We start from the raw sequence: 72,089 nt of genomic DNA on the forward strand, positions 1-72,089 counted from the left end.
ACACCGAAGATGATGACACTGCGAAAGACCCAAGTCAACCGTGTGTGTGTGTGTGTGTGTGTGATTGTGTGGATGTGTGTGTGTGTGTGGAAGAGTGTGTGCGTTTGTATCTTCCTGCCCATCCAGCCATGGGATGTCAGATACAGAAGAAGATATAGCTCTGCAGGGGGATGGCTGCTACCGTGTATGTGTGTTTGCGTGCGTGCTTGCATGTGTGTGCGTGCACGTGTGCTGTAGAATATTGCACTGCAGGGGACAATCCTAAACTTCAGTATCTATCATTAAATCCTCCTTGAGTCTCTACACACACACAAACACCCACATTCTCACACACACCGACACACACTCTCCTCCTTTTAAACTTTCATAGTCTATGCTGAAGGGTGCAAACTTTAGCCCTGAACTTGAAAACTTTGCAGGGGAAAGTTTTTTTTTCTTTAAATGCAGAATCTTGCTTCAAGTTTTATTTCATTTCTTCTTCTTCTTTTTGCAAGAACTCTACCAAAGCTTGAGATCATTTGTAAGATGGGTTATCATACATTCATGAAAATTAAGCAAAATAAACAAAAAAAATATCTCTTTTTCGTGCATACTAATTCTAAGCAGGTTTTCGCCAATTCTTGCTAAATCCTAAAAATGAGTGTGCACGGACGACTTACGAGTTTCTGGTTAAGTGTGCTTTCTTTGTTCTAACAATACGGTGGCTCAGGGTGTTCAGAACTGCCTTTGACTGACGTTCTCATCTTTATATCAAAGCTGTTAATATTAAGAAATAAAGCAAAACGTGACCTAAAAAACTGCTTGAGGTCATTGCATATATAAATATACTACAGTTTAAAAGTCACCCAGACAATTTCATATTTTCCGTAAAGTCACACTTTTATTCATGTGCTAACATAACTGCACATAACTGGGTCAGCCTTTCAACACCATTAGCGAACACAATCTAGCATTAGAACACAGGAGTGGTGGATTTCAGATTCATTTAATGCTATCTTCATTGAAAAAAAATGCTTTTCTTTCAAAAATAAGGACATCTGTAAGCGACCCCAATTTTTGAGCGGTAGTGTGTATTTTAAATAATGCAAATGAATAAAACGTCCAGCTAATGCAAGTCATAAATTCATGCATGAGCATAATTACCTTTGCCTTCTTCAATATAAAATAGTTTTTAATGATGAAAATTCTTTGTTTGTTTACAATCTGGAATGCAGTAAGCCACAGTTTTGTGTTATTTATACATGTAAATACTGAGACAAACTTGCGGGAGCGCTCAGCCCAGTGTTTCCTCCAAATCCCTCTGCAGGTCCCATAGGGTTTGTTCGTTTATTAAATATTAATAGAGTGAAGGAAATTTGCTCATTTGAATATTGACTGGATGTTTATCATTTACCTTGTGTGCTGAAAAAACAATAATCCTGTTAAATCAACATCAGTCATTTTTGAGAATGTCATCTCCACACACACACACACACACACACACACACACACACACACACACACACACACACACACACACACACACACACACACACACACACACACACACACACACACACACACACACACACACACACACACACACACACACACACACACCTGCACCTATGGAGACACACACACACTTGGAGTCTCATGAGAACGACTCAACACAGGTATAGGAGTTCAATCATCCAACATGACGGGTTCCAAAAGGAAACACACACTCCAAATCCCTGCAGGACTGAGCCTGCGGCTATACAATCCAGAGGCAGCGGCTGATTTTGATTCAACTCCTCTTTATTTAAATCCTCAGAGACTCTCACCTGCATCTCTGCTGGCAACAGAAAGGCCTCGCCTACACTACAAAGATTCCCCTGCAAAGAGCTCAGGGAAGAAGCGGGGTGAATAAACCAATATACAGTGTGCTGTGGATTTTCTTTATTTATAAACAGAGAGGCGTGAACCCCTCTGAGACTCAGCAGCATAGAGCCTTGCTCAAGGGCAGCGTGTGAAGGAAGATGTAGGATATTGGGTTTCATGTGATCACACCTATGGATTATTTTCTTTGGACAGAACAGTCACAAAAAGTTTACTTTGTCCCATTTTGCTGCATGCAGTAGCAGGTTTGAACCAATCCCTCTGATGGCCTGTCAGCACTTCTGTAGCCTTAATTCTAACTAATTATTGCTCTATTTTAAAGCAATATCATTTGCATACATACAGTGGCAAGAAGACATTTGTGAACCTTTTGGAATTTCTTGGTGTTTTTTTTCCCCCAGTAATTTGTCATAAAAGGTGATCTGATGTTTATTTAAGTGAAGGGTATGGACAAATATAATAACAACACAAACAATTCCGATCTTTCATGTCAATTTTAAACACATTCATTCAACATTCAAAAGTAGTCCAAAAAGTAAGTGTACCCAAATGGTTGACTCTGTCCTTGGCAGCAATAACTTCATCCATGCACTTCCTGTTGCTGTGGATCAGACTTGCCCATCATTAAAAAGGAATTTTAGCCCATTCTTCCTGACAGAGCTGCTTTAGCTCTGTCATATTTTTTGAACATCTCATGTGTATGGCTCTCTTCCCGTCATTCCACAGCATCTGTAGTGGGTTGAGGTCTGGGCTCTGACTGTGTCACTCCAAAAGGCCAGTTTTGTTTATCTGTAGCCATTCTGTTGTGAACTTGCTCCAGTGTTTTGGGTCATTGTCCTGTTGCATCACCCAACTCCTGCGGAGTTTCAGCTGACAAACATTCTCCCATTATCCAAATTTTTTTTTGGTACACTGGGGAAATCATCTTCCTGTCCACCGTACTTCACTGTTGGAATGATGTTTCCATGATGATATGCAGTGCCCTTTTTACGCCAGATGGATGGATGCCAGATGTAGTACTGTGTATCTTCTTTCCAAATAGCATCAGTCCACAAAACATTTTGTCAGTACCACTATGGAGAGGCAATGTGCTCTTACAGGATTCAGGCATGCGGCAATGTTTTTTTTTTTAGTAAGCAGTGGCTTCCGTCGTGGTGTCCTGCTATAGACACCCTCCTTGTTCAAGATTTTGCACACTGTAATCTCATGAACACAAATGTTAGCCAGTTCCAATGATGTCTTCAAATCTTTGGCTGCCACTCGGGGTTGTTTCATCTCTTTGAAGAGTCTTTGTTGTGCATTTTGACTTGACACCCACTTCTTGGTAGAGTAGCCACGGTCAAAGTGTCTCCATTTGTAGACCGTTTGCTTAACTGTAGACTGGTGAATTCCTAAAGTCTTTGAATTCGCTTTGTAACCCTTTCCAGCTTTATGTAAATCAGCAATTCTTGACTGTGGACCCTCTGAAAGCTCTTTTTGGTGAGGCATGGCTCACATAAGCGAATTATACTTGTGCAGAGCAAATTCAAACAGTGTTTTTTGGTTTTTATCCATCAAAGTAGCTCTGGTCCATACCTCCAAACTAATGTTCTGAACAAGACTCCAGGTATACTAACACATGACTTCGATTAGCTTTTTTGAAGTCATTAAATCAAGGGTTCACATACTTTTTCCACTAGCACCATGAGGTTTTTATGGTTGTTTTCAATAATGACATGACTAATTGGAATTTCTTTCATGTTATTATTTTAGGCACATTATATTTGTCAATACCCTTGACTTAGATGAAGATCAGGTCACATTTTAATTTGAAAATTTTACAAATTATTTCAGAAAACCATCAAATTCCAAATAGTTCGCATACTTTTTTTGTCACTGCATCAGGATAACTTATGTGGATCATCACAACTTATCTAAATGATTTACAATATACAATTAACATGCATGCGACCTCTGTTCTAGAAAGATAAAGATAATGTAAGCAAAGATAATAATATAAATACTAATAATAATAACTGTTTTTTTATATATACTACCTTTTAAAAACAGGCTGTACAAAGTACTTTACAGAAAGGGCAAAAAAGAAAAGAAGGATGCTCTCTGGAAGACTACTGAACACAGCAGGCCGAAGAAATAGAGTTAACATTGATAAAAGATTTTCAAAATAAATCAATGCAACAACACCACATAAAATAACAAAAGAAACAAAAAAGCCACATCCAAGTAAGAACAAAGAAAAAGCAAAATCAAAGGGAATAGAGGGTAAAACCAAAAAGACAAGGCTAGAAGTCATAATAATAATAATGATAGCAATGGTACATATATAAAAAACATGTAAACAAGTAAATAAATAAAGGTAAAAATAATAAAATGAACAAATAAAATTATTGTTATTATTTTTAATTCTGATAAAATGGACAACATCATACGAAAGCAAGCCCAAAAAAGTGTTCTAAAAAATGATTTCAGAGGAGATTCAGCAGCTTTATGTCCTCGGGCAGACTGTTCAAAAGCCGAGTGGTTCTGATTGCAAAAGCTTGGTCATCTTTAGATTTCAGTCTCGACTTTGTAAGAGTCAGAAGGGCAACACTAGAGGATTTAATGCTGCTAACAGGCTCAAATATAGACAGCATTTTTGTGAAATAACTAAATAATCAAACCCTGATGAGCTCTCAAAGTGATCAGTAAAATCTTTAAATCAATTCTAAAACCAGTAAGAAGCCGAGCTGTTGACTTCTGAACTACTTGGAGGCGAGACAAAGACTTTTGACTGATATGAGATGCCAGGCTTATCGATGAACCCCCTGTTTAAGGAAGACGGCAGTGCTATAGACTGTATTTCTACTTGGAAAAGCTATTTGCTGAGTTTTTCTGAGACAACAAGACAATGCAGAATTGGGTGACTTGCTATTTGTTGACTGCAATTGCACTACAGATGCTATTTACACCCGGCTGAGATCTGATTCCATTAGTGAGTCAACAAAACAAGAAGTCTGACAAAACAAACTACAATGAATCGAGCTTTCATCACGCTTTTCTTATTCTCATAGAATAAAGTCAGTCCTAACTGCAACAAATGACAGGTCACAGCTGCTAACTGGGGGTTTTACAGTGACAAAGCAGCTCAATAGCACACAGGAATAAACTCGGATCCGGCTGTGGGTATAAAGACAACAGTAATATTTAAGTGAAATCACAGTTTATTGGTCTTTTATGAGGCTTTTTAAAAATATAATGATGAATCACAGCAGCATTTCCTTTATAAAAACTAACTGTTTGGATGCAGCCACAGTGTAAACACAGCCTCTGTACAAACTGTCAGGAGTTCTACCTGCCTAACACAATCTACCCACACTGATCAAAGAACAAAACACTAATTAAATATTTATCACAATGCTGGAGAAAGAAAGAGGGGCTGAACAGAGAGCCAGGCCCTGAAAACCGAATAATGAGAGAGGGAGACAGAATGAGGAAGAGACGGGGGATATAAATGTTGGAGAGGACTGGCAATGGAAATGCAAAGTTTCGGTTAGATTTGCCTTTTTAACAAATAAGACGAGGACAGAAAAGATGGGCTGAGAGTAAAGAGGAAAAGAGGGAGAACTAATGGTATGGGTGAAGGAGTAAAGGGGTAAATAGAGGGGATTCAATAAGGAATAAAAGGTGAGGTACCTAAAACAGAGATAAAGGAGATTGGGCAAGGATGAGATGGGGGATGAGAGAGCTGAGACAGAAAGAGAAATGCACTCTACACCTGCTGCAGCAACAAGAGTACAGAATGCAGGACTCGTGAAATAAGAGATCAAACCACAAATATCTGACAATGCAGATTTCTCTGTCCAGTTTGTCTTTCCATCTACACTAAACCAGCATTTGTCACAACTTCAGACAGACCTTTTTGAATATAAGCAACACATATCCACTGCACGATCCTTTCCCACATGGAATGCTGCTTCAAAACTGGTAGCTCTAAATTGTCCATAGGTGTGAATGTGGGTGTGACTGTCTGTATATGTAGCTCTGCGATACACTGGTGACCTGTCCAGGGTGTCTCCTGTCTTTATACCGAATCAGCTGGGATAGACCCCAGCCCCGGCCCTAAAGCAAAAGCCAAACAAACACTGTGAAGATGAAAATAAATGTAACTCCAAATTAGTCATTTTTAGCTCATTTCAAAATCGGACAGTTCTGCAAGATTTTCATTTGACATGCAGCTTTAGGCAAGGCCAAAGCGTTTATTAATTTTCAACAATCAGCAATGTGGTTTCAGGCAATCCAACAGATTTCTGGCATTTCAGAATTTTTGGTCAGAAACATTTTACACAAGTGGTTACAAGACGCAGCAAGTGACTGTAATACAGTCATGCATGTCAACTTGTGTTCGATGTGAAAAGCCACATTCCTGCCAGTCGTCAACACAAAACACAGAAAAAATTGTAGTGTGAGGTAGCACAACATACACAATATATTTTATCGATACAATTAATATTAAAATGCACTTCAGTATGCACACAGCAAGTGTGTATCATCGATCATACTGTTGCAGTGTTGAGTGACTTATTCTGTCTATAGTTCAGCAGTATATTTATTCCTGCTACATGGCGGGCAATCAAACAGCAGATGCAAAAAAAAAGGGGGGGGGGGGGGGTTCTGCTAACACACAAAATGACTTGGCCTCTTTTTTTTTTTTTTTTTTTTTTTTGTCTGCATATCCGCTTACAAATGACACCAACCACCCATGATGTCATTACTAAAGCTTCATGCAATTTTTTTCTTATTTGTGAGTGTGACCACCAAGAATGACTTGGCCTCTTAAGAAACATCTTTTGTTGATACCAGGCTGCACTTTCAAGTACAGCTGGGCCATACAGGAGACAGGTTCATCACCACAATGATGTTTAATTTCAGTTGATGCCAGTAGTTTTTAAATGTTTTGCAGAAGATCAGCAGGAAACTACTAATGAAAGCAAGTACAACCCAAAAGGTGCCTAGAGAGCAACTAGGCAACCAGGCTGCACCAAACTGAGGTAAATGCTGGCAAGGGCTGGCTTGGACTGGGTACCTCTGGATGGGGACTTCACACCAGGCATTGCGTGCACCTTGAATCAAGTCCATCGACCTCGTCAGGGATGCATTGCATAGGTGGAGGTGGTAAAGGTCATAGGGTCATGGGTATGCAAGTACAATCACACATACCTCCATGGTGTGTGCACAGATAGGGATGAAGGGAAGTGGCTGCAGACTAGCATGCCTTGGAAGACCTGCATGGACACAATCCAAGTAATGGGTTCTATCATCAAGATAAGTTGGGCTGTTTATGAGCTAGGGAGGAGGCATGCTTGGGGTTTGCTCATGCAGCTAAAACTTCACATTTTCATGTGCTCTAATGGAAAATCTGATGCATTTACACTAATGTTCAAAAGTTTGGGGTCACATAGAAATGCACTTGTTTTTGAAAGAAAGGCTGTTTTGTTCTACGAAGATAACATTAAATTAATCAGTAATACAGCCTAGACATTGTTAATGTGGTAAATGACTATTCTAGCTGGAAACGGCTGATTTTTCATGGAATATCTCCATAGGGCTACAGAGGAACATTTCCAGCAACCATCACTCCTGTGTTCTAATGCTACATTGTGTTCGCTAATGGTGTTGAAAGGCTCATTGATGATCAGAAAATTCTTGTGCAATTATTTTAGTACATGATTAAAAATGTTAGTTTTCATGGGAAACATGGAATTACCTGGGTGACCCCAAACTTTTGAACAGTGTATGTGAAACTACACAAGATCCTATTGAACAGCATTGTTGTTGCTATTGATACAGTATCTGTCCTTAGGTTAAATCACTGTCACTTTATCGTCCAGGCCTACAAGATTCAGTACAGTTTGCTAAAAAGATCAATGGCACATGTGCTCATCATTTCTAATTATGAAGGTCAAACCATCTGAAGCATACGTTAAAGATTACATATATTCAAACACTTGATGCGCACACTACCCAGGATACCCCAAGCCTGTGCACACACACATACTAACACAGAATGAGCGGCTGTGTTGGGGCTGAGAGGTTTGCCCTGCCGGAGAGTTCACATCTAGTTCAGGTGATGTATCAGAGTAATTACGCAGACACGCATGCAGAGCTCATGTGATGCATCTGAGTGATTAGATCCACCACTGGGCCCAGAAGTGTAACTCGTTTCCCCCCCCCCCCCCCTGTTCTTCCCCCACCAATATCCCTCCCTCACACACCAAGTTCGCATGAAGCGTCAGCGTAATTACTTCAAGCGCAGGTGGGAGTCCTGGGAAAACAAGACACACACATCCAAACAGAGGGAAGTTGGAGTTATTATATCTTTGATGTGCTCGAAATGTTTTCTCCGTCTTTCCTTCACGCACACACAGTACACACAGTCAGCTCAAATATGGACATAATTACTCCTAGCTCTGCTCTCATTGGTCACAGGTGTTGCCTCCAAATGAGCGTAAATGAAACCCATTAATCGTTGCTGGAGGCGAAGCCGAAAGAGAGTGATTAGCAACAACACAGTTGGCACTCTGCAACAGAAAAAAAAAAAAATCACTGCAGGTAGGAGATGGATGGACGGATGGAAGACGGAGGGAGGGAGGAAAAGGTGTCCTGCATAAATTCTGACTTAGGCAGGGAAATGGACAGATAGAAATTGTTATAGATATGTTGAAGGATGGATTGTAGTCGAATCTGGAAAAACAAGGTTATCCTTTAAGCAAATGGATGAACATATTACTCTGTGTGGTAATAAGCACTGATTTAAGAAAATTAAGCCCTCAGATGGATGTCAAAATTCCTTCAGGGATAATTCTGGTTGATTGTAAATTGGGCCTTGCTTTCAGTATTCTGTATTGGTACGATGACTCACCATGTTATTTACTGTGAAACTGATGGGGTTTTTTCTCCGCCCTTTTACCTGAGCTGACTAATAAACTGCCATGACGGATTCCTTCACAACACAGTGCAGAGTATGCATACCTCCTTCATGGAGCCGACAAGTAATACGTAGTCCAAAGCAGACCTAAACATATGGATGCGAATACTGAAATGATCTATCTAAAACATCAGGGTAGCAATGGGATAATACACTGCCTGTCAAAAAAAAAAAAAGTCACCACCTGAATTTAACTAAGGAAATAGGTAAGAGCCTTTTTTTGGATAACTACTGCAGTGACGAATGTGTTTCAGCTGCAACAACTTATTTAACTCTAGCTGATGCAGTGAGGAGCTTCCCATTTCTCAAACCGTGTTGGAAGACATATCCTGTGGAGGTGGAAAGGATGTTAATCTGTTTCAGAAAGGTCAAATTATTGGCCTGCATCAAGCAAAGAAAACAACTAAGGAGATTTCTGAAACTACTGAAATCAGCTTAAGAACCACTATTAAAACCTGGAAGGATAGTGGTGAACCATCATCTCCGAGGATCAAATGTAGTCAGAACAGACTTTTGGATGATCATGATTGGAGATCATTTCAACGTTTGGTGAAATCAACAGTAGAACTCACAGCTATGTTTAGTAGTGAAAGTAAAAGCATTTCCACAATGCAAGGGAAACTCCAGGGATTGGGACTAAACAGCTGTGTAGCCTTAAGAAAACCACTGACCAGTGAGGCTGTTCAGGGAAAAAAAAAAGCTTCAGTTTGCTGTAAAGCATAAAGACTGGATTCTGGATCAATGGAAGAAGGTTATGTCGTCTGACGAGTCCAGATTTACGCTGTTCCAAAGTGATGGGGGCATCAGGGTAAGAAGAGAGGCAGATGAAGTGATGAACTCATCATGTCTAGTTCCTACCAGCCTGTGGGAGTTTGTTTATGATCTGGGGTTGGTCAGGTTCAGCTACGTTATGTTCCCAAAAAATGAGGTCAGCTGACTACCTGAATTCACTGAATGACCAGGTCTTTACATCAGTGGAGTTTTTCTTTCCTGATAACATGGACATGTTCCAAGATGATGATGCCAGGATTTACGGGGTTCACATTGTGAATGAGTGGATCAGGGAGTATGAGACTTCATTTTCACACACAAATTGGCCTCCACAGAGTCCAGACCTCAGCCCCATTGAGAATCTTTGGGATGTGCTGGAGAAGATTTTGCACAGTGGTTCGACTCTCCCATCATCAATACAAGATATTGGTAGAAAATTAATCCCACTCTGGACAGAACTAAATGCTGTGACATTGCAGAAGCTTACTGAAACATGCCATACTCAAAGCTAAAGGCAGTCCAACAAAATATTAATGTGCAACTTTTTTTTTTTTTTTTTTTTGGACAGGCAGTGCATATGACACAACATGGAACTTTATCCAGCTGTTTTTTGTCCTGTCAATAAAATAACTAAATAAATACCTTTGCAATGTTATGCAGGGTTGTAAAAGATGCAAAAAGAAGCCATAAATCAATGGAAGAATTGCTGCAACACAGCATGTCCGTATATGTCAAATTCCTTTTTCTTCAAGACTGGAAGAACTCTTCATTAAGATCATCTCTTTACATATGCAAATGCGTGTGTGACTGGGTGAATGTGACGTATCTTGTAAAGCGCTTTGGGTACCTTGCAGGTATAGTGAAGCACTATATTAATACAGACCATTTACCATATTCATATCTCTTCACTTTCACATGCCACAGTGCTGCTTATTAAAGGCTAAATCCCGGCAAAGATGAGTCGGAGCAGCCGCTTTTTTTTTTTTTGTAGGAATTCAGTTGATCATTTATAACTGCTGTTTGTGATCTTGCACACTTGTGAATGCCAGATTTTTAGCACTTTGCAGAAATGCGAGTTTTTGTTGCCAGTGTTCATTTGCACGTAGAGATGCCTGCAACATTATTCACTTAGCAAAAAGATGAAGCCACATTAAACCCTTGTTGTTACGCTTAATTGCCTTTTCAAACTCAGACGGCAAATAAACATTGATTTGTCACTAAATAAAGCACACTTGTGATATTTCATTGTGTAATTTTGTTACCTATCACGTTCACAAACTTGTCACTCTTTTGAATACACTGAACAATTCAGCACGTCTGTTGGCAGGGTGATTTGCCAAGTTGGACATATTTACTCTCTTGGTTTAGGTTTGAAACATCTTTTAGAGATGGGCTTTGTGGCATACATGCTTTCGCCCTGACTGTTGACTATAAGTGAAATAATGCCATACTTTCCTTTGTGTAACTTCTTTGTGGAAAAATCAGCAAACATTTGGCAAGAGACCTTGTTTTTGTGGCCATACCTCTCATTTTTGTCACAGTAAAAGCTGTAGTGTGCTTATGAGAGAGTAAAAGAGCTGTTGGCACACCTCAGACGCCTGCGGGGAGTGGAAGTAGACCGATGCACATTCACACCGTTTTGTCGTCGCACAGCAAGGCAACTCACAGGATATACAGCTTCTAAACATTCTATTAAAGCACTGTCATTCTTTAAGTGTTGGTGCTTACCAAATGGGGAGTGGTATAGTTTTAAATGGTGCTGTACTGTGATACTTTTCCGTTGTTGGCATACTGTGCAACACAAGCCCAGGGTTGAGGCCAAGTTGTGGCCTCCAGGTCTCCCGTGTTGCTTTTAAATGAACTCATCATGGATATTCATGTTTCATTGGTGTGTAAATGAAACTGATATTAAATTTCCTATGGACCTGTGGTCATCAATCAGCCCACTAACTGTACCGAGAAGGGAAACAGGCTGCTCGAATTACACTGGAGCAGTTTAAAGCAACATGGCCTGAACTGGAACATTCATTTCTCCATATCCCAAGCCCCTCTTAAAGATAGGAATTTAATTATGAGTAATACATGTGCTGGTATGACAATAAAGAAGCTTGAATCCTTGAATCCTCGACAGAGGCGTGCAGTTTCATGTTAGCAACAAGAGAGCATTCTGGGGTTTTAGCTAGTAAATGGGCACCATGACAAAGTCTTTTGTGATGATTAATGACCTCCAGCCAGCGCACAAAGGTTAAATCAAGTCAGGGCTAACTAGGATAATTTTCCATATATCCCAGCAGAACAGGCAGCAATATCAGCACAGGAAAAACATCCAGTGTGCTCAAAGTGATCAACTACTGACTTATATTGCTCCATTTACTAAGAAAATTATTCATGCAGATGTAAACAAAGGATCGGACTTCCATTCATTCTGATACCGATCAGTCGAAAAAATGCCTTGATCAGGATCAGGGTCGGAAATCATCAGTTTATACTGTTGCAAAGGTGGAGTTTTCATTCTGATTGGCTGGACAGTTGAGATGTAATCTAAACCTACCATTACTTGCTGCAAAAACAAGCAATTAATTAAGCTTACAATTTTGTTTTGAAAGATTACAGTTGGCAGGAACTCCACAGAACATCACACAGCTTAAATAACTTATTTAACACATTCTGGTTCAGCTTCAGACAGGTTTGGTAACAGTGGCACAAACTTGTGTCCCCATTTGTACTGACAATGTGGTTTTAATTTATTTTAAAGCTCTCACTTGTGCCTCTCATGTTATCTCCAGAGTAATATCATACAAAGCTTGCGAGTACAGACATATTCAGAGCAGTCCTTTTGTCCTACACTGTTAGGAAACAACATTCCCAGAAACTAATTTAAAGTCATTGAATCAGATGGCCATTACATAAACCCTTAGTACAGAAGATTATCCAGGAGACTCATTTCTCAATATCCAGAGCAACGTAATGATCCTGAGCTTAAAATGGGAAATAATACTTAGGGGAAACAATTCCAGAAACTTATGCTGCTCCTGGTTTCAAATGCTTTTTTAGGATAAGTCTGTATAATTCGAAATCATCCAGGTCCTCGTAATCCAAGGAGAAAAAGCAACTGGAGTTCTCCTTCAGATTCCTTAAATGTTTTGACCTCATTAATGAAAATTATAATGGATTCTTCAAGATTATTATGCATTATCTTTTAATTTACTGTGACATCACAGACAACAGATGGAGTAGATGATAGTGTTGTGAATGGAGATCTAAATGAGCAATAGGCAGAAGTATAAAAAAGATGTCTAATGATTACAATTGGCATTACTTCTCCACAACTGCAGTACTATTACATTGACAAATAGAGCAGTTCTTCTCATGCATAGTCAAATACAAATACTTTTAAAGACTGTAGTGAAAATATAGCTGTGATTTCCGACCAGACGGATTCAGTGAATATGGTTATAAAATGAGTTGTGAAAACCAGCATGCTCCCAGTTTTGCACCTATGCAGTGTTTATCTGCATGCCTGCATCATGGCTCCACATGGCAAAAAATACTACCAGACAAACTAAAAATATATATATTTGTGGGACTGCTCACTTCTCAGAAAGATGGAAAAGAATTCAGAAAGTTCAATCACTAACTAATAACCAGGAAACACAGCTGCAGCAGTAATCAAGAGATAAAGAAGGAACTATAGTACCACTGATCAGAACAGTTGCGGCTGTCCTCTGGAACTGATCTCAAAAACAAGCTTGCTTTTTGGCACAGAAAAAAAAAAGAAGGATGAATAAAGTGAGCGCATTCTTTGGCCAGATGAGATCAAGATATGTTTGTTCGGTTCAGATGTGGCTCAGCATGTTTGGTGTATACCTGACCAGGACTACCACAGTGAATGCGTAGTCCCGACAGTGAAGCACAGAGGTGGTGTTATGATATGATGCTACATGAGTGTAGAAGGTGTTCAGGAGATGACATACACTACCGTTCAAAAGTTTGGGGTCACCCAGACAATTTCATGTTTTCCATGAAAACTCACACTTTTATTCATGTGCTAACATAACTGCACAAGGGTTTTCTAATCATCATTTATCCTTTCAACACCATTAGCTAACACAATGTAGCATTAGAACACAGGAGTGATGGTTGCTGGAAATGTTCCTCTGTACCCCTATGGAGATATTCCATTAAAAATCAATCATTTCCAGCTAGAATAGTCATTTATGACATTAGCAATGTCTAGACTGTATTTCGGATTAATTTAATGTTATCTTTGTTGAAAAAAAATGCTTTTCTTTTAAAAATATAGACATTTCTAAGTGGCTCGCAATTTTCTAACAGTATGCATTTTTTGGTTTTTGTGGATAAACCAAAAAACTGGCTGACAAGATAACATCCAGTCTGCAGAAGAATGGCAAAAGAGAAATACAGAGTATGAGAATGACCCAAAGCACACTGCCAGAATCACAGAAGAGTTTCTAAGAAAGAAAAAAGTACAAACTATGGCCTGGACAAGTGTGTTGCTTGAGTTGAATCAAAAAAAAAAAAAACCCTTTGGGGTGTTTAAAACCCAGCAAAGAGCACCTGTTCAAAAAAGAAAATATTTCAGGGGAATGGCAGAACATCTCTTGAGAAACTTCAATGCGGGGGAGGAGGATTTTGTCATTTCATGTAAAAGTGGACATGCAAAATTTCTACTGTCAGGCTTGTAAATTTTAATATAGCAGATACAAATTGGTGGATTTGAATTTTACATGAAAGCAAATACTTCATTGTTCTATTTATTAAGCAATGCAGTTACTCTCAGGTGATAAAACTTTGAATTGTTTTGACATTTAAGTGATTTTGCACAGAAATGTAAACTGTTTATATGTTGTCAGAACTTTACTTCACGTAATAGTTTCCTCTGAAACTGGAACCTGTAGGTCAGCTTTGACTTCACCTTCCCAAAAATAACTCAAAAAAAAAAAAGAAAAAAAAGAAGAAGAACCCTAACCTGCCTTAAATACATTTTTGACTTGTGTAGGACAACAATGACGGGGGAGTTTCACCTGGCATTAGGAGGTTGGAAGACAGCCGGTAGAACACTGGCATCCCATGCTGTGCTCCCTGCTGTGTCAGTATTACACGTCCACTCTACTTAACAACCTCCTCCATCACCGAGCAACCATCACCAAGGTGACACTGTGACGCTGTCACTGCCATACCCTTGGAGAGTGTCACTATAGTAACATACTGCTGTACATGCTATGCCAAGAAAATGCAGGAAAAAAATGAATGGAGGTTAAGAGCTCGAGATCAACAAGTTGTTTTTTTTTAAATAATCAGATGAACAAAAGCAGCAAATGATTAAAGCGAATATCTAAAGTCAGGCAAATGTTTGAGCTTGACTGAAAAAAAAATACAAGAAGAAAGAAAAAGTTACGAAAAAAATAACACTGTCAAATATTTACTTTAGATTTTCTGGTGAAGGTAGGATGGCATGCTGGCATCAGCCCTAAACTCTACAAAGCTGATGAGTGTAGCAGAGGCTTTAACTCTGCTTGTGTCAACAACAGATATCTCTACAAATCTTCCCTTTGCTTGTGTGTCTGTGTGTGTTTAAGAAAGTGTGACTGATTGAGTGATAGAGGAGACAGATGGTATTTGCCAGTCTATCAGTCAACGGTAACAGAGCAGAACAGTCTCAACAGAGCACTACTGAGGCTACAGAAGAATGAAATACTTTTAACTGCTTTTAACACAAATGACATCATATTACAGCAAACATGTAAGTAAATTTAATGCCAAATGCAACGTTTGGACAAAAAAAATGAAGCAGCAAGTACTGAGTATTCCTGATAAGCTCCATGTTTACTTTGCACACCTGACATAGAAACTGTATGTGATAATATTGAATGCTGATTAGCTGATTGCATCACCAATTATAGACGACAGTATTATTGAAACTTTGTCAGTGTTAGATTACATTTTTCAAACAACTGCAGAGGTTTGACTACCAGCTTCAAAATCAAACCAGTTAAAACTACAGAAAGTACAAGAGACACTGACACTGCAACAATTCCTGTATTTTAAAAAAAAAGAAGAAATGTTTTACCAGTTAAACAGTCTAATAATGAGAAATTTAAATAAGATAAATAAAGTAAATAAATCTTTCACTGGGGTGAGCAGTGACAGATTAGAGTTCTAACTTAAAATTCTAATACTGAACAACAAAGCAACTTCTTCAAATGTTTGAAACAAGATTTGAATTCCTTCAACTTGACTTTACAGACAAATTGAGCAACAAATGATTTTTTCAAATAAAGAGCAGAGCAACAGTAGAGAGGTTAGAGACAACCAACATTGCAGTTAGTGGTCAATGACTGTAAACGGCATGGGGATCCAGAAAAAGGTTGTCTACTTAGGAATTTGTGACCATCAAATGACAGAAAAGAGAAATTCTTTAGACATTATTCCAGCACAAGGAGCTCCACCTTCAAATGTCCTCATATTTAAAATGAGGATGGATTTTCAGCATCAGACCATCAAAATATTTCAAAATTTGCATGCGCCCAGGTAGCTCAACTGATTGAGGCCTGGGATCGATTCCACCTCCAATCTTCCTTACTTTCCTGTCTGCCTTACTACACTAACCTGTCAATTAAAGCCTAAAGAAGTGCATATAATTGACCTTGTACAGTCTTATAATTAAGGAGAAAAGTGAAGGGAGAGGGATGAAGAAATCAACACATTCTTCTTTCCCTCATTCATCCGCATTGATTATTAAATGTAAAACAGTAGAACGTTCTGATATGAATTCATTCGTCATCTCAGCAGGGGCCATGACTTCCATAGCTACATTATTTTTAAATTGTTTTCCCAAGTAATCAGACTTATCGTTTGAACCATTGCCCAACATAATAACTCTGTACAGTGAAAGGGCAGTTTGAAGCTCTGTTCTGACAAAAGCTAATATGAAAATCGTGCATGTGATCTTATGAGAAGGTTGATGATTATTGCTCCAACTTCACCAAGATATGACTCACTGAACATTTGAGCAGCAGCCAAGATGAAACATAGCATGCATTTTAACCTTAACGAAGGTTTAGTTTGAGCAACTTATTCTCAATAAACTGGAATGTTTATTGACATTAAAGTTGTAAAAGCTACAAACCAGTCACACATTTCTTCAGCATTGTAACCAACTTAGAGAACCAGAAAGCAGAGAACTGATGGGTTTTTGGACCAAAAACAAACAAAAAAAAGAGGCCAAACTATCTATTGGCTGCAGGCCTGAATCCAAACCTGTGGTGTATTCTGCTGCCTCCAGGCCATGTCCCAACCCTTCTCTTACCTTGAGGTAACCTGTCCAGCAGCCACTTTTTTTTTTGCAGCTTCTCCAGTGGTAGGAAAAAAAAAGTCTCACGTAGAATGTATTAGCTGTTTGGATCACTACGCTATGAAGATGGTAATGAATGGATGTGTATCCCATGCTTTCATCAGCTCTCCACCAACACTTCCTGTCCCCCCCCCCCCCCCCCCCCTCTGGCATGTGATTGACTGAACCAATCAGAAGCTAAAGCAGCAACACTAATGTAAATGCGAGGAGAAGCCACAGAGGCACATTCAGCTGATGACTGGGATAAAACATCCGAGTCTGGTTGTGATAAAATTCAAGCTTATTCAGAGTCACTCCAGATAGCGTCTGCTAAATGGCTAAAAAATGTATTGTGTGCCTTCCCCCAAGGCTACATTATGCGTGCCAGTCAGCCGATCAATCACCACCCTGCCAGCAACCCAATCACATTCACCACAGCCTCAACTGTAGAATAAAGATGAGGCGCTGCTTGCATTTACACTGTGTTGACAGATACACTTTGGAAGACAGATAGACTTGATGCAAGAATAAAAAAAAAGAAAAGTTTTGTGATCCCATTTTTTTCTCTTTTTGTGCTGATGGGTAAATAGGCCAAGAACAAAGAAAGAAAGAAAAAAAAATGTGTTTGATGTTTCCCTTGTCAATATGGCTTTTGCTTGATAACCACGCAGGTGAGGCAGGAGGTATTCGGCTGTAATCCTCCAATGGGATTGAAGGAAAACAAAGTAGTCCAGGAAGGGCTCACGCTGTGTCGGTGATAAGTGGTAATCATGAGAGGAAGGTGAGTGCTTTTATTAGGGTAGAGAGGGTCAGGAATAAAAGCACTTCTGAAGCGTACAAGCACACGCAAACATACTGCACAGCAGTACACATGCAAAACAAAAAAACCTTTTCAGCTCACCAGTAAAAGCCAATATAAGTCCAAGACTGCATTTTTAAGATTGCTTGTACATAGAGACAACTACTGTCCCATTTACCTGAACTGGTCATTGGCTAAAGAACAGAGATTTGAATGGCAGGTCTGTGTTATTCACAACACTGCACTTCAAAGCTGCTGAAACTGAGGCGAGGCTTGTTTTGCCCCAACAAGCTAGCTTCATCTAAAGCCTAAAACTCTGCACAGCACACAATAAGCACAGATTTAATAATAAAAAGAGATCATCCAGTGAACCATCACAAGCCTAATATAGCATACAAAGTGAGCATGAGGTGCTGTACTTTCTTTAAACTAATAATTAAATCTATATCTCACTCCAAACACCTGAACTTGGGTGAATTATGGATTTGTCTGTCTTATAAAACTCCATAATTTCAGTTACAAAGAGAGAAAACACGTGCAAAGAGAAGGAGAAAGCACAAAAAGAGACAAAAATACATCTCCAGATCCTGAATCAAAACACTTCATCAGCATGCAAATTCTTTAAATGGCTTGGCATATTGATAAACATTCAAAACGCTGTGAAAAGAGCTTATCGGATCTTTGGTCAGCAGCTCCAAGACCACAGTGTAGAAAGTATAAAGCTCCCAAAGGTTAATGGGATTCCTCTTTTCCCAACAAAAACACAAAATATCTTTAGTTTTTTTGGAGGGAGCCACTGGGGTGTGGCAGCGGGTGAGACAAGGTTCCTCAATGTGTTGACAAAAGATGAAAGACGGTGTAAATATGAATTTAAATTTCTGTCAATCAACACTGCCTGAGACACAGAGACGCCGATAACGGAAAAGGTTGTTTTACTTTTTTTGGCACACATGAATGCCAGCAAGGTGACCTTTTGGAGTTTTAGCACAAGAAGGTCCCCATTTGGTTTGATTCTTTACCTGATTGTTTTATGCTCTTTCGTCGATTTTTAAGGTGGTGATACGCAAAGAAAGTTAAATTTGGAATAGTTAAGGCAGGGGAAAACTGCCAGGCAAGAAATATGGATGCAAATAATGCATGATTGAAACATATATACATGTGTTTAATATTTAATAAAATGTGGGAGGAAATGTAGATTTAACTCCAGGCAGACATAAATACAAACAAACCAACTTCAGAATGAATATCATTTGAACTCAGTGTCACAGATTTGAAACATAATAATGCACATTTACTTTCACTACAATTGATGCAGAAGATGTGCTTAAATAAGCCTTGAGTATTAGGTATTTTTATGGTGTAAACTGATAAATAACCTAATTTATAAACCTGTTTCCATAAAATATTAATGCGACTCAACGAAAGGTAATGATGTCGAAAAAAAAAGCTGCTTTCCAGCAAGAACAGAGATCACAAGAAATATTCAGTTATAAAGCATAGCAGCAAGTTTTACAACCTCTACTAGATCTGTTTCATAGGTAGATGGATTTTGAAAATTCAACACTAGGTAGAGAGTAAAACAGAATTCATAAAAGGATTTAGAATGGGATGCGATAGAATTCTCACAGTGCAAGTTGAATGTGAAAATAAAGTGCTCTGAAGATGAGTCTCTTCTTGTTGCACAAAGGGGAGTCATAGTACAGCCTTACTGCAGTGGGCAGGAATAACTTTTCTGCAGCGGTTCTTACTACAGCGGGGTTGAACAAGCCTCCAGCTACAAACACTCTGCTGTCTGGTTAGCAGGTCATACAGGGGATGTGAAGTGTTGTTGTCCATTATGTCGAGCAGTTTGTACAACATCCTCGTCTCAACACCCAACTCCAGAGGCTCCAGAGCAGCACAGAGCGAGATTTCTTTACCAGTTTATTCAATTGTTTTAGTATCCCTGGCTCAACCAGACAACTGCAAAGAAAAGTGCACTTGGAAAAATATGGTGGTAAAAGAACCTCAAGAAATAGAATCTGCTCTAGAACACAACACATACAATATAAACATTTTTAAAGTAATATTAGTTTAAAAAACAGTATAGCAGCAGTTTAAAACAGTGTAGCAACAGTTTAAAAAACCGTAGTGACTGTGTTGCGCAAAAGGTAATCAGCTTAAAAGTTGCTTAAGGTTCGTAGTCCGAACACGACCTGGCGATTGTACACGAGTGTCTTTACATGAGACTGTGGACTAACCTGAACAAACAATATGATCTATGTTTAGCTATCCTCTGCCACCACCTCCTCTCCAAGGATGGGAATGATGTTGAAATCATCCCTGGTTCTCCTTAAGGCGACAACCATCTTCTTTATCTTGGTCATATGTAGAAGGAGGTGGTTATTCATACACTCTAACCCTAAATCCTTGTGTCCACCACTGATACACCCACTGCTGCTGTGAAGAATTTCTGCACATGACAGGACTGTGAATTTTACCAAAAATATCTGAGGTTTGCAGGTTCAAGAGGACAGGTGAGAGTACGGTCTCCTGTGGTGCTTCTGTGCTGCTGACCTCCTACTCAAACACACACCTCATCAGTCTCACAAACTGAAATCTCTCTGATTCGTGGAGTATATTTTGACATCAGAGGGTATTTCAACAAGTTCTCATCCTCACCCAGAAACAAGGGGCATGACTCCCATTTTGGAGCATAACCGTAAACGACAAAGCCGTACTTCACTGTCCACAGAAACTCAATTATTTATTTATTTTTTGCCATTTCTTTGCATGGAGAGGACAGCTTGAACCTGGCAGACATTGCTCCACAACAATCCATCCATCTCAGGAGCTCAGGTGAAAGAAGCAGCCAAATGTAGCTTTAAACTGTTGCCCCATAAAGCTTAAGAACCCAACCTGCACCCTCTGATGTCTATCTGTTTCCCAAACTGAAATCCCACTTGCATGGTCACCATTTGTGACAGTTAACTAATTAACTCATGTTCAGGAACAGAAACACGCCTGTAATTAACCGGCAGGCCTACTTATACCCAACTAACTCATCCAGCACCTTTGTCTCGTTTTTCCTCTCTCTACACACTTCATTCCCTTTTGACACTTCTTTCAGGTACCATCTGGGGTCCACAACAGGTTTTGGTGAAGATTGCCACCTGAGATGAAACCTTCACCTTTCACCTAAGGTTCCAACATCATGGCATGCTGGATCATTCCACCAGACAGCCTTTACATTCATCCAGTATTTTTCCTCATTACATCTTTAAACTCACTTCATTGTGGCATGGTCCTTGCTGGTGAATTAGTGATGATGAGGTCATGCATGCTGTTGAAGAGTATCTGGTTGGTCAAGATGTGCCTTTCTTCTGTGAAGGAAAGCTTGAAGATTGGTGGACCAATTGGACTGAAGTTAAAGGAGACTATGTTGAAAAATAATGCAAAACCAATCTTTTTCCAGTGAGGATTTTTTGGGGAAAAAATGAAGTAAGCTGCTATCACATGGAGGAAAAGGACAGGTGTAAATGATACTATGTATGATTACTAAATCACTGAAATAGTGTCCTCTGGTTTTGCCCTTTGTCAGCTGGGGTAGACTTCAGCCCCCCTAATGAGGATTAAGCGGTCTATAAATAATGGACAGATGTTTCTTTTTGCTCTTGCTGTGACATTTAACCCATAAGAACCCAGACCCATTTTTCCTAAAAGGATTTAATGATTTAAGGTCAGACATAAAACTTTACAGGAAGAGACTGGGGCACTCAAAGTGCTTGTTACACTGGTGTCACTGTGGGTTCTTATGGGTAGGCTGAAATCACAGTATTAGAAAAACTAACCTTTTCTCTCGGCATCAAGGTGCAGCTCTTTTCGAGATGTATCGAATTACAGAGCTGGGTATAGCTAAAGCTAGCTTAGTAAATAGTGAAATCAGAGGTCTGCTTTAATGGATTTCCAGCAATATCAGTCAGGTGTACATAAAAAAAAAATCTTTCTGCATCACCAACAGCAGCAGTTCTTCAATGGCTGGTAAGGAAATCCATCTCAAACACCTTGCAGATATTACCACTGCAGGAATCCTATTTCCCCTTTAATGTTTAAATCCAATTCAGCAAATACACTATGAAAGCATGACGCTCACATTTAGATCCTCTGGAAAGAGCTTGAAATTAACAGCATGTTTCTGTAACTCCAGGCTATGTCCACCCCTTGTTGAGGTGATCAGCATCGCCTGTACGGGATGATGCAGCTGTACTTCTGAGAGTGCTTTAATCTGCCTTGTGTACCAGCTCTATAAAATCCAATTTTGTAGTCTGCTGATTAGCACAGCCCGACGCCCCTCCGCCTGCCCCGCTGTGACCGTAATCACAGATATCCTACATCTCCGTATTATCAAGTTAGCGTCCAGTGGCAAATGTTCTTCACACAATACCCCTCGCAGTTTTAATTGAAGTCTTTCAAGTGGGGAAACACAACAATTACCCTCGCTGACCTTCAAATTTCTCTTTCATCTCCTCTCATCTGATCTTTTTTATACCTCTATGACTTCAATTTTTGGTTACTTTCTTTGCTATCATTTTGAAATCTGATTATGTTTCTATCCTTCCTTCATTCACTTCAAAAGGTTCTTTTCTAATACTTCTCCTGAGAGTCAAAGCAATAACCAGACTCATCTATGCACATGCACATATATATTTAAATATATATATATATATATATATATATATATATATATATATATATATATATATATATATATATATATATATATATATATATATATAACCAGACACAAATGCACCACATGAATTCCTGGAGACATTGTCATTGTGCCGCCTTAAAGCCTATAATTTGTGGAGAATTATTCTGTTTTGTCCTTTAAGTGGCACGTTGCATCTCTCTGGGGCCTTGGATGTGATAATAGCTGTCTCTTAATAACAATCGTTTTTCTCTTTGGCTGGGTTTATTTTGACAAACGGCGTGTTTGAAACATGCAAACAGATGTGACCTTAACCAAACACTCGGCAGATTTGTGTATTCAATTAGGTTTGAAGGGAAAAGTCATTCATGCATATTTTGAAAAGAAAGAGAATAAAAGGCAACAATTTGTTTTTCATTGACTCGGCAGTGCATTCAGCTAGGATATTCAAGGATGATTACATTTAAAATCTGTATTTCATTTTGTCTCTCATTCATGTTTGTATTTAATTTTGTTTGTCTTCGAAAATTTGATTAATCAAGAAACATTTTGAGTAATCTTCATCATAAGAGGATGAGCACTCATGTCAAAACAGCATGAACACATATTGAGTAGATGCTTTTTAAAACATTATGGCATCAGTTATCCATTAAGGATGGATTTGTGGCTTGACATTGAAACATGATGCCAGACAGAGCAGCAGATACAGGCTGTCAGAGGCTGTACTGCTTGCGCACATATCAGAGTCCTTGACATTTGCAGCTCAAGGCTTTGACAGGCTTCGTTTGTTCACGTGTCCAGATCAAGTGTTGACCCTTAGACACCGTATATCACTGCATGTGTGGTTCTAGTGATGGCAGTGTTAGCCTGCTGGTTCGTCAGTAAATGCAACACTTTGATACCAAACTGTTGGATGGATGACCGTATTATTTTGTTAAACTGAAATAACTCCACATCAGACTGGTAGAAAACACCCTGACAATGAATATTACTGATTTTTGTGACACCCTCTATATCTAACTGCTGATTTTTAATGGAATATCTCCATAGGGGTACAGAGGAACATTTCCAGCAACCATCACTCCTGTGTTCTAATGCTACATTGTGTTAGCTAATGGTCCTGAAAGGCTAATTGATGATTAGAAAATCCTTTGCAGTTGTGTGAGCACATGAATGGAAGTGTGAATTTCCATGGCAAACATGAAATTGTCTGTGTGACCCCAAACGTCTGACTGGTAGTGTTACTATATGTGGTCCGTTCAAAAATATGACCCACTGAAGATATCTTTTTCCTGGCTAAACAAGGTGGTGACCTATTTTGTGCTGGGATTTGTGGATCCATCACAGCACTGTGAAGCTTTAAGTGTTCACCAAAATCCATGAAATACAAAGAAATCAACATCTACAGACTATGTAAGAGATAAAGGTTAGAAGCAACCGTCAGCTGGTATTGACAAAATTTCCTCAAAGTGGAAGCCCTGTAGACTGGTAGTTCAATTTTCCAAAAATAATGGCAATTTATGGCCAATGACCATTTGAAAGAGCCACCAACACCAAAAAATAGACATACAGACTGGTGTGGAATTACATTTGCAGAACTGTTTTTTGTGCCACATTCACAGTTACTATATTTATTATTATAATATACGCCTAAAAAAGTTCTGCCTTCTTTACGCATTCAATGCCTCCATGATTCTTGGCGTTTACCAGTATCGATAGGATTGATAGCTATAAAACTCATAGGAGAGATAACTTTTAGCACCATCTGAAGGTCAATATTTCACTTTGTACCAAATCCCAAATGTAAAACCAGTGACGTTTCCATCGACTACTTTGTGTTTCTTGCCAAAGAGAAAATGCAATCATGCTAGTATGCTAAATAAAGATGGTGAATATGGTTAACACGGAATGAAGCTAAACATCATGCAAACAGGCTGCACAGTGGTGTACTGGTTACAACTTTTGCCTTGCCGCAAGAAGATCCCCGGTTCAAATCCCGGCCTGGGCCTGGGATCTTTCTGCATGGAGTTTGCATGTTCTCCCTGTGCATGCATGGGTTTTCTCCGGGCACTCCGGCTTCCTCCCACAGTCCAAAAATATGCTGAGGTTAATTGATGACTCTAAATTGCCCGTAGGTGTGAATGTGAGTGTGATTGTTTGTCTGTATATGTAGCCCTGTGACAGACTGGCGACCTGTCCAGGGTGTCCCCTGCCTTCGCCTGAGTCAGCTGGGATAGGCTCCAGCACCCCCCGCGACCCTAGTGAGGATAAAGCGGTGTATAGAGAATGGATGGATGGATGGATGGATGGATCATGCAAACATTTTCATTGTAAGCATGCTAGCTTAGTTTCTTAGTCTTGTTAAAATCTGATTTTCAAGCTGCTTTGATGTTACATTAATGTAATACTACCATTTTTTTCACAGTGGAAAGAAACACTGGTATGACTCAAAATGATTTTAACAAAAAGCACACGTAGAAACATACTTAAATGCAGGACAAAGACAGTGATATAGGAACTAATGCACTCTGAACCTCTTTACTGTGACATCGCCTTCTGGTGCACCAGAAAATACACGGAAAATGTGTATCTCACAATTTTATCCTTAAAATCAACTGTTTGTTTCACAGACGTCTAATATTGAAAAAGTCTCACATAGCCTGACCACTGTCACTACACAATGTGGTCACAGCAGACCTCTCATGGACTTTTTTTGTAAGTTAGATATTGTCTGTGCTTTTACAGCTCGGTGTTTATTCCAATATGCCAGAAAACACATATCCAACATGCTCACACACAACTGCCATTGGAAATAAGAATGCGGTTGAACGCACTCAAATTTTGTCATGAATACTTTAACATCTTACCACAATCCACACACAGACACACTAATAACTTCAGCTGCAACCGGTGGGCTGCAGGGAGGCGACTGGTTCCCTTCAAACTGCGAGGCTTGAGGACAGACCAATGAATATTTAAACATCTAATATAATTTACACTTGCTACCTTGCACACTCATTCACACATACACACACACAAATGATACAGTACATCGATACTGACTTGGGTCACTGCACCAACAAGAATCTGGATACAGTGATTAATTTATAATGTGTGTGTGTGTGTGTGTGTGTGTGTGTGTGTGTGGGCAGGTGACAGCTAAGGTCACTGCACAGAATTTGATATACGCAGTCTGCTGCAAAATGACAACAGTAATTTTATGGATGTACACCCACACACACATGTTTTCACTCTTTCTGAGGACACAGACGTAATACATTACCTAGCTGCTTATCAAAACATTAGCTCAACATCGAGTCCTGAACCTTAAATTCCCTTAAAACTAACCTTAAACTAATTTTAATCTTCATTCAGGCCTTTAAAGGTGTCTCAGAAAGAACGGACTTGCAAAATGTCCTCACTTCTAAGCTCTAAACTTATGACAGGTTCTTGTAAAAATAGCCATCCAAGAACATACACACACACACACACACACACACACACACACACCCATCAGTAATGTTTCCTGGATATGAAGCATTGCCACAGGTGGAAAACAACTTCCAGGATTCCAATTAAAGAAACCAGGGAACAAGATAAATGAACGACTTAAGTTAATAATACATCGAGGGCATTTTCAGCTCGAGCTTATAGTACGACCAACTGTGCTCTGATCTTCAGTTCAGTTCAATAACAAGATGAGAAGCAACAAGGTTCAAGAGCTCCCAGCACCCAGACAATAATAGCGTGACTACACTGTGATAATTCCTTGAAAACTATGTATTAAGATGTATAAAAGAGGCAATCCAGTCATGGAATTTCTAAGTCAATATCAAATAAACAAACCAGACTACAAGTATTTATGATCTTCTTCAACACATTTTCCATTCAAACTAGTGGAAATCAGAACAGTCAATCAAGACTAGCAATTTGGAAGTTAATTCTGGAGATTCCATCGTAGAGAAGGGTGAAGTCAGAACTTGAATAAATGTAGAGACTGTAGAAAAGTTTTCATCTTCAATGTGCAGTGATGGTAAAAGAGAAATTTGCACCATTTGTTTTTATGAAAAACATGCAGACAGACGCTCACACACAATGACACCGGTGCTAATGAGAGCTAGAGGATGAGCTGTTGCTCCCTTGTCCTCCATGCTTGACTGCAAATAGGATAAACATGGACTTAACCACAATCCTCAGAGGGATCTCATGACCTTTCCTAACTTTACTGCTGTGGAGTTTGTATGTGTGTGTGCGTGTGTTCACGTGGATTCCCATGATAGAATACAATGTGATAATATGACATGTTGGACAGAAAATGTCAATGCAAAACAATGCACAAGACACACCGCATATGTAACAAAACAAGTGCAATTAAATGCATGCAGCGCTCTTATCCTAAAGTGGGTACGGAAAGTATTCAGACCCCTTGAAATTTTTCATTTTCTGTGTCATTGCAGCCATTTGCCAAAATCAAAAAAGTTCATTTTATTTCTCATTAATGTACACTCAGCACCCCATCTTGACTGAAAAAAACAGAAATGTAGAATTTTGTGCAAATTTATTAAAAAAGAAAAACTGAAATATCACACGGTCAGAAGTATTCAGACCCTGTGCTCAGTATTGAGTAGAAGCACCCTTTTCAGCTACTACAGCCATGAGTCTTCTTGGAAATGACGCAACAAGTTTTTCACACCTGGATTTGGGGATCCTCTGCCATTCTTCCTTGCAGATCCTCTCCAGTTCTGTCAGGTTGGATGGTGAACGTTGGTGGACAGACATTTTGAGGTCTCTCCAGAGATGCTCAATTGGGTTTAGGTCAGGGCTCTGGCTGGGCCAGTCAAGAACGGTCACAGAGTTGTTGTGAAGCCACTCCTTTGTTATTTTAGCTGTGTGCTTAGGGTCATTGTCCTGTTGAAAGGTGAACCTTCAGCCCAGTCTGAGGTCCTGAGCACTCTGGAAGAGGTTTTCCTCCAGGATATCTCTGTACTTGGCCGCATTCATCCTTCAATTGCAACCAGTCGTCCTGTCCCTGCAGCTGAAAAACACCCCCACAACATGATGCTCCCACCACCATGTTTCACTGTAGGGATTGTATTGGGCAGGTGATGAGCAGTGCCTGGTTTTCTCCACACATACCGCTTAGAATTAACACCAAAAAGTTCAATCTTGGTCTCATCAGACCAGAGAATCTTATTTCTCATAGTCTGGGAGTCCTTCATGTGTTTTTTGGCAAACTCTATGCGGGCTTTCATGTGTCTTGCACTGAGGAGAGGCTTCTGTCGGGCCACTCTGCCATAAAGCCCCGACTGGTGGAGGGCTGCAGTGATAGTTGACTTTGTGGAACTTTCTCCTATCTCCCGACTGCATCTCTGGAGCTCAGCCACAGTGATCTTTGGGTTCTTCTTTACCTCTCTCACCAAGGCTCTTCTCCCACCATTGCTCAGTTTGGCTGGACGGCCAGGTCTAGGAAGAGTTGTGGTCGTCCCAAACTTCTTCCATTTGAGGATTATGGAGGCCATTGTGCTCTGAGGAACCTTGAGTGCTGCAGAAATTCTTTTGTAACCTTGGTCAGATCTGTGCCTTGCCACAATTCTGTCTCTGAGCTCCTTGGGCAGTTCCTTTGACCTCATGATTCTCATTTGCTCTGACATGCACTGTGAGCTGTAAGGTCTTATATAGACAGGTGTGTGCCTTTCCTAATCAAGTCCAATCAGTTTAATTAAACACAGCTGGACTCCAATAAAGAAGCAGAACCATCTCGAGGAGGATCAGAAGAAATGGACAGCATGTGAGTTAAATATGAATGTCGCTGCAAAGGGTCTGAATACTTCTGACCATGTGATATTTCAGTTTTTCTTTTTTAATAAATTTGCAAAAATTTCTACATTTCTGTTTTTTTCTGTCAAGATGGGGTGCTGAGTGTACATTAATGAGAAATAAAATGAACTGTTTTGATTTTGGCAAATGGCTGCAACGACACAGAGAGTGAAAAATTTCAAGGTGTCTGAAACTTTCCGTACCCACTGTATATGCCAACCTGGTCTCACGGGGATTCATGAAACTGTCACGTAAGTTTTAGTTTCGGTTTCGTGCGCACCAACACGATTTCGTCATGTTTTTCGTGCCGCTCACCACGAAATGTTTTTCGCTGTGGTAATCACATCTGAAAGTGGTTTATACCGGCGGATTCATGACGATCTAAGCTGTCCATCGGCGTATACTGCTTGTGTGATCGCGTTTGCGGCCGCCGGCCGCCGGACATTCTTGAAATTCCTATGCAAATTGGTAAGTGTACCACCGGCTTATGGTTAGGTTATGGTTATGGTTATGGTTAGGGTTATGTTTAGGAACGATGTCATGCAAAATATAGCGTTGGATTCGCCACGGTTTTACATTAAAAATATAATATACACATTCTTTTGAAATACGTTCTGAGTGGCACGAAAAGTCCGCCGTTTAAAATACATTGGTGTGCATTTCGTGGTGAGCGGCACGAAAAACATGACGAAATCGTGTTGGTGCGCACGAAACTAAAACTAAAACGTGACAGTTTCACGAATCCTCGTGAGATCGGGCTGTATATGCACCTTTCACATCATCAGGAATTCCCAGGTCTCTTTGCTTGAATTTCAAGCTATGAAGAAAAAAGAACTTAAGAAAATATCTGCACAGTAAAATGTGTTCCGATACGTAGGAAGGCAATGCAGCATGAAAACAAGAACAATGAAAGGGAAAAGTGGTAAATGACCTGCAAAAAGAAGAGCGGTCCGAGGCAGTCCGAGTTCCTAAAAGTCCTTTAATAATTCATGGACGGCAGTTTACGCATTTCGGCCACCACACGGTCTTCGTCAGAACATGGTAAATGACCTGCTTGGCTTAAAAGAAGACATTTAACATGGTCATATGCTTAGACCAGCTGTTTATTTATTATTTTTATCTTTATTTGCAGAAAATAAAAAAGTAGAAGCATCACTCGAACACAGTTTAAGTGCACCAACCTCGAAAGCAGCAAATAAAGAAAAATGTTTTCCTCCAGAAATGTTTGCACAGAGACCTCCCATACTAAAGCTAACAGCCATGCTAATAGTGCTAGCCAATACTAGCAATTTGGACAAAATACAGTATATACTATACAGCATGCAAAAACAAAGACATATGATAAAAAAGAGAAAAAAATAAACATATACATAAAAATAATTTTTAAAAAGTATGCCAGAATACTAATATATATATATATATATAACTAGTCTGTGCATAATAATAATAATAATAATAATAATAATGATAATAATAACAATAGGCAGCCAGTTTGACTGATCAGACTTCCAAAGCTACAGAAATAAAATTAACTTAAACATATGCTCCATTTGCAGTGACATAATGATAACAATACTAATCTTTATTTACTGGGCACTTTCCAAAGTCCAAGTTACAGATGGCTTCACAGCAGAACACAACACACTGACACATGGAGCCTGTATAAAGAGGCTAAAACAGGAGTAATGTGCTTGCGTTTCTTGGTTCCGGTTAAAATCCCGGGAACAAAAACACTGGCGAAGATGTTTTTTTTACCCAAGTAAATCTGTATCTTTAGGAAAGTCACCAAATCAACCATATTTTTAATAGATAATAGCTGTTCTACGTTTTAATTATGCACTCCAAACCTGAAAAAAAACCAAACAAGGTCAAACTTGCTGTTGCGTACTGTAAAATAATATGATTTAACAGTTTTATGCTGCATATTACCAAAGTATTGTGTGTGAAAAATCCTGCAGATTAAATTTGTCAGTAGCATGTAGTGGGCAAATACAGCAAATATGTTCCACTAAACCTAGAGCAGCATTGTGTTGACAATGAAATGCTGGTGCAGGATTTGAAATTTCAGTCAGGAAAAACGTTGACCTTGAGACATTCAAGGCACAATCTTCACATGGCAGCAAATAAATCCCACAAAAATGTGATTCATTTAAAAATTTGTTATTGTTAAAACTGCTAAAAACCAGGACAACATTTCTAGCTATGATAATAAAGGTTCTCACAAGTCCAGGGCTGCCGACATGTATTTCTGACAGTTTGCCAGATGTGAGGAGTGATGAGGACTTTGGGGTGGGACAGGACAATCACAGCAGAGTAATCATTTACCCTTCTCCGGTGTATGTGTGTGTTTGTGTGTGTCCGCCCTGCCAACCTTGAGCTGAGGAATGACTCCATAATCGGTGCTCTGCTCTGCACCCATCTACCCTGCGAGCATTAGTTATTACGCACTAACACACATGAGAACCATAATTCAGGAATCCACATTAGTAATTACACACACACACCGGCATTTGTAGTTCCTGGCCATCTACAGCTATCCATAATATTCAGAGGTAGACCGGCGGACACACATCTCAACTTCGCCTGCACCACATGCACCGACTAATCATAATTCAGACCCTGACACCAGCACACACAAACACAAACACTCGCTGGCATCCGATATATTAATTTTGTTATGGTCTCAGCAGTAACTTGTCAGTCAACCAGGCCCACTTGACCCTTTTATGCTAAGCATGTGTATGTGTGTGTGTGTGCTTGACCCTGCCATTTTGCTGTGTTAAATGTTAAACTGATTAGGCAGTGATTGATTCGGCCTTTTCTGATCAATCGGAACTTTGCGATTAATGAGACGACATGCTGCTGCCTCACTAACTGCCTGTTGTCTGTTTGGCATGCTGGAGTGTGATCTCCTTTATGCAACTGTTGCTATACAGTGTATATTTTAACTAGCAAATTGAATTAAGTGTGCTGGTGTATACACAGATGAGCCACAAAACTAAGGCCACCTGTGTAATGTTGTGTTGGCCTTCTTGTGTCGCCATAGCAGGTTTGACCTATTGACATCTAGACTCCACTTGACCTCTTAAGGTGTTCTGTTGAATCAGACAAGAGTTTAGCAGCAGATCCTTTAAGCCCTGTAAGTTTACAAGGTGGGGGCTAATGAATACATAAAATGTTCACAAAATCACCAAACCAGTGTGTGCATTAAACCAAAAATACTACCCAAGTTTCATGGAGAGGCACCAAAATTGATTGAAGTCTGACTGGACCTCAAAAGCAGGGGTCGGCAACCCACGGCTCCGGAGCCGCATGCGGCTCTTTCATCCCTCTGTTGTGGCTCCCTGTAACTTTGGAAAATAAATAATCAGCAGGCTATTTATTTATATTTTCTTTTATTTTAGATTGTTAATTTTTAAAATTTAATTCTAAATTTGAAGATTATGGTGATCTTGTAGCATCAAAATAAAACGTCTTAATTTTTTGTCTCTCAAAATATGCATCCCAGCCGTTAATCTCCGACACTCGCCGACCTGCGTGTATTCATCTGGAGTCCTTTTGATCTTTGGCTCCTTCAAATTTCTTTCTTTTTTTATTGTCGCAAATACACCACCGCTGCACGTCTCCGCCTTCACAGCAGAGTCCTGCATTGTGTCGGGTACTCGTGAGTACTAAGGTAAACTACAGATAATTGTCTTGCTCAGTATCTACTCTTTGATATGTCAGGTTAATACGACGTTACTCGCGAGAACACAGCTCGATGTCACATCCCGCATCCAGGCAGCAGGTCAGAGAGTCAGAGGAGTGTCGTCTTGGAAAATAGGGCAGCGACTTACCAGAGAAAAGTTATTAGCATAAGATAAATAGATAAATAGATTTTACAAGTTAAATAGACATTCGTAAATTATTGATTTCCAGCTAACATTACGTAACATATGAGGTCCAGGAGCAAAAATGACATTAACAAGTAAGATAAATATTAGTGGTAGGACACAATTAAAAAATGAATCTATCTAATTAGAGGCTTTGTAATTAATTAATCACGACTGATTAACAAGGGCATAAAGGCAAAAAAGCGATATATGCAGTGTTGTCTTCATTTTAAATGACATAAGGATTTTGCGGTTCCTGGCATTTTCTTTTCTGTGGGAAACAGGTCGAAATGGCTCTTTGAGTGTTAAAGGTTGCCGACCCCTGCTCTAAAGTAACAGAATTACAATGAAAGCTAGCTTAAAATTCTGACACATATGCATTGAAGTTATAATAACAACAATCAACACCATCATTTTTATTCATAGAGCACTCCTCAGAAACTAAGTTATAGTACACAAGATATATGTCTGGGAGGGGAGGGGAGGGGAGGGGAAGGGAAGGGAAGGGAAGGGAAGGGAAGGGAAGGGAAGGGAAGGGAAGGGAAGGGAAGGGAAGGGAAGGGAAGGGAAGGGAAGGGAAGGGAAGGGAAGGGGGTGTAGCTCAGTGGAGCATTTGACTGCAGATCAAGAGGTCCCCAGTTCAAATCTGGGTGCCCCCTTCCAACAAAGCCTCCCAGTGTCAATAAAGCATTACCTGTTTTAAAGCTTTGGGACACTGATCATAAAGGCCAGGGGCACTTTAGTGTGATGCTGCCATAACAACCATGTTCTGAACATGTAAATTAAAAGAACAATTTTTTTTTGTTCTACCCATGAACTCACTCAACTCTAGGGAATTTGAAAGTCAACCTTGAACTCTTTGTCATTTTCCTCAAACCTTTCCTGGACACTTTTTATTTATTTTTTTAACAGTATAATTGGTAACATTATCCTGCTGCATCAGGGAATATATATGTAGTGCCTCTGTAAGGGGGTATAGCTCAGTGGTAGAGCATTTGACTGCAGATCAAGAGGTCCCCAGTTCAAATCTGGGTGCCCCCTTTCAACAAAGAATCACAATGTTAGTAAAGTGTTCGGGGCTTCTTTGAAGGCTGTGGCCACTGATTGGGAAATCTGAGCAAATCATTCATCTTCTGAACATCTAAATACTGTGTTTCCTGCACTTAAAGGCTTCAATTTTCTCAAAAATCGACAGTGCGCCTTTAAATCCGGTGCGTCTTATGTGTGCACTGAGTTCCAAAATCTGACTGTTGGTCCGACAGTGTCGGACCATTTCCCGCCGGCATAGGGACGTAATACGTACACTACACACGCTGGCAGCGATAAACATATTAGAGAACATTACATAAATTTACGTACAGTACTGAGTATTGTCTGAGCTTTTGTGAAAGCCGGCATCATTGCTGAACAGCCACCCGGCAACGAGACTGACTCCGACAATGACGTGAGTGAACCCGGCATGTCTGATGTCGAAATTGCCCAGCTGTTCAATTCAGATACAGAAGATGATGAATTTGTGACATGTAAAGGTTGCCTGGCCAGAATGGTCAAGGAAGGTGGTAGGCAGACAAACTCGGCAGACTTCTTTGAGTGACAAAGAGGTGCAGATTTTATTATGCCGTGCTTCTCCATTTTTGTGCAATCAAAGTTCCAAAACAATACAAATAATTCTCAAAGAAAATTAACTTCAAAATAATTCTTGTAGCTACACAACAGAAGAAAAGAAAAAACCTCACATTGTGGCAGCACAACCTCACCTCTCTCTTGAGGCAGCAAAGCTTAACTGCTTATATAGGGCTTTCAATTGACACCTATCCACCTGGGTTCTACCACAATACAACATGGTGACCTACTGTTTGACCTAGCTAACAACAACTCGCTTAACACCATCGCCATAGACACTACCAACTTCTACGAATGTTTAAATGATTATCTACACGGGAACATGTAAAAACATTGCTACTGGATGCTTTGTAAAACAAAAGAAACATTAATCCAAAGAAAAGAAAACCCTCCACATGGTCTGGTCCAATGATGTCACTCTGACATCAGCAACACTATAAAATCAGGAAGTGGTGGGCCAGCCTCCTTCCAAACACCAGTTCCACATGATGAACCAGAACAAAGGAACACACAAAGGTAAGTATGAACAAAGAAACAAACAATTCATCAACATTTAACCTGTAACTTAATAAAGGATAACTGAAACTAATAATGGCTGTGTGTTTTCCTTTAACTCATGGATGTAAACCGCAACAATTAACACAAACAAACCTGGGACAGTAAGTGCTAAAATGTTACAATGGCACGGTTAAATTAAAACAGAAAAGACAAAAGATGCTAGTATTGTGTAATGTGAATGTTTTAAGGGACAAGTGGTGAGGTGAAATTACAGTTCTCACCCACTTTGTCACATGACAAAAGATTGATTAAAAAAATAATGTGAGTGTGTTTTTAAATTCGTAGTAGAATAAAGTTCAACCAAACTCACTGTTTTGCTTCCGTTTCCTTGTTTTAGCATGCGCCCAATAATACGGTGCGCCTTATATATGGCTTAAGTACAGAAATAAACCCGTAATTGAGACTGCGCCTTATAATCCGATGCGCCTTATGGTGCGGAAAATATAATAAAAAAGAAATCCTTTGTTCCTCCCATGAACTCATTTAGTTCTGGTTAATTTGAATGCCAACCTTGAATGCTTTATCATGTTAATCAAACTATTCCTGGACACTTTTTGCAGTTTGACATGGAGCATGATTCTACTCAAGCAGGAAATATTGTGGACATGGAGTTGTGTTTGTGGTTTGGAAGAGAGAGTGCTTCTGTGAGGGGGTATAGCTCAGTAGTAGAGCATTTGACTGCAGATCAAGAGGTCCCCAGTTCAAATCTGGGTGTCCCCTTCCATCAAAGCAGTATGGTAATGGCAGGGTACTATCTTCCCATAAATTTCTCTTTCTGTAGTCTCAGGGTATATGTTATGCATTCCATGTGGTAAATTTCCAATACTTTCTCAGTCCAACTACTGTATGTTGGAGGGTCAGGTTTTAGCCATTTAATTGTTATATATTTGAAGGCTGCTGTAATAAGTATTTGTAAAAGGTATTTTTTAGCTCTACCATCAATCACTGGTGTTAGGCCCAGTAGTGCCACAATTGGATCTTTTGTAAACTTTTGATGAAATATCATTTTGAGAGCTTTAAAAACATCCTCCCAAAATGTTTTTAATTTTGTACATGTCCAGAATATATGAGTATGGTTGCCAATTTGTGTACCACAGTTTCTCTAACATGTACTAGAGTGTGCTGGGACCATTTTTAACAGTATGGTTGGCGTCCTGAAGAATCTCGTTATAACCTTCCACTTGAATTCCCTCTATGAATTGGAATTGGTTACAAGATGGTCTTCAGTACACATTTCATCCCACGTGTCCTCTGGTATATCTGCATTCATTTCAGTTTCCCATCTTCTTCTTATCTGTAATGTATTATTCAAGGTCATACCCGAAAATATATGGTTAAAAACAGCCTATTATCTTCTTACCCTCATTTCCAGTTAGTAATTTTAACAAAAACTCCTCAATTGGAGTAGGCTCCAGAACTTTATTCCATTCTTTATGCTTAGTTAAAAATGTCCTTAATTGTAATTATCTAAAGAAATCAGTGTTAGGGAGTTTGAATTCCTCTTTCAGTTGTTCAAATAATTTTAGGCTCCTACCCCCATGAAGTTATAGTTGATATAGTTTACTGAGTCCATGTTTTGACCACTTTCTCAACCCTGCATCCATATGGGAGGGAGCAAAATCCTTCATAAATCCAATATCGGTTAATGCTGAGATTGTTTTCGGGAATCCAAACGATACTTTTATTTTCCTCCAGATATTTAAAGTGACTCTGGTCCATTCACCCATTTGAATGTCCCCAGATGAGATGTCAATGAATGGTAAGGCATGTAGGGGAGTAGCACGCAGACTTTACTCTATATTTAGAAAGCGTGTATCTGAGAGGTCCTGAATCCATACTGTTAAGGGCCTTAGCTGTGCAGCCCAGAAATAGTACCTGAGATGTGGGAGTTTGAGGCCTCCATGGGATTTAGGAAGCTGTAGAGTTTTCAGTCTGACTCGTGGCCGTCGCCCTTGCCAAATGAACTTTGAGAAAAGTCTATCTAATTTATCAAATGTGGATTTAGGAATATCAATTAGCAACATCTGAAATAGATATAGAAGCTTTGGAAGTATAGTCATCCGTAAACTTTCTATACGGCCCAACAGAGATAATGGAAGAGTGGACCATCGGTCTAGATTGCTGCTAATTTTCTGAATTATAGGTTTGTAGTTTGTATTAGATAAGTTTTTTAATGTTGGTGGAATTTGAATGCCAAGATATCTAATGCAATTTTTTGGCCATTTAAATCCACTTTGAAGTTTGACTGACTGTGAGATATTACCACTTACATCCATAGCTATGGTTTTGTCTATATTTAATTTATAGCCTGAGAAGAACCCATATGTTGAAATGAGGTCTTTTAGATGAGGGATTGTAGTTGCAGGTTCAGTTAAATATAGAAGAACGTCATCTGTGTACAACAATAACTAGGGATGTTCTCTGTTTATTGTTAGTCCCTTTATGTTAATATTATCTCTGAGCAATTGAGCTAGTGGTTCAATACAAATATTAAACAATAGAGGTGATAGGGAACAGCCCTGTCTGCGCCCATGTTCAAGGACAAAGAGGTCTGATAGGAACCCATTAACTTTAACAGCAGCTTACAGATCAGAGTATAGTGCATGATTCTGCTCAATCAGGAAAGATTGTGGACATGGAGTTGTGTTTGTATTTTGGAAGAGGGAGTGGTTCTGAGAGGGGGTGTAGCTCAGTGTATGTAGGTATGAAGGGGTGTTTGCTGTATACAAGAATGTCTGGGTAGGTACAGTAACATCTACAAAAAGTATGGACATAACACTTTTCTCTATGAGGGGGTATAGCTCAGTGGTAGAGCATTTGACTGCAGATCAAGAGGTCCCCAGTTCAAATCTGGGTGCTCCCTTTAAACAAAACCTTGCAGTGTTGATGAAGAGTTGGTTATTTAAGGCTTTGGGACACTGAGCGGAAATCCCAGAGGCACCTTACCGTGCCGATGCCAAATCATCCATATTATGGACATGTAAATTAAGAAAAAAAGCAACGACTTTTGTTCCATCCATCTATCCATCCATCCATTCCCTATATACCGCTTTATCCTCACTATGGTCGCGGGGGGTGCTGGAGTCTATCCCAGCTGACTCGGGTGAAGGCAGGGGATACCCTGGACAGGTCACCAGTCTGTCGCAGGGCTACATATACAGACAAACATTCACACCTAGGGGCAATTCAGAGTAACCAATTAACCTCAGCATAATTTTGGACTGTGGGAGGAAGCCGGAGTAGCCGGAGAAAACCCACGCATGCACAAGGAGAACGTGCAAACTCCATGAAGAAAGATCCCAGGCCCACCCCGGGATTTGAACCGAGGATCTTCTTGCTACAAGGTGAAAGTGCTAATCACTATGTCATTGTGTAGCCCTGAACTCATTCAGTTCTGGTTAATTTGAAGGCCAACCTTGAACGCTTTGTCACATTAATTAAACTATTCCTGGACACTTTTTGCAGTGTGACATGGAGCGTTATTCTGCTCAATCAGGAAATATTGTGGACATGGAGTTGTGTTTGTGGTTTGGAAGAGGGAGTGGTTCTTTGAGGGGGTATAGCTCAGTGTATGTAGTTATGAAGGGCTATTTGCTGTATACAAGAATGTCTAGGTAGGTACAGTAACATCTACAAAAAGCATGGACATGATATTTTCCTGTATGAGGGGGTATAGCTCAGTGGTAGAGCATTTGACTGCAGATCAAGAGGTCCCCAGTTCAAATCTGGGTGCCCCCTTTACACAAAACCTTGCAGTGTTGATAAAGAGTTGGTTATTCAAGGCTTTGGGACGCTGACCAGAAATACTCAGAGCACTGCACTGTGGTGCTGCCAAATCATCCATATTACGAACATGTAAATTAAGAAAGAAAAGGAACTGCATTTGTTCCACTCATGAACTCATCCAGCTCTGGGGAATAGGAAGGACAGCCTTGAATTCTTTGTCATGTTCCTTTGTCAAGTATTCTTGGACACTTGTAGTGCAGTGTAATAGGTAGCATTATTATGCTAAATCAGGGAATATTGAAGGTATGAAGGGGTGTTTGCTGTATACAAGAATGTCTGGGTAGGTACAGTCTTCTTTTCCTTTCGGCTTTTCCCTTGTGGGTCGCCACAGCGAATCAGTTGCCTCCATCTAACCCTGTCTTCTGCATCCTCTTCTCACACACCAACTCCCTTCATGTCCTCCTACAAAAAGTATGGACATAATGCTTTCCTCTGTGAGGGGGTATAGCTCAGTGGTAGAGCATTTGACTGCAGATCAAGAGGTCCCCAGTTCAAATCTGGGTGCCCCCTTTAAACATAGCCTCGCATTGCAAGCACAGAAAAGCTATCTTTGCTCCATTTGTACTCATTCAGATCTGGGAAATTTGAAGGCCAGCCTTGAAATGAAGATAACCTACTGATGGCAGGAAGTAAATATTCCGCTAAATAAATTAATACTGCTGCCGTGGACGGTTGTATGTGGTCAGCAAGAATGGCCAGGTGGGTACAGTAACACTTTACAAAAAACATGGACATGACTGGCATGTCTGTGAGGGGGTATAGCTCAGTGGTAGAGCATTTGACTGCAGAGCAAGAGGTCCCCAGTTCAAATCTGGGTAACACCTTTAAACAAAACCTTGTAGTGTTGATAAAGAGTTGGTTATTTAAGGCTTTGGGACATTGATTGGAAATCTCAGGGGCACCTTATCTGGGTGCCCCCTTCAAGCACAGTGTACAGAGTTGTTTTTATAAAGCTTTGGGCCACTGACCCAACAGTTCAGGGGCACCTCAATGTGGCCCTGCTAAATCATCCATGTTCTGAACATGTAAATTTAAAAAAAAAAAAAAAAAAAAAAACTACTTTTGTTCGGGTCAAATCTGGGTGCAAAATCGTACATATAGAGTCATTTAGTCAGAGAATATTGGAGCCATGAAGGGGTGTTGGTGGTCTGCAAGGATGTCTGGGTAGGTGTATCTACCTATCCATATGATGCAATATCCAAGAACATTGCAGAGGTCATCACACTACCTCTGTCAAGTCATTCCTACCGTCTTTTATACAAGTAAATGACACACACGCATCCAGCTATTCACATAATGTGAAAGAAAAACACTTGTCTACCTTGTTCCATTGCATCATGGTCCAGTTGTGACACCCATATGCCCACCATATGGGCTTTTGGTGGTGGATGTGATCTCGCCTCAAACACAACAAGTTGTATTCTGACACTTTCCTATTATAAGCACTAAGGCTTTTCAGCAGTTTGTGCTACAGTAGCACTTCTGTTGGTCCAGACCACACAGGCCAGCCTTTGCCCCCACCATGTGCATAAATGAGCCTTGGGTGTCCATGACCCAGTCGTCTAGCCATCACAAATTGGCCCTTATCAGCAGCTCAGATCCTCACGCTGCTGTGTTTCCTGCTTCCAACACATCAACTTCAGGAACTGACTGTTCACTCGCTGCCTATTATATCCCACCCCTCTGACAGGTGCCACGGCAATGAGATAATCAGTGTTTTTCACTTCACCTGCCGGTGGTTGTAATGTTGTGACTGTATGTCTCCTGTATCTACAGAATGGTGCAAAATTCAGTCTAAACTACACACGCGCATGCAAACACACACACACACACACACACACACACACACACACACACACACACACACACACACACACACACACATGCACACACACACACACACACACGTGTGTGTGTGTCTTGCTATCATTGTGGGGACATACCATTGACTCCCATTCATATCTAACCCCTAACCCTAACCCTAACCTTAACCAAACCCTAACCCTAACCAAAACAATGGCTAACCCTAAAGAAACATTTTTGCACTTTTACTTTTTTCAGTAACAACAACATGGCCAAGAAAACACTGTTTAAACTTGTGGGGACCGAAATGAGGTCCCCACAAGTGACATAGTTTTTGGTTTTCCTACAGTTGTGGGGACATTTGGTCACCACAATGTAGCAAAAACATGGGCACACACACACACACACACACACACACACACACACACACACACACACACACACACACACACACACACACACACACACACTCGTGCACATAAGCTGCAAGCTGAGCAGATTGGAATTCATGGGATGGTTCTTGGGATGGACTGCAACAAACTCCCCCACCACCAGGAAGGAGCGTCTACTGAGGTCATCACCGCCTGTCAGCTAATCACAGCTTTGTGTGACAGCCAGTCGTTCAATCAGATAAATGCATGACAGCTTAGTCAGACCAGACTCCCACTCATGCCCTGCAGCTATACATCCACTATGTGTGTGAGAAGCAGCAGAGAGATGGAAGCTGTGTTTGGCTGTCAACAAGAGTTTTAACATTTTGTTGGTGGATTCACACCCCTTTGCCAGACACATACATCACACACATACACACCGTTATATACACAGTTAATGGTGATCATTAAGGTGGCAGATTTATTTTTCTCACGTAAGACTTTCTGGTCAAACAAGTTGATTTTTACAACAGCAGTGTATGTTGCAGTGGTGTGATGCTTCCGCCTACTTCCAGTTTATTAGATCAGTGTGTCTAAATATCATTATGTAAATGTCAGTAATTTTGGTTTCTTTTTGTAGTGTCAGCTTGAACATCACATGACCTTTGCCTTTTATTTACTTTCTTGTTTTTATGGAATCGGGATCCATAATAACAAGAATAAATGGAATGGGCTGGTGTATTTTTGTGACAGTATTCATTTAACTTTGGTAGTAGAGGTCTTCAGGAGTCCACTCAGTTTTGAAAAAGCAAAATCCAACCCAAGACCCAACTGGGATTGCCCTTTAAATGTTTATTCTATGAAATGTGAATCTTTACTTTATTTATTTACTTATGTCAGTCACTACTATATGTTACAAGATTAGAATGTGACCCAGTTGGCTACAGACTATTATAGAATTGGTGCCCAGTGAGAAAACAGGAGTAAAATTTTAGGCCCATGAAGACATAGGTAGGATGTCTGTGTGGATGAATTACATATTTTTTCTTTCATTATTACAAAATTACTCCTGTTAAATCAAAGATTTTTTGTCATCTAAGCATACATGACCTACTCACTAAATCATGATATGAGTTTGATTTTACAGTTTGAAAAGCCGAAGGTCAATTTTGTTGTTATTTGTTTGCTTTCTACATTATTTCTGACACATTTTAATCCAGCTACTGAGTTGAGATCCATAATAACAAATCTTAATAGACTGGGCCAGTGTATTTCTGTGTCATTATTTCTTTAGCTTCTCAGCAAGTTTATTTAAGTCATGATGGGTAGTAGAGGTCTTCAGGAGTCCACTCAGTTTGGAGAAACTAAGATCCAACCCAGAACCCAATGTGTATTCTATTAAATTGGATTTTTTTGATTGTTTGTTTGTTTGTTTGTTTTCAAGCTGTATTGAATGTTACAAGAAGTGTCCCAGCTGACTAGAGAGTATTTCATAATTGATGAGTGAGAAAATAAGATTTTAGACCCATGAAGACACCTACTGGTAGTAAGAGTCTAATTTCTGTGTCTACAAGCTGCCTAATTAGCTCTTAGTCGTTAAGACACTGTTTAACATCTTGTTAAAACATGTAATAATTATTATTTTTCAATCTCTGCAACAGCATGCCATTAAAACAGTGTCCATAATCCCATTACAAAATGCCCTCTGTATGATTTCACGACCTAACGGGTACAAAAAAAAGCATTTAATTTCAACTTACTGGTGGAAGGAACGACAGGAAGACGAAGCAGGGAGTGTCAAGATAACAGCGACAGTAACTGGTATCATTTTTAATTTTTATGGATCATTTATTTGAAGAGCTTAATGAATGGCCCAGTGTTTTCAACATCCATCTGACATAATTACTTCTTCAATGCACTCAAAAATGAGTATTTTTTAATGAGTAATTTTAATGATTTCTGTAATTAATACAGATAGGTGTGCTTCTGAGAAAATAAAGCAATTTTACTTGAATGACGCTCATTTGGATTTTCTTCAAAGACCTCTTTCCAATCCCCTTTGTTTCTTTCCCTCTTTGAATTTTCATCACTTCTTTCCGTCTCCCTCTTTTTTTTTATTCTTTAATTTTTCTTTCGCCCTCTACAGCTATTTCTTTGACTTTCCTGTCACCTCAACGTCTTATTTTTTTTTCCTTTCTTACATCACCTCTACCTCCCTCTCTCCCTCCTCTTCCTCTCTCGACATGTCTTGCAGGCTTGTCACGAGTCCGTCTGTTGATCTGTCAACCGGTCACACTTTTTTGTGACAATGAATCGCCCAATCAGACCGGCCGCTGACAGCTCCCGCCACAGCGCAGCGCCTTACCAAGCAGGGCTACCTGTAAGGTGTGTGTTTGAGATTGCAAAGAGTGTGCAACGGTGGAAAAAATGGGGGGAAAGTGTGAGAATTAGTGTGAAAATGTGTGTTTTTATGTTGTCTGTCCACAGTGTGCGAGAGGTAAAAGGTGTTGTATTGTGTTGCAGAGTGACAGTGTTTGTGTTCATGTAAGGAGAAAGTGTCACATAACTGCCAATGTGTGTATATATTGTGTAATGTCAGATAGTGTGTGTGTGTGTGTGTGTGTGTGTGTGTGTGTGCGTATTTCCCCACAAGTCCACAGGTAACACGTTTAATAAAGTGGGTCACAGGCTGAGGTTTATATCAGGTATTTTCTCCTATGACAGCAGTACTGGCATGTTTTAATGAGCCCGGCTCCAGAGAGAGACTAAATCTGGATGCTGCAGTGGAAACCTTAAAGTGATAATCCGCAAGATGCTTTTTTTTTTTCTTCTTCGTCTCTTTTTGAGGGGGCGGGTGTGTGTGTTCTTGGCCTCCACGTGTGCTGCTAAGTGCTCGTTACTGTTTTGCTGTGGTTTCATTGCACTGCATTTAGCAGGAATCACCTATCAATCAGCGAGTGCAGGTAGTGCACAGTTATCCCTGGACTTTCCGTCATTTCACTTTGAGTTATTACACTTGCTGCTCTTCTCCTTGTGTCTTTTCAATCCATCATGACTATCACTGCATTTGCCATATTTATTGAAGACAAACCAGAAGCTTAAAATGCATAATATTCCGAGGATGTACCTACAATGGGGATTTGTTGTTTTCTGTTGGCAGCTCAAAATAAAGACGCTGCCAAAACGCCTCTAAAATATCGCTACTGATAATTTTACAACAGCGGAATATCTGACTTGTTTTATGCAGTTCGCACATGTTATTGGGAGGAGAGTTTGTCTTCATGTTTGATTTTTAGCTCATCCAAAATAGACTGTCAAGAAAAATGAAAAAAGAATGACGTATATTTTTGCACGACAACACAGGTAGGATGTCTAAGTGGATAAATCCGATAACCTGTTAAATCAAATACTTTTAATTGTCTAAGCTTAACCAGCAGAGTAACTAGATACTGATATAATGTTGATTTTACGATATGAAAACCACAAGGCTAATTTTATTAACTGCGTGTGAGAACACATTGCTTCATGACAATCACCAGGTACTTAAAAAAACGACTAAGTTGTAATTTAAAATATCCCATCACTGATTTAAAAATGATTAGGTATTTCTACATTTTTGAGCAAATTTGTCCACCATTCTAAAGAAATTACAGAGAAATCAAGAACAAGACAGCAACAAATCCTCCAAATTTACCAAAATTTGTCAGCAAATACCCTCCAGAAGTGGTGTGCCTTTCCAAGTCTGTTGAGTGTCAAAGTGACCAAAAAAAGTATTCATATTCATTGTTCATGAAGTGACAAGGCTAAGCTTTGGATTGGCACAACACAATGGTGTTGAGTTTGGACAAAGGTCACAGTTTGGTTTATCAAAAGAAAAAAGCAAACATTCTCTTCATTTTAGATAAAAACAGGAAAAAGTCTGATGTTTCGTTAACCCATCCGTCAACCATGCCCTCCTTCATATGTACACATAATCTACAGCATCAGCTACAATCTCAACTGATTTCCCTCATGATGTTCTTCTTGGGAGGCGGATTGAAAAGCAGGAGTAAAACAACACCCAGACTGGTTTATGCATGCATTAGCATAGCGTAAGGAGGGGAAATCTACATGCACAACACTAATGATACATCGGCAACAAATTCATGCAGCGGAAATAGATTCTCTAATTTGAAACGAATGAAATGTCATGGGATTAAAGACTAACACATGCAGCATGTTAAGCGTGAGGAAGACGTGAGCTGATCTGCACAGATCTGACAAGTTATTTCCTAAAATGCTCCATAGATTCATTTGGGATGTGACAGAGGAATCACTTTCATTGAATACATCCAACTCACAGAGTATCATAAAGGTGCCATTTTAATCCAGGCAAAATACACATCAATAATTCTGATTTGCATAAAAGCATTAAAAATACAGGAATGGTTAATATATGTTGTGATGTTTTCACATTCTAAGCCTTCGTTATTTTTCTTTCTATAAAAGCATATGGGAGTTCTTCCATATTTACATAACTCTATGTGTGATGAGTTCATTAAACTATTGATGTCAACATTACTGTGGTGAACTGTGCCAGCAGGATCGAATATTTAGATATTATATGGTCAGTGAAAGGGAAGAGAAAATAAGCATTTCAATATATACATAAAGGTGACTAATGCAAGGAAAAAATCTAAATAAATAAAAACAGATGGATTCATACGAGTTCACGTACAGTTTAATGAGTTTGAAAATATTATAAATTATACATCATAGCTGTCAAAATCACCACATCTTAACCCAGTTGAGCAGTTCAAATCCCCCAGAGGTTTCTGGAGTAATGTTTGCTCTCCACTACGATAATGAAAGAGCACACGAGGGAATAACTTTTGAGGATTGGTGTTTATGCCTCCAGAGACTTGCGGAATCCATGACAAGGACCACTGAATCTGTTGAGGAGATGTCTGACTGTTCAACACCTGAAGACTGTGTTGAAGCAGACAACAGCACTACATGAATAAAACATAGCTCCCTGATTCTTTTGAATGGGACTGCTGCATTAGCATGGGAGTTGGCCACACCATAACTTTGCAGAGCAATAAACGTCTTCCAACAGTCGGGATGGAGCACCATTTCTCTGGGGCCAATGATGCTACAATTAGCATTTAAGCAGTGCAAAACAAGGCAGTCAACACAAGATGCAAAAGGACAAGGTGCTTAAAAGGAGAACAAGTGCAAACGAGAGAATGTAACTGCGTAGCGTAGTGTCTGTTTGACATCTATAGAGCCTATCAAAAGTATTCATCTCCTGTTGGAAGTTTCCCTCTTGCATTGCTTTATGACATTGAATCAGGGTCAACTGAATCTTTTTATTCGAGACAAGACTACGAATAAGTATCTTTCATGTTAAAGTAAGAACAGATTTCTACAAAGTAACATCATTTAACTTAAAGTTTAAAGACAGCAGGGAATGTGTCTCAAGTAATTAAAGTATAAAGACACCTATATCTGGAAGGTCCAGCCACTGGTGAATCAGTATTTCTGGATATAACTACACCAAGAATACTGCAAGGAACTCTGTGAAAGGTTATTGATGAGCATAAGTCAGGGAATCATACAAACAAAATAAAATTCAAGGTTACCAAATTACCCTCTGAATACTGTTAATTCTATCACTAAAACATGATAGGAATGTGACACGTGGAAATCTGCCTAAAGCAGGCCATCCTCAAAAACTGAGCGGCAGTGCAAGAAAGAAACTAGTGAGAGAGGCCACCAAGACACACATTACTTCTCTGAAGGACTTAAACACTTCAGCAGCTGAGTTGGGAGAGACTGTACATACAGTAACTGTTGCCTGTTCTTCACCAGTCAAGACTTTATGGGAGAATGACAGAGAAAGGCACTGTTGGAGAAAAAAAAGGCTCATATTTAATATCAAGTTGAATTCAACAGAAGGCATGTAGGAGACTGAAGTCAGAAGAAAGTTCTTTGGTATGATAAGCAAAAAGAAACTAGATAAATAAATGATTGAGCTTTTGGGCCATCAGACTAGACACTATGATTTTAGACACCAAACACTGTATATCATCACAATGCACCATCTATAACATAAAGCAAAGTGGTGGAGGCATCATGATGTGAGGCATGGTGGTAGCAGCATAATGATGTGAAGCATGGTGGTGGCAGCATCATCATGTGAGGCATGGTGGTGGCAGCATCATGATGTGAAGCATGGTGGTGGCAGCATCATGATGTGAAGCATGGTGGTGGCAGCATCATGATGTGAAGCATGGTGGTGGAAGTATCATATGGTGAGGCATGGTGGGGTGAGAGTGCCTCTGCAGCAGGTCCTCGAAGGCTTGTAAAAGAAGAAACTCAAACTAATGCAGCAAAGTTTACCCTGAAGGACAACCTGGAGAGCTCTGAAGAGAACTACAACCTGGATTAAGATTTGTTTTCCAGCAATGACTTGAAGCAAACAGCCAAAGCTACACAGAAATGTTTAGAGACAACACACTGCGTTTACTGGAATGGACGAGTCAGAGCCCAGAACTCAATCCAACTGAGAATTTGTGGCTGGACTTAAAAAAGGCTCTTCACTCGTGATCCCAGTGCAACTTGACAGAGCTTGGGCAGTTTTGCAAGGAAGAGTGGTGAAATTCTGGTGTTCACATGTGCAAGGCCGATTGATTCACACAGGCTCAATGCTGTAATTGCAGCTAAAGGGGCTTTTACTAAACACTGACTTGAATTGGATGAATACTTGACATCACTTTGTAGACATTTGTTTTCACTTTAACATGTAAGAGTGTGTTTTTATGAATTCTCCTCAAAAAGGACGAATTGTATTGAGAACGAGTCAGTGTTGAAGAGCAATAAAAGAGGTAAACCTTCAAAGAGACTGAATACTGGATTCTTGGTGGCAAGAAAAACTGGCCGTCATTACCATATGGTATCGCAACGTCTGTAATGGCACATTCAATGTACTATAACTGTACAAATTCCATACATTACACACATAGTCACCATAAAAGCACAGCCTGTTACCTTGTGCACTAATATGCACAGAACTAACTTTAATTTGACCACTTTCCTCTTTGCACCACCAGCTAAAGGGTCAAATCATTCCAAGGTAAGAGACAAACTCGAAATTTCTATCTCTGAGGTGTGTTTGGCGGCTTTCTGTCATGGAAGTCTATTTTTTGTAGTTGTCTCCTCCCTTTCTCTCATAACAGCAACAGCAGGAGGGCGAATGATGGGACAAAGCTGTAAATGAAACTTTTCTGCCACTTCTATCACACTTTCTAGGTTCCTCAAAACAATACCAGCACAGTGATGAACCATCCGATCCCTTGTTCAACTCCTCTTTCTCATTCACACATTATTTGGATTCACATATTTGTTCATAAATTATCTGATTTTATTGTAGTGCCACCAGACATTTCTTGAAAACAGGTGTTTTTGCACTTATGCAACCTCTTCTTTTCTGTCTTTCCCTTACATCCTCACACTTCTTGTACTATTCATCTCCACACTCTCTCCTTTCTCTCTGTTTCCTTTCCCATCCTTCCATCCAGAGAATGTGGCGAGCTGTCCCCCCGTAAGCGACGTTAGGAAGCTGATAACTTGCCACAATCTGTCACAACACTCATTACTGTCTACCTCCAGAGCTCTGAGACGGAGTGGGATGGAGGAAGGAGACGAGGGGTGGGATGGCAGGAGAGGAAGATGGGAGGAGGAAATGAAAGAATGCATGGAAAGATATGGAAGAAGAGAGGATGTGGGGAAAGGAGCACGAGAGGAGAATGAAGGTGAGAAAAGAGGATGGAAACTAGTTGGAGAAAGTTCACCCATCATCTCTCTCTCGCTGGATTTAGTCTCTTTGATTTCTCATCATTTTTCTTCTGTCCATGTTGTTGTCTTGGTGTTAATCTCTCATTTTCTTCCTGTATGTCAGACTGTGTCTTTATCTCCATCTCTGAATCGCCTCCATCCCTTTGTTTCCCACCACTTCCCACTTCAGCATCACAATTTTCTTCCTCCCCTCCTTTATTTGTCCTCACTTCCATCCCTTTCTCTCACCCTCGTCCTCCCCTCCATCCAGCCCAGTTAAAACCAGTCGCTGTGCATTCTGACTGAACGTATTGGACTGAGCTTAGTGTATTCCCTTATCAGTCCGAGCTGCAGCCGACTGTGCGCCATCCAGCCGCTCTGTGCTGGCTTTCAACACTCAGCAGATGCCAGCGGAGGAAAGTTATAGCATAGTGGGACAATGCTGCCCCCTATTGGTGTTGGCATATATCGCAAATGAAAGAGATGAGTCGGAAGTCGGCTTCACCGAAAGATATAGTCATGTTTTGAGATGATAATTGGGAGACTGTGGATGGACTTTGCAAGCGTGCTCTGAAAATCCAACTCAGACAACTTAATCAAACTTTAAAGCTCATACACTGTAATGATCCTTTTTTTCTCTTTTTTCTTTTTTGCAAATCTTACTGATCTGGTCTTGTTTTCATGGTTTTGGCCATAATTTTTGCCTGTCATTGAAAATGATGAGAAGTTTACATATTTTTGCACAGTTGAGCACATACACAACTTACATGTGCAATGGGAGTTTAATGCAAATGTTTTGCTTATTCTCAATATGTATTTACCTCAAATAAAGTGGTCTGGGCAATCTGGAAGACTGCCTAGTCGGGATGTTGCTGTGTTTGACATCTACAGTACCTGCTATGTTGTTTAAATGATGCCCAAGCTACAAAAATATGCTACGTTAATACAGACAGTCAATTCTGTTTACCTTTGGAGCAGTGATTTTATTCTGGCATGTAGATTTGTTTTCAGTTTTGCACATGTCACTTTCTTCTGTTTTGTTGTTTCACAGTTTTCTGCCAGTTTTGTCATCATGACATATGTTCTATAATTTCAGTATGTCACCTCAAAACACACTGTGTTCATGTGATTTTATTTGGAGAAATCTGTGTCATCCATCTGTCCTCCTTTGGGACTAAAGAATCTGGTGGCTGCAGAACAGCAGGCTTTTAGCTCATAGAGTTATTTTGTGTTACTCAAGACCACTTCAGCAGAATGGAGGGTTGCACTTAAAGTTGGAGTCAGCAAAGAGTCTCTTGAAACAGGTTGCAATCCATGTCCACCAGAAAGTGACAATATTTGGAAAATGTACTTTGCTGTTTTGGAAACTCTGAGGACTAAACGTTTACCTATAGGGCATGCGTCCATCTTACGTTTTTCTCACAGAAAAGCCCTGGGGAGCGCTTCATCTCAGTCCTTCATCAAAAAAGTGTCCCCATGTTGCAGGGCTTTGTTTCTATGCTAACAACATGTCGACAACATGTCACCACTTCAACCGCCATTTTTACAATAGATATGATTGGGTACATGCACAACGTGGCGACAATAGCATCCTCCTGCAAAGTTCAGAGATTTTCATCTAGAATTTCTGAAGGCATATACACGCCATCCTCGTTGTGAGATGCTGAAAAAGAAACACACGGTGGTGTCCAAAAAAAACCCTAAAAAGAAACGCTTATGTGTAAAACAGCCCATGTAGATAAAATCGCTTGGCTTCAGCTTGAGAAAATCCAACATGAGAAGGCATTACTTCACTCTACACAAAGCTTTGTTTGATCACACACCTGTCTGAACTGTGAATAAATGTTTAGCAAGTGAAGCATTTAAGCATAATGTACACTACTGTTCAAAGTTTGGGGTCAGAAATATCCTTATTTTTTTGAAAGAAAAGCATTTTTTTTCAATGAAGATATCATTTAATTAATCAGAAATCCAGTCTAGACATTGTTAATGTGGTAAATGACTATTCTAGCTGGAAAAGGCTGATTTTTAATGGAATATCTCCATAGGGGTACAGAGGAACATTTCCAGCAACCATCACTCCTGTGTTCTAGTACATTGTGCTTTAAAGTAATCATGTTGAAAGGCTCAGTGATGATTAGAAAGCCCTTGTGCAATTATGTTAGCACATGAATAGAAATGAGAGTTTTCCTGGAAAATATGAAATTGTCAGCGTGACCCCAAACTTTTGAATGGTAGTATATATTTTGCTTCTGGGAGACACATGCAACCTTCTTTTAAGTCTTATTTTCCAACAAAGATTTGTATATTAACAGCAATGTACATGGAAGTGAACACCAGTGGAAGTGAAATGCTATTTTTGATCCAAAAGTGCAATAAACATATCTTGTCCCTAAAATCAATGACTAATTGCAATAAATTAGACCCTCCAAAAAAACGCGGGCTAAAATCCTTGATTATGTGGGCTAAAATCCTTGATTATGTGGGCTAAAATCCTTGATTATGTGGGCTAAAATCCATAATTATGCGAAGAAATATGCGGGTTTTTTATGCCATTTTATGCGGGGAAATTGCGGAAAGTTGCAAAGTATGCGAATAGTTGTGAAATATGCAAAAATATGCGCGATTCACCTGCCGTCTGGCCGCGGAGGGATGTGTCCTCTAATCAGACACTGGGACTGCTGCAGGGTTACTGGACTGACAGCCTGTGCTTTGGGAGAGGAGAAGCTCACAGCAGCACCTGCTGCTTGTTGAGGACAGTAACTGCAGAATGATCCGAGTTTTCCTGTCAGTCTCCAAAACGGCAGAAAAAGTCGCTAGTTTATGGCTAGTCGCTTTTGACAAAAAAAAGTCGCTAGGACGCTTTGAAAAGTCGCTAGATTTAGCGAGAAAGTCGCTAAGTTGGCAACACTGGCGCCGCGCTCTGCATCAGCTCATGCTTCTAGTGTGTGTGTGAATGCACAAACTGATGACGTCAGGCCGGGCGTCACATAAAAACTCACTCACAACTCCATTTATATTGGTTATAGTTTTCTCATTTGATGCAGAAATTGTGAAATTAAGTGCGACCCGCATATTTCTCTTTTTTTTCGTGGAAATGTGAAATTCTTGCAGGAATTATGCGCTGTTTTGCGGAGATTATGCGGCCTTTTGGGAAATAATTGACCCCTGCATAATCAGCAGCATTTTGGTGATTAATGTGGGAATTCATGCGATCGCATAATCGCGTTTTTCTGGAGGGTCTAATAAATAATCATGATCAATTTAACTGTGATCATTATTTTGGTCAAAATCATGAATCCCTTCTGTTACTCCACTAGAAAAGTCCTTTCAGATCCACTTGTGTTTCCACCAATCTCTAGCAGAAGCGTTTCATCAACAAAACAGACTTTTGTTTTTCCACTGGGAAATTACAAGCAGATTAAGGAAAACCCAGCAGGCCGCGTATTACTTACCTGTAAGCCTTTAACATCCTATTGCAAATATTTACTTCAGTCCAACAGAATTGGATGAACCAATTATGGATTTTAAACATACCAAGAGAAATGCTTTGTATCGACACAATCACGGTTCGTGCTCCATGGTGCTGCTATTTCCTGGTTCCCAACAAAATTTCCAGAATCCCGTTCTTTTTTTATTGGTGGAAACGAATAGACTTGATCAAATTTGCAAACCACAGTTCTCTGCCGATGGAAGGCTTTGAGGTCTTTCCTTAAATTCTTATATCCTTTTTATCAGTCCAAAATGAGCATGGTGCACTAAGTATTTGTATATAGTAACGCATCTTGAGACTTTACCGTCTCTCTGTCAGTCTATTTCTAAAGCTGATTTTGTTTTGGACCTCTATGATGATATTCATAGCGGTTTCCAGACAGAGGCAGAAGGATATTAAGTAAAGAGAGAGGGAGGGAGCGTGGTGTTTCACTATAATATATTTGCAGCACAGGCTTCTGTTTTAAAATATTAAAACAGTTTAACGCAATCTGGATATGGAGACAGATGAGGCAGACTGAAAGCAATAAGCCAAAACAAAAATGCAGGGAGGGGAGAAAGAGACGCAGTGTGCAGCCGGGGATTAATACGAGTCTTACTTCTACAATAGTTTCTCTCTTGCTTTTATCTTCATTGAAATAACTTCACAAGCAACAAGAATACAGATGCAAGGAAGAAAAAAAGAGAACAGAGAAAAAAAAACAGACAGCATTCAGCCTGGGGTGTTACTTTTTGGTTATGAAAAGTAAAGAAAACCCAGAATTAAAGATCAAAATCCAGAGCAAGAGATTGCAAGATTAGACTTTTGATTACTTTGGTGCCCCCCCCCACCTACACAGCCTCGTTCACTTTGATACCCCGACCTCCTCCACCTACTCCTCCTCTTCTCACTTTGGTTTTCATTGTTGTGAAGCCCTTACACATCACTTCCAACTGGGTCAGATACGAGAGAGAGAGAGAGGAGAAGAGAAGAGGAGAGGAGGGAAAGCAGTATCTTTCTTTCAGTAACTCCCGTCGCCTTTGTGTCATATCGGCTTGTTTGTGTCAGCTGTCATCTTTCTCATCTGACACAACAGCTCGATGTATCATATTACCACTCATAAACAGAACACCAATACAACTGATAAGAAGTGAGAGAGAGGGAGAGGAAGGGGGTTGTGTGTGCCGGAGTGTCTGTGTGCGGTTAAACACACAAAAAAGCTCCATTTTCATGAATCAAGTGCAGTGGAAAATGTGGAAAGTGCAGTTGAATGGACCTTGGTCGGTGTGCCGAGTGTGTGCCAGTGCACTGCTGGCACTCGAGCTGTCAAAGGCGGTGATACAGGAAGATATGTTAGCAGCTATATGACAATCAAGGCCAAGTAAAGCTGTTGCTTTTTTCTAATCTTTTTCCTATTCTGGTCCAGGCCCTGCAGTTGTTGCCAGTATGAATGCGCTTTACAGCAGCCGGTGAATTTACTATCTTCTACTGCTGTTAATGTCCTTCTTCAGTCATTGATTAAAGACCGTAAAACTATTGTGCTTATGTCTCACAATTACAAATTTAGAAGGTTTGTTCTATAAAAATAATCAGGGACATCACCAGTCTAGTTCTCAAGACAGGAACAGGAATGATCATGGTGTGTTTGAAACGATCGATGCCAGTACAAAGTTTTGCAGATTCTTTGTGTGCTTCTGTTTTCACGCATGAATATTGCAAAATGACTATGAAATTGTCTGTTGTGATTCAGTATCACTACCTTATTGTATTCCAGCTTACGTTTTCAGTCTGACTTGAGTAAGTGTCATCCAAGTCTCTATCATACTTCTACTAGCTATACTCCCGTAATGTTTTCTGCTTGCCAACACAGAACGTCCATTGCATTTAAAAATATGAGGAACCAACCTGGAACTACAGCTAATATAGAATTTTAGTTGTGTCTACGACATTGGTATCAGGTATCAGCAGAAAACTTTGTAGTACAAAAAACTAGATAATACTTTAATCAGGACATATCCAAATTAATTCCTTCCTATCTTAAAGGGGAACTTCGGTTTTTTTCAACCTGGGGTCTGTTTCCATATGTCATTTCATGCATGTGAGTGATGGAGAAATGAATTTTCGACGTAGTTCCAGTATTTAGCCAGGCAGGCAGCTTAGCAGCTCAGCTAGCAGCTCGGCTTGCGAAAAGTATGGGGCAGCTGGCCCCCCTGCGTCAAAGTCCGCCCTAACGTGCTTTTTTCCCCACACTGACCGGCTCAGATAGTCTCAACGAGTGTCCCACAACATACTAGAGATGAGAAGTAAACGAAAACCTCCACATTACCTGGTGATCGCTCTTTGTTGTGGTCTGTACCCAAATCTCAGGACGCTAGAAAGCAAATCTTGTTACAAAATCGCGCGAGCTTGCGCCAAAACCGGTGTTTTGGCGCAAGCTCTCGCGCCATACTGGAGCTATGTCGAAAATTCATTTCTCCATCACTCACATGTATGAAATTACATATGGAAACAGACCCCAGGTTGAAAAAAACCGAAGTTCCCCTTTAACATAGCTACAATGCAGTTCTGCGTCTACATTTTCTCTTGAATGTGAAAAAGTGATGTCCACGCCTTTCTTTCAGTTCACTCCTTCTTAGTCACAGCAGCTACAGCACACCAGTTCACTGAATGATACAGAAAATCCCATCCTGTAAGTGCAAAGAATTCTTTCATTAGCTTTCTTCAGCGTGTCCAAAACTGTGTTTTTGCAATAGACTAGGGTGCACTACAGCTGGAGATGCAAGATGGAAAAAGGAAAGTTGATGCCACGGTGTAGACTGTCTATTCTGCTCCCAGTACAAACAAAATATCATGTGGACACATCAACAACAAAAAATAAATAAAAACATCACGTGGTTTTCACGATTTTCACTAGAGAGTGTCTTCAAAACCTATGTCTGCAACTTGGGCTCACACTCTGGCATAGTAAAAAATATGGCCACCATGAACATCATGAACACATTTTTGCTTGGCGTCCCACTGACAAACACCAAAGCTACAACAGCAGGTAAACACAACATTCAATAAAGTGAAGTTCGTTGAAAAGAAGCAAACCTACTCCATAGTAAGGCATATTGAAAGGGTTGTGGATGTTGTTGCCATTGGCTCATGGTCAAGACAAAAGTCACACAGAAAAAAAAACATGGTGTAAATAACGCAAACATTTAAACAAAATGGACCCTGTTACAAAACCAGTAGATGGAGGATTGAAATAAAAAAGGTAAAAAAATATATATAAAAAATGAAATCAGAGAAAATACAAGACGATGAAAGGTGCAATAATTAAGAAAAAACAAAGAGCAAAAATTGAATGGCAAATGAGAAAAACAACATAAGTGAACATAGAGGAAGATTCAATGCATTTCAATACACACTTTCTCCAATGTGTGTATTGAAATCAGTCATCCCTCTGTATGTTTTTTAGCACCACTTGGTGCCGGCAGCAATTTAGCAGCCCTAAACAGGAAGTGAGCTAATAGAAACAGGAAGTACTGTTCAAGGAGTTTTTTTCTATGGAATGTGATCAAAATGAGAATCATAGAGCATCAATCCACCTTATCCTGTGCCCTGAATTCAACAAAACAGCTTCATGTGTAACTCACCAGCCACTTAGATTTATATTAACATGTATTATTCATGATGGTTAGTTTTTACAAATGGATACATTAGGATTTGGTAGTTAAAAGATAGTTTTCCAAATATTTCCCTGAATAAATTCAGCCAAACACAATAACCTATCCTATCTGTTCCTTGGAAGTTGCAATCGAGAAAAATATGATGTGACGCTACCTCTTCAGCTGAAAAAATATGTTACCTGCAATAACTTTTTAGTGATAGTGGCATTAGCTGACATTTTGGCTGGTTTCTAGCACAGCATGATAACTTACAAGGTGACATAAATGTGAACCAAATGTCACAAAAATACGCCCAATAGTTGTTGAGACAAATGACTGAAAACCACAAGTTTTGAAGTTCATGATGATGCGAAGTGAAAACCAGCAAACTGAATAAAGAAAAAAGGATTCACCCTCTGGGAAACAACAATATCTGTGCCAAATTCTATTCAACTGTTGTTGAGACGCTTCAATCTCAGAGAAAGAAGTGTGGAAATGGTGAAATATGCAGAAGCAAGAGATAGTGAGCAGATAAAGACGGGGAAAAAAGGAAATAAATCAGAAAAATACGAGACAACAAGCAGAAGACGATGTAGAGGAAAAGCAGAGTGTGTGAGCTCATCCGAAAATGAGATAGAGGTGGAGCTTTTCTATCAAAGATGAAGCGTGCTGTTTAATATTTAATGGTGAAAATCAAAGATACACACACACACACACACACACACACAAATAATCCTAATGCATGCGCTCAGTTCCACAATTTCAGGGTTGCAGACCTAATTCATCCGCACAGCTGAGTGGGTATCTGAAGACATCGCACAATATAATTTTAATGATTCAGGTCAGCTAATTCCAACATATAAACCCAAAGAGCCGAAGAACATGTCCGGCTATCAAATGTAAATCAAATTAATGTGTGTGTTGCCAAAGAGATAAGTAGTGCAGAATCAGTCTAAACTTCTTATACAGATAATTTTCCAGCTATTCCAGCTTTGCACCCAGCATTCACTTTCTCTATAATGCAGCCACAAGCTGTACTGTGTAAAAAAAATATTTATCTATCCTATCTCGACTATTTACTTTTGCTTTACAGAAAGACCAATAGGTTTATATTCTGCTTTGGACGTGTTTTTCTGATCTCAACTAATTCAAGGCCAATTTCACCAAGATATTACACAAATATGGAGTTGTACAAGTCTTAATTTTACTCTAAGAATAAAGATTTTAAACTGCTAAAAGGGGAAAACCATACATTATGGAGCTCCCAATAGTGTTCTGAGTCACAAAAGTGTCAATTTTGGAAACAAAATGTGATTCTGGTCTGGTATAAATGTCTGCAAACTCACACAACAGACTTTCCAGGATGCTTCAGACATCTTTGTGTAGAAGAGCTGTTACCTGCAAACATTCTGTTTTTAATTTGTGTCCAATGTTAATAGAAACCTATTAGCGTAGCTACACTGCTCAAACACTTAATTGTCACAGCAAACATCAATTCAACTGAACTCAGTCTGTCCAGTTAGGAAGCATAAGTGATTGTGAATCCCCCCTGCCCTTGGTGGGTTAATCATTTTCCACTGTCCAATCATTGATCAACACTGTACGATTTATTGAGAACAAAATGAGATAAGAATGAAGTGTTCCTTTAAATTTACTGAGCTGTGTATATTGCAGAGCTGCATGCACAACTGGTAAGAGTGGGAGATGTAAGATCAAGATGTAAGATGTGGGAGGATGGAGGAGAGGGAGTGGGTGGATGCGAAATGGAGATTAAAAAATTATACCTTGCAATAAACTGATAGCTCTATACTAAATTCTAATCTCCCACGTCTTTGTGTTCTGTCCAGAATGATTAAAACATAGAGAGTGCTCTCATAGGAAAATAAATAACCGACATTATGATGAGGAGACAAGTGTTGCTGCTGTGAAAATAGTGATAAAAAGTCACAAAGGTGGTTACAAAAGTCCTAAAAATTTACCAATATATTCTAATCATCAACATTTTATTATTGGCAGCATTTTTTTAGTAATAGTCATTGGCCTCTTTATGTTCCTGCTTTGTGTGTGTCCCTGCACACGGAAAATAGGAAACAGATCATTACAGGATGTGATATCACTAGGGGTGTAACGAAATGGTCAACTCACGAAACGAAATACGAAATACGAAACAGGGCTCATGATACAAAATACTCACCATATAAGATAAAGATTAAAGAAAATCCCCAACAGTAGGAAGTTATGCAAAAATCTCATTTTCTTTATTTTCTTCCTTATGCAAACATACAAAAAATAATGCTGCATCAATACAAAATAAATGGTCTTTGAACAAAAACTAAATTCCTCAACCTCGTCTTCCTCCATTTTGAAGCGAGCGTCTTGTTGTTGGCATGTTGAGCGTCTTTGTTAGGTGAGGAGGGTCAAAAATCATCAGTCTCAGTGGTGCGCAGCGCCCCTTCGCATTTTTTATTTCGTGCGTCTTGAATTTCATTTTGTCAGTTTTAATTTCGCAAAATTTCGTGGCACGAAATTTTGTTACACCCCTAGATACCACAGTTGATAAATCTAATGCTACCTTCTGAGCCCTTTATTAAAAGAACATTTATGGGAATGGCTAGTGTGACGTCACGGACCACTTCCGTGTCCTACGCCGCGGCGCACCGAATGAAAACACAATGGCAGTAGCAAAAGAACCGGTCACCTTTTTCACTGTGACATCTTATTTTGTGGATTTTCCGAAGTCGGTAAAGCGAGGTCTTAACTCTTACAACTCAAACAGAGTTGTAAATGTTAGTGTGCTGGCAGGTGGTTTTAAAGGGAAAGTGCAGGCGTCAATGAAAAAGAAAACGTACAGTGTTGAGGTGGGTAGCTAAGTAGCGTAAGCTAGCAAACACAGGATGTCAGAAATAAAGCTAGCTTTATCATCTGTGTGAGGTTAAATGTTGTTTACTTGGCTTTGTTAGAGTTGTTATGATAGATTAGAAAATTTTGAGTTAACTCAAGAAATGTCTATCATGCTCAGTTTGACAGCTCACATGGCAGCACACTCTAGCGCTAACTTGTGCGGGGAACACATGGCTAATTTGCATATGTAAATAACTATGCATCTCTTTACACTAATCATGAATCCATAACAGTTAAAATAATCATAGCCAAACATTTTTAGCTAGTAAGTCCAAGTATTGGACTCAATTAAATCCAAGTCACATAGACCCATATCCTAGTCAAGTCGAGTATTTTGGGCAGATTGGTCAAGCAAGTCCAAGTCCCCAAAACTGGGACAAAGTCTCCCTCGGCAGACTTTATTCTTATAAATTAAAAGTATAAACTTATTATCAGAGACTTTAATCTCGACCACTTTTAGTTTCTTTTGTAATGTGGCCCAAACACTCCTCTTAACACAAAAAATAACATGATTCAAGCGGCTAATACTAGCTAGCGCATGTTAGTTCCCGGCGCTAAATGTATTTTCTAAGATTAGAAATCCGATTTACCTTATCAGTGTCAGCCATCTTCTCTTCTCCTTTTCATCCAGAGGAAAGCAGTAGAAAGATATGGTTTTATTTACATCATTTCTATTGTTGCAACACGGGACACAACACAGAACCATTATATCGTTGGTTCAGTAGGACACGGAAGTGATGTTTTTGGACACGATGACGTAGTTACTAGCCATCCCCATTAGGGCATGCTGTTAACCATATATTGGTTTCACCTCTTTTATCATGATAGTTCTGGATGACCAACTGTTCTCAGAGTCACATCTTAACATGGTGGAATGGTTTATAGATTGTATGCTGTTCAAAAGGGCTGCACAGTGGAGTAGTGGTTAGCACTTTTGCCTTGCAGCAAGAAGATCCCTGGTTCAAATTCCGGGGTAGGCCTGGGATCTTTCTGCATGGAGTTTGCATGTTCTCCCTGTGCATGCGTGGGTTTTCTCCGGGTGCTCCGGCTTCCTCCCACAGTCCAAAAATATGCTGAGGTTAGTTGATTATTCTAAATTGCCTGTAGGTGTGAATGTGAGTGTGATTGTCTGTCTGTATATGTATCCCTGTGACAGACTGGTGACCTGTCCAGGGTGTCCCCTGCCTTTGCCCGAGTCAGCTGGGATAGACTCCAGCGACCCTAGTGAGGATAAAGCGGTGTATAGAGAATGGATGGATGGATGCTGCTCAAATGTGGAATATCTTGCCAGACAAGCTACATCTTTAGAATATAACTCAAATCCAAGCTTAGAATCTACTTGTTCACTATTGCTTTTGATTAATATTCTTTAAAGAATGTATTTGTCAGTTTGTTTTATTGCTTCTTTTCAGTATGCTTTGGTCAGTTTGCTCTTATTTTTGTTATGTCACCTGATTTGTGTGACAACACATAGCAGCATTTACAGTTAGATCCTGAACAATCTCATCTCCATGTCAGGGATAATATAAAATCAATGATGGGATGTGCAATATGGGATAAATTAATCATGATCAATCACATTTTTTTCCAAATCCAAATTTGTTTGTTTCTTTGTTGTCTGTTTTCTTTACTGGTGAGTCTCATTAATCTGACCTGTTAAAGTCAGTTTTCTTCACAATAAATCTATATTTTTATGGATACTTCGGTTTATAATAGAAATTGTAGGACATAGTGAAAAAAAATGCGTTGTTTGTGCTCTCTCTGGTGTTTTTGGACCAGTATTGGTGCTGAAGTGTTGGAATAGCCTTCACTAAATCATTTTGGACAACGTAGAGTATGTTTTTGCATGTCTATCTGTTAATGTGGTGACGTGCAGTTCAGACTTGATGAACGTGAGACGTAAACTTTGCAAGATTGTGGCCATTCTGACATGAAGCTACGCGTTCAGATGTGTCAAATAAAGCTCAAACTCCTTTAAAGAAAATGACACAAAAGCAAGAAAAGGTGGAAGAAAGTGAGATGTGACAAGTATGTTTTTCTTCTCTCATTCACCTCCGCTTCACCCTTCTATAATCTCTTGTTTTTTCCTCTGTTCGGTGTCTGAAAAGAGCTATTTTCCTCCCCTCTATTATCCACTCCTTCCACATAAACCATTTTTCTGTCTTTTTCTCTCCCTTCTCCAGTAATTTTTGTTCCTGGTCTTTCATTTGTTCTCCACATTGCCCTCTCTATTCTACAATTCACAGGTCCTCCTCAAATCTCCCAGTTACTCTCTCCTCATTGGAAATCTATTTTTATAGTTTTTTTCCCTCTACTCCATTCCTCATCCTCTCACGTGACATTTAAACTCATTCACTTTCCTTCATCCTCCCCCTTCCCCCTGTTGTCTTCTCCTGGCCCTTTCTTCTTCTTCCTTTTCTTTACGCCAATCTCCTCACCTCTCTCATCCCATCTTCTCCCTCTGCCACCTTCCATTTCCTATCCCTCCCGCTTTGCTTCTTTACTATCCTCATACCCTTCCTTCCCTCCTCTGCTGTCCTGTCCTTCCATTTCCTCTTATCCCACTCCATCCCTTTTCCTCCGCAGAGATTTTCCCCCACCTCCACCCACAGGAGGCGGCAGCAGCTAATCCCGAAATGCTGTTTTGAAAGGCGGCGGAGAAGCGGCGGCCTTCAAAAACAGGCACAAACCTAACAGCATCGTTTTGTCTCGTTTCACTCTTTTCCCTGATTCCCTCTCTCTCTCTCTCCCTGCACACACCCCTGCATAAACACTCCACGGCTTCGTATTTATCATCCTTATCCTCTCCTCTGACCAGCTGACCGGTTATTTCAGAGCCGTGTTTGTGTACTTGACAGGGCTGCTCTTTGGGGGGAACCGCCGCTTTGAGACTCTGGACAGATCGTGGGCAGAAGAAGCTCACTCAAACCGAGAGCCATAACGAAGCCTCGGAGTAAACAGATAACGCCGTTTAATTCTGCACGGCTCTTCCATCTCAACTAGCTAATGCTTCCGCTTTTCAATTTTAATTGCAACGCCCCGGCCGGCAAAACTGCTAATTTTCTTTACCGAAAAAAAAAAATAAAAGCTCAGCAGCAGAAGAAAAAAGGGGAACGCAAAAGCAGGCTTCTGGCTTCGCATTTCATTTCATGTGTTAATAAACTCATAGAAAGAAATATTTGGAGTCCGAACACAGGAAGATGTTGCCTCTGAGTGTCTGAGAAATTGTGAAAAATCACTTCAAATAACACATTTTAGAGCAGTAATAACAGAGAAAAATATTTTTAAAAAATGTCTGGTTTAGTGGTGGTTTGGAGAGATGGAGGGAATGTTTCAGCAAATTCTAGAGCAGGTGATTGGAAAGAGAAAGAGAAAACATGGGAACAAGGAAAGACATGGAATGAGAAGGATGCAAAACAGTAAAGGAGCAAAAGAAAGGAAGAAAGTACGTATGTTTAGTTTTTAAGCTTTTTTATATGGTTTACCGGGTTTTACTTATATTTCATCATTATATTTTATTTCTAACCATATTTAGGATGAGGAAGATGCAAAGGTGTTAAGGCAGTGATCATCAACTGGCGGCCCGCGGGCCGAATCCGGCCCGCCGAACCGTCCAATCCGGCCCGCGACTGGATTCCAAAATTGTGAGGATCAAAGAGAAAATATCATGTGGTCCACACTATTAAAGCAGTCAGTCCAGTCATTATTAAAGGATCTGTTTTCCACATCAATTTTTCGTTTCGTGGCCTTAGAGAGTGCCATTTTACCCGTGTTAAGAGGCCTTTTCCTGTCACTTCTGCGGTGTTTCTTTTTCAAGTGCTCTGTGAATAAAGTTAACTTGAGATGAGGCAAAATATCTCTATCACTCCTAGTGGTTGACTGTGGTACAGGTGATAGGAGCACTGACTCATAAAGGCTAAAAATGCCTTCAGTTTTGTAATGAAATGGAAAAAATATAAAAAATAAACATTAAATAATAATGTTATGCCAAAATTCGATTTTTATTTAATTTTTGTTTGAGGATCCGGCCCCCAAAGTGACTGTCTGGTAAAATTCTGGCCCTCTGGCAAATATAGTCGGTGACCCCTGTGTAAAGGGGTGTAGAAAAGGAAGAAAATGCTGCTATGTGACTTTATCTTTTTCCATATTTTAGTATGTTTTTACTTATATTTTGTCATCATTTTAATTTTTTTTTCCCACCATATTTAGAATGAGGAAGATGTACAAGAGTAAAGGGGCGAAAGAAAGAAGAAAATGCTACTGGAAAGAGGAAAAGAGAGTTGAAGAAGTGACATCATGACAAGAGAAGGAGAGGAAAGAGGCTCAGGTATAAGCGGGGGGTGAAAACAAGAAGAAAAAAGTAGCTTGAATTTTCAACAAGAAGATAAAGAAGGAAGGAGAAATGCAGAGGTAACAAAAACCAGGAAGAAAAAGAATGAGAGAAGAGTGAAGAATCCTGGCATAAATGTGATCAGGTAGGAGAGCATCAATGAGGGAGAACAGTACAAACAGGATTAGACAGGAGATGAGAGCAAAATAAGCACAGATGAGATTTTAGGAGGAGAGAAGAAGAAGAAAACTGAGTAAAACTGAGGAGAAATGAAGAGTAGGGAGGCCTGAGGAAGAGGATGGGGAGATATAGGAGGATTGGAAGGGAGTATGTAGCGAACACAATGGATTTGGATGACAGAGTTAGAGACCTCCAAATCCCCTGAAGAAAACAAAACACAGCGAGGCAGAGAAAGACAGAACCCTGCATGAGGGGAGATAGAGGTAAACCACACTGGATTCTCATTCGCAGCCAGAACCAGCCAAACATTTTCTGCACTCTCTCTGGCCCCCAAACCAACAGCATAACCCGACACTGCTTCCAAAAGCTCACACCAGGCAGCCGCGGCCGCCGTGCAATCCAAATTCCACAGGCATAGATCGGGAGCCTGAACTGCTGTACGTCGTGCAGGCGGGCGTTTATTCACCAAATGCCAAATCGCCTCGTGTTATAAAGTTGCAAATCAGATTCTGCAGCGCACATATCCATTACTACTTGAACTATGAAATCCTAGAAGACATCTCAACTTCTGCTTTTTATTCAACTTTTTATTAGTCCAAAGGGTAAATCTGGCATATATCCCATTAGTGTGGCTATTGTGGAGATATGGGTCATACTAACTTTTGTCTTTCCACTTGGAAAAAAAAAACACCCTAATAAAATAGGTTTTTGCATGAATTATTATAATTATAATAGCATTATGCTTGTCTTACAAAATATTAACTTGGAATCATCCTTGTAAAAAAAAAACCACACACACACACACACACAAGGATGTAATTACTCCGCCAAGGAACACGTTATGTGATGATCGTCATTGGTTTGTCTGTTCGTTTGTTTGTCTGTCTGTCTGTCTGTGTGTGTGTGTACATCAGTCAAAAACGGATTTGGATGAAATTTGCAGGGAAGGTCAGCAATGACACAAGGACCAAGTGATTAGATTTTGGCAGTGATGCGGCTTACAGGCTGGATTCATGGATTTGTTAAAGATTTCTGTATCATTGCGAGATAGCAGGACAGTGTCACTGTAACCATGACAACAAGTGAACACTACGTCAGCTGCCCGTCGACGATCACATGATTGTGATCCTACGACAAATCCACCACTGTGGACTTAGTTTGACTTATCTGTCGGAAATGATACAAGGAACAACTGATTAAATTTTGGAGGTGTCTCTGAGTCCCGCCGCTCACTATATATTTAGTCATGTGATGCAGTAACTGTACAAAACGTACACATGTATAACACACGCCTGTGCTCAACCCAAGGTCATTTTGTTGGTGGGTACATCTATATTTAATCACCGCATTCTATGTTGCTGTGATTTCTGCCACAAAGTTTTACAAGATTTAAGCCTTTGGAAATGATAGGACTGAGTAGCCTTGGTGGAGTACTGCGCTCTCTGAGTGGTTTTCTAATTTTACATCTGTGTCAACTTGCACAGTGTTTACACATGGGAAGCTTTCCATTAATTGTGTACTTGTGCTAATAGTAATTACAAATTGCAAACATACACAACCATTCAAAAGTTTAGGGTCAGCCAGACTATTTCATGTTTTCCATGACAGCTCAGTTTTTTCATGGGTTAACATCATTGCACAAGGGTGTTTTTAAATCAGCAATTAGCCCTTTAACAGCATTAGCTAACACAATGTAGCATTAGAACACAGGAGTGATGGTTGCTGGAAATGTTCCTCTGTATCTCTATGTAGATATTCCATTAAAAATCAGCTGATTCCAACCAGAATAGTCATTTACCACATTAACAATGTCTAGACTGTATTTTGGATTCATTTAATGTTACCTTCACTGAAAAAAAATGCTTTTCTTTCAAAAATAAGGACATTTCTGAGTGACCCCAAACTTTTGAACAGCAGTGTACATTATACTTAAAATGCCTCACTTGCTAAACATTTATTCATTGATGAACCCTACAATTTACCAATGTTGCATCAATGCCTTACATGCAGGCTACTGTAGATGCTAGCCAGGTAACTGTTCACGGAGAAGCTTCTAGTCTCCACTCAGTTGCTGCGGCACAGTTCAGACAGGTATGTGATCAAACAAAGCTTTGAGTAGAGTGAAGTAATGTCTTCTCATTTTGGATTTCCTCAAGCATTAGAACACAGGAGTGATGGTTGCTTGAAATGTTTCTCTGTCCCCCTGTGTAGATATTCCATTTAAAAAAAAATCAGCCATTTCCAGCTAGAATAGTCATTTACCACATTAACAATGTCTAGACTGTATTTCTGATTAATTTAATGTTATCTTCATTGAATAAAACTGATTTTTTTTAAAAAATAAAGACATTTCTAAGTGACACTAAACTTTTGAGCGGTAGTGTATAATGATTGCTAATATTTAATGCTGTTGTGACATAGATACTATAATCCTTCGCACAGTGTTTCACATGCTGTAATCATGCGATATGCCATATGATCATCGGTCCAGCCGTTGGTGAAACAAAGTCCCCCAGGGTACAACTGTGTTGGTTCGTGCTGCCAATTCATTTGTTGAGGTCACACAGCTGGAATGACCCCAGTCCTCGGATGCATCTTTGTTCTCAATTCTGGCATCAACAGGTAGCTCTCCCTTCTCAGCGCCAGTTGGTTCTGGAGAGAAGTTTCTCGACTTCCTATTGTCTTTTTACCTCTGTTGAATGGCTGCAAAATATCACATCCTTTGGACTTTAGTTGTACAGAAAACAAAAGAAAGTGGAAGAGAGTAAAGTCAATAAATGCACAAAACAACAAACTTAAATGCAATGATTGAAACATCTATCCATCGGTGTGTCGGGATAATTAAGGTACAAATTTACACTGTTTTTCTTTTTGACTCAGTGATTATCAAACAATTCAAAGAAAGGCTCGACTCGGATCAAACCGGACTGGAAATCTAACAACCCAAAGTGACTGGGAAGACCTGAGTGTGCAAAGATCTTCTGTGTTTAAATGAAAAGTCAAAATTCTTAATAATTCCCCAAATAATCAAAGCTAATTTGCACTTAAGTTTAACCTAAAATATCATGCATATCATGTTATCCTTCTGCAAGTCTTGTATGAGGCGAGAATACTCACAGGTGCATCCTACGTCTTTTATCAGGTGTTGTTATACATGTTTGGCGTGATTGACTGAATAACTGACAACAGCTTGTTCAAAACAAAGTTCTTTATTTCCTTATTCACACAGTTTATTCTCACAATTCCTCATTTGTAGTGTTGCGCGTACAGATCTACAGATAATACAATAGAACACAGTTCTGTAACACTCCTCCTGTGTGAGAAATCTAACAGTTTAGGATAAATAGGATCATTTCATTCCAAAGTGTTGTGGAATCACACAAAGCATGTGGTGTATTATTCTGCAAATAAACCCCATGCAAGTAGCATCCAAAGTAGTCATAATGATCAGCACTGATTTGTGCATATACTAGAAGATCCATCCGTGCATTTTCTTCCATGATCTAGAGTCAGATTCCAGTAGCAGCATTTCACTTCCTCCTGGGGAATCCTGAGGTGTTCCCAGGCCAGGTGAGATACTTAATCCCTCCAGCAAGTTGTGGGTCTAAGCCAGGACTCTGGAAAACCCCCATCTTCCTGGAGGAATCCTATTCAGATGTCTGAACCACCTCGGCTGGCACCTTCCGATGTGAAGGGTAAGCAACTGCACTCTGAGCTCATCACCCTATTTATAGGACTGAACCCAGGAACACAATGTAGGAAAATTGTTTTGGCCGCTTATCTGTGCACCCTCAGTCTTTAGCTTTCGACTACAGGTGAGATTTAGAACATAGATCATATCTTCAGCTTTGCCATTTATGAAAAACTCCCCCAAAGATACTTAAACTACTTTGCTTGGGGCAGCAGCAACTCTCCTTCCACCCAGCGGGAGCAATACAACTCATCTTTTCTGGTTTTCATGGCAATTTCCTTGTGATGCAATTAGGTGAGCAATCATTCTATCAAACAGTTTAATTTTTGCTAATGATAAAGTCTCTGGTTAGTGTTGCTACATACAAGTGTCAGGGCTCAATAAAAAAAAAGAACTCACAGGGCTGTAAAGATGAACAAATAAAGGTGGCTGATAATCCAGGCAAAAATACATCGAAAACAAAGAAGGCACCCCAAAAAAAACAAATCCAAAAATCCACAGATATCAAAAAATGCACAAACCAGAGGTGAAAAATGAAGAACCAGCATTACACCATGAGCAACAGGACAAAGTGATAAAGACAAAGGAAGAGATAAGAGCATTTAAACACTGAGAACTGATTGAGGAGACAAGACACAGGTGAAACTAATCAGGGTAATCAAATGGGAGGGAAAAGAGGGACAAAAAAACACAAGCAACATAAAAGGAAGGGCTATTTCAAAATAAAACAGGAAGTAATTGAGACCTACACAAAGACACAGAGACACAAGAAATGAAGAAATAGGAAAGGACACACAGGAATGTATTAACCCTTTGGCGCACAACATGGGTCAAGAGATACCCATTTTCCATTGAATATGGGTCACTTTTGACCCATGTTGTGCATCAAAGGGTTGAAAAAAAGCAGAGATCAAAACCTAGGGACCACTTGCCTGGAAAATGCAGACTGACTTTATTTATGTATTAATATAAATACAAATAAAGGCAGTCTGGCATTGTGATGACAGGAGACGATTTCAAAAAGAAGGGGCTAACGAATGCAGCTTGAACGAGAAAGAACCAATCAGCGTAACACGGATGTGGCGCACAAACAAATTGACCTTGAAGTCCACGTGTCCAAACAACAATGGCATACAGCCGAGAAAGCGTCGCGGTGAATGATTACTGCCGTTTTTGTCACAAAAATCTGCGAATACATGGGGTACTCTCAAGTACAACACTTATTTTTGAAAAGGCTACGCAACAAAAGACTCCTTCCGAACGATTAGCGGTGTTAGGAATAACTTTAAATCGGAGCCAAACCAAGTCGGTGCGTATGTGTAAAAGTTGCTTAAATTTACTCACACGTTTGGAACGGGATTTTTCTCTGTACAAACAATGGCAAGAAGGCGAAAGTAACGAGCCATCCACTGCCTCCTCATCGTCGGAAACGTCAAGTGAAAAGAGGCAACGACTAACGCCATCCAAAATGCCAAGAGACCACAAAAAGATTTGCTTTGGCCCCCCTCCTCCTCCTCCGGCATCATCTTCGAGGCGCTGAAGATGACGCAGCATTAACTCCCGCCTCCCGTGCTATGATTGGTCGTACCAAACTGTCCCGGGAGGGAAACGCGATTCAATTCGCCCAATGCCAAACTGACTCTCCTGTATCTCCTAACATGGAGATAGGAGATTACATGGAGATTCAGTTTGGATTTTCCAAGCTAAGGGACCACTCAAACATCACTAACTCAAAATCTACCAAATCTCAAATTAGCAAACTGCAAAAACTCATATAACATAACATCTAATTCAACATGTGGCAAGACAGTTCATGATGAAGAGCTACAATAGATATCTGCAGGTGCTACAGCTATTCTTCAGCCCTGACATTATTTTGATAGCATTCAGCCAGAGGGTTTGGAACACTGAGCTGTGTATTTGAATGGGATTTGGCTCCATTAATGCAATCAGAACCACAGCTTCACACATTAAGATGTACAAATACACACAAACCTACCTTGATACAAGAGTGAACTCATGCAAGGCACACATTCAAAGGTGTAAACACCCCTTATATATATATGTATGAGCCTAATTAGCATACATTTACCATATATAACCATACATCAAAACAGCGCTTTTTTCAGGGTTTTATTTTACTTTTTCAAGAAATAATGCACATATACAACCCAGATGGGCAAATGTGTGAACGCCCTACACACAAACATGCAGCAACACACACTTGGCTCAGAGAAAATCTCATGCATATGAGTGTTGGCATGAGAAGGCCTGTAGGGGAATGTTAGCTCCTCGCGCCCATGTCTCGTTCTGATCCCCCAGAGAGCGGAAACAACGAACACAATCGCACACATGCACAGACAAACAGACACAATCATGCAACAAAAGAGAGAAAATGAGGCAGGGAAGGAAAATATACAACCACCGTGTAGCCCTGATGCTAAATGTGTTGACGGATTTATCTGGAAGCCAGATCCAGACATGCACACACACCTACACCCCAGCGACAGAGGGCATTGCTGCAGAGCGTTAAAGCCTTGGCACCATTACCCAGAAGTCTCAGTGTGCCAGCGTCCATCATCCCTTGCTTCAATCTTGAGCCCAGAAGGTGAAAATAAGAGGGTGGGCCAAGGGGAGAGAAGTACAGCCTGAAGCATACTAAAGCAAGGCAGAAAGATGTAGAATGAAAATGACAAGGAAAGAAAGGCATAAGAAATAAAATAGCTTTGAATAAAAATGTGAAAGGAAAAAAAAAAGCTGAGACACAGTGAGGACAAATCAAGCATGAGGAGGGATTGTGCAAACTGTAGTTTAGACCAAAATATAGTGGAAGTAATGTATTTCTGCTCATACAGCTACCTTGGTTTTCGATCTTTGAGTGACTCACCTCTTTCAGAATGAACTCACAACTACAGGTACAAATGTTCAAAAGACACATAATTTGTATTTTTGCCTGACAGTTTCAAGCCTGCATTGATTAGTAATTTGTCTTTCTACCAATTCAAGCATTTCTTTTCTTGATGCATTTGCATCCACATTAGGGCTGAACAATTAATCAAGATATTATCAAAATCATAATACACCAATCAGGCAAAACATTATGACCACCTGCCTAATATTGTGTTCATCCCCTTTATGCTGCTAAATCTCCTCTGAGGCAGGGGGGCATGGACACAGGATCTCTGGGGATGTCCTGGGGCACTGTGGATCAAAATTTTTAGAACGCTTCAATTTTCCCTTTTTTTTCCCCCGAAATTGAAGTCATTTAAATCCAACAAAAGCTTGAAATGGTACAAAGGTAAGTGGTGAACTGCCAGAGGTTTTTTTTTAAAAAAAAGGTAAGGTTACTCAAGACTGAGAAATAATGTACATTTCAAAATGATAAAAAAGGCCTTTTTCAGGGAACAAGAAATGGCTTGAAAACTTAAAGCTGTTCTGCAACAGTGGAGGTTAATCAAGCCTTAAAAGTTGATGCTACCAAATCCTACAGGTGTCCCAACTTTTCTTGTTTACTTCCAACCCTCCCTGTCTGCACAAAAGTAGTACTGAAACACATCATGGCATCATACCCTCCAGAACATTATTTGAACAGTATTGTATGGCAGAAAGCAGTGTGTTGCTATAAAAATGGTGAGGAAAAGACAATTAACAAGAGAAGAAAGACAGACCATCATGACACCTAAAAATCTAGGTCTTTCCTAGAGAGAAATGTGAAGAAAGTCAAGGTGTCAGTGAGTAAAGTTTTCTTCACCATCAAAAGAGGCTGCAAGACTCAGAAACTGGAGGAAACTCTGACAGAAAGAAGTCTGGAAGACCCAAAGCCACAACAGAATCAGAAGACAAGTTTCTGAGAGTCAGCAGCTTCAAACACAGCTTAATAGTGGTTGTAGTAAGAAGTCTAAGTTTCACCTGTGAAGAGAAGACTTGGAGTTGCAGCAAGAAAGCCATTGCTAAGATGTTAGAATAAGAAAAAGAGTCTTGTCTGGACCATGAAACACCACCAATGGACTACTGAAGACTGGAAGAAGGTATTATGGACTGATGAATCAAAATTTAAAATCTTTGCTTCATCAGGCAAGATCTTTGTGTGCTGTCGAGTAGGAGAAAAGATGGTTCCTCAGTGTGTGACATCAACTGTCAAACATGGAGGAGGAAACATGATGGTCTGAGGCTGTTTTTCTGGATCCAGGGTCGGTGACTTGTACAGACTGAGAGGAACCGTGAACCTAAACATCTGCCACAGCATTCTGCAGCACCATGCAGGACCCACTGGTATGTTCCTAGTTGGTCAGAGGTTCATCGTACAGCAAGATAATGACCCAAAACTTAAGTCCAAGCAATGCCAAAAGTACATTAGGAAAAAAAAAAACAGGTGGTGAGCTTGAAAACATGGAGTAGCAGCACAGTCTCCAGACTTAAACCACATGGAGCTGGTTTGGGATGAACTGGAAGAAGAGTGAAAGCAAAGCAACCTTCAAGTGCCACACATTTATGGGAACTTCTGCTACAGAGTTGGGAAGAATTTTCTGAAGTATGTTTGATTTCCATTGTGGAAAGAATGCCAGGCTTGTGTTCAGCTGATATATCTGACAAAGGTGACCACATTGAGTGAAACGTTGAGAATACATTTTGGTTATAAATTGATTTATTTTTATTTTATTTACAAATTTGTTTATTTGTTTCATGCTTTCATTTCAGAGTACAATGATACATTAGCATGCATAATTTCCAGTAAAAAAGCACCATGAAGTGTTATAATTTGGTCTTTCTGCCTAATCAGTCAGAATAATTATTTTGATTATTTATTTTCATTTTTTCTGCTGTAATGTGGATTCAAAAGACACAAACAAAGCAGGAAACCATCCATCAAAACAAAGCTCCATAGCTCTACTGGGGGACTAAAATTTACAGGCCACAACATGCAGAACTTTCCAGAACATGTAGGTTTCTCATAAATTACTATGACTGTGATTTTCATCCACCTTCTTTAGTCTTTGTGTTCATCAGTGAATCCTATGTGCATGTTTTACTTAGTGTGTAATCTTTATATAACCTACACTATAAGTTTTTTTTTCTTTGACTCGTCGGATGTAGACTTCGGATATGAGTCTGCCCTATATGTGGCATTTTCTCCTTAAACATTGTCTAAATGTTATCATTTTCAAAATCTCTTTGCTGCAGAAATGACAACCTCCAAACTAGCAGCCAACATTCTGAAAATGTCAGGTTTTAAACAGGTTTAAACTATGCAAGACTATGGTTTTATATACAGCTTACATTAGCTAAAGGCCAGAGTGATTATTGCTTAATACTTGTACTGTTTTATTGGCACCAACATTGCTTTTTCTTCTACTTTTGGAAGCTTTATACTCTACAAAATTGCTGAAATAATGACTTACACATTGCTGATTTTATGCAGACAAGAGAACATCATGCATATGAGGTAAGAACGGTGCACAAAGATAAAAATGAATGCAAAATAAGTTGGAAAAATTAATCAAAATGAACCTAGACTCCTGAGGGTTGAAACTGCATTTCATTACACTCTGTTTCTTGGACCTTTTGTAGACTTGCAGCTGCATTAGCAAAAGAAATGTTCTTTCAGTGTTGAATTTCATTTTACCAAAAGTTCACTATGGATTCCCATCTTTTCATATTTTAATTCATATATTAGTGGCACCAAAGCATGATGGGAACATGGGGGAGGGAAAAACGGTTTGAATAGGACCTAAAGCATTTGAGAAACGTGTACGTAAAAGCTTCCATGACTCTACAA

General features: G+C 39.8%; 6 non-coding genes across 6 annotated transcripts; all 6 read left to right on the plus strand.

Moving 5' to 3' along the window:
* The first annotated feature begins 33,096 nt into the window (after positions 1-33,096).
* On the plus strand, positions 33,097-33,168 carry trnac-gca (transfer RNA cysteine (anticodon GCA)). The gene has a single exon. It is a non-coding gene; the product is annotated as a tRNA-Cys (tRNA).
* Positions 33,169-34,956: 1,788 nt separating this feature from the next.
* Positions 34,957-35,028, plus strand: trnac-gca (transfer RNA cysteine (anticodon GCA)). Its single transcript has one exon. It is a non-coding gene; the product is annotated as a tRNA-Cys (tRNA).
* A 2,071-nt stretch (positions 35,029-37,099) lies between these two features.
* trnac-gca (transfer RNA cysteine (anticodon GCA)) lies at positions 37,100-37,171 on the plus strand. Its single transcript has one exon. It is a non-coding gene; the product is annotated as a tRNA-Cys (tRNA).
* An 803-nt stretch (positions 37,172-37,974) lies between these two features.
* Positions 37,975-38,046, plus strand: trnac-gca (transfer RNA cysteine (anticodon GCA)). Its single transcript has one exon. It is a non-coding gene; the product is annotated as a tRNA-Cys (tRNA).
* A 486-nt stretch (positions 38,047-38,532) lies between these two features.
* trnac-gca (transfer RNA cysteine (anticodon GCA)) lies at positions 38,533-38,604 on the plus strand. The gene has a single exon. It is a non-coding gene; the product is annotated as a tRNA-Cys (tRNA).
* Positions 38,605-38,846: 242 nt separating this feature from the next.
* trnac-gca (transfer RNA cysteine (anticodon GCA)) lies at positions 38,847-38,918 on the plus strand. The gene has a single exon. It is a non-coding gene; the product is annotated as a tRNA-Cys (tRNA).
* The last annotated feature ends 33,171 nt before the right edge of the window (positions 38,919-72,089 follow it).

Source organism: Acanthochromis polyacanthus, chromosome 5 (genome assembly GCF_021347895.1).
Source record: "Acanthochromis polyacanthus isolate Apoly-LR-REF ecotype Palm Island chromosome 5, KAUST_Apoly_ChrSc, whole genome shotgun sequence".
Classification (NCBI taxonomy): domain Eukaryota; kingdom Metazoa; phylum Chordata; class Actinopteri; family Pomacentridae; genus Acanthochromis; species Acanthochromis polyacanthus.